Raw genomic sequence first — 72,089 nt, 5'->3', positions numbered from 1 at the left:
CCTTCTTCCTATGGAAGCCAAGCAAGCAGCGATACAAGGCCTGATTCAATCCCGCCTTGATTTTAATAACGTCCTCTATCTCGGAGCCCCAGAATCCACTCTGAGGAGGCTGCAGATAGCGCAAAATTGTGCTGCACGTCTGCTACTTGACATCCCTCGCAGACAGTCAGTCAGATCCGGGTTGGTCTCTCTCCACTGGCTACCTGTGCGCCAAAGGGTGCTGTTCAAGGCCTTATGCATAGCCCACCAGTCTTTTTGGAACTCTGGCCCCAAGATCACACAGGACCTAATCCAGCACTACAGGCCCAACAGGAACCTAAGATCAGATCAGTCTTTCTTAGCAGTTACCCCGAGAGTAAGGAGATCCAGAGCTGGAGGTAGGTCTTTTTCCTACAATGCGGCGAGGGCCTGGAACACCCTTCCACCGCATTTAAGATCCAACTCTAACCTTACGACGTTCCGCAAACAACTGAAAACCTTCCTGTTCCATTCAGTCTAACCTCCCCCTTCTCCCGTGCCTTCCCCCCTCTGTTGGATCTGGTATTCTCAGCGCTTGGACGCCTCCGGGCAGCAATTTCGCGCTATATAAATCCACATCAAATCAAAAATCAAAATCAAAAATAACTTTTCTCTTTCTCTCTTATCATTAGTGCATCTTACGATCTGGTCTCTGATGAGTGAATCTCCTAAATTCTCAAATGCATGTTAAAGATAACCGTTGTAAAGCAATGACATATGTATCTATATCCTTCTCAACCAATTGTACTCTTCAAAAAAACTAGTGAAGCTCCATCACCATATTAACCTTAGTAACGAAATGTGCATCTAGCATTTGAATAGACATTTCATAAACATTTTCAGGCCATTCCCCATTCCTAAAGAAATCTCAGGAGTTTTCTCATATACCCTCCTCCCTTCCAACCCTAAATGGTGTAACAAAACGGCTTGATAACTGACTGGATCATATTTGTCACCCCCAATAGCTAACATATAAGTAAAACATTATTTCTTCCACTGGTCCCAAGGAATATTTGGATTACCTGGAGTGGGAAGGAATGTAGGAGGTGATGCCATGGCTTGATCACCCATGTTAATAGTTTAAAATCGATGAAAACAATTAACTGAAATAAAAAAATAAAGCAATAATTTAACAAAATAAGCTACCACCACAAGCTAACACATTAAATTTAAATAACAAACTTGCGTTCCTTAAAAGTTGTTATTTGCAGGCTGAGAACGATGACTTCAATAACCAAAGTTAGCAGTCTAGTTGAAATATAAATGTTCCTTCCTACAATAACAAACCTACTTTCCTTAAAAGTTGTTATTTGCAGGCATAGAATGATGACTTCAATAACCAAAGCTAGCAGTCTAGTTGAAATTTATTTTCTTCCTTGTCTGTCTTTAATTTCAATGGCAATAGAGCTTATACCCTTGTCTGTCTCTTGTGCACACTTGGAGAAAGGTGGTGAGCAATTCCACGAGGAACTCCTTGACGGTGAGTAAACTCCTTTGTTTTTTGTTGTTGTTTTTTCCTTATTATACTAACATTTCCCCTGGTACTCGATTAGTGCGTCCAAACATGCCGTGCTCAGGCCGACGGCTTTGACGAGACGTGCACAGTGAAGGCAGCACAAGTTGATTTCACAGGGAGTAACTGGGGCTGGTAGCGAAAGTCACCTTTCCCACATGACATGCCTCAAGACAGCAGGCGTCAGTCTTGTGCAGCGAAAGTAGCACAAGACAACTTCACTTGGAATTTCTCACGCTGGTAATGGACAGTAAAGATAGCACAAGCAATTACTAATTAAAGTCACTCGTGCTGTGCAGTCCTCACACGAGCAAACATGCCTCAGGGCAGCACGAACATTAACGCGAGCACGAGCTGATATAAATCTGAAATGCTAGTGCTGTCCAGTGAAAGCCGCTACAGCCTCCAGTTGTTAATTAATTCAAACGTCTTGTTTCCCAAAAAGGAATCTGAATATAGGCTCTCCTGACGGTTACGGACAAACACATGGAAATAAATGTCTTACCACTTAGGAGAGTCATGTTAAACTTGTCACCAGGGGTGAGGACATCATATACATTCTGCCCCCTGCCCAACAACAGTTGATGGCACTTAATGAAGTAATGAGGCTCAATCCATATCCTCTTTAATAAGTTTATTTCAAGTTGATGCCCTCAGCAGTTACACAGCAGTTACATCCATGACTCAACCTTGTCTTTTCAGTACTGGTTTTCTTTTCCCTACATTCTAAGTTCTACCTGTCAGGGCATTCCAGGCAGAAGTTGCATTATCATCTCTACACATTCTATCTGTAGAGCTGATGGGGTAGAATGTGTAGCCATGTAAGTTGTGGTCGGTGATGCCTTAGTAATGCCTTTGAGCAACCAACGCGCTAGGCTTTAAATTCTGGCCTTTGATCTGAAGCCAAACCAAGCCAAGCAAAGCCTAGGCAGGCTATCTGGGCAAATGTACTAACCCAAGAAACTTCTGTGACATGAAGGGGTCGGAGGGACATGCACTTAACTGTCTGTCCAGCTGTGTGAGTCTGTAGCTGCTGGCAATCTATTGGCCTTGTTGGCCTTGCAGGAGTGACGCAAAGGGGCAGAAGGTGCAGCTAATTGCAGGGGCGCAACTAATTGCAGGGGCAGTGAGCCAAGTGGGTGACCGTCTTGCCACAAACAAGCCACACTGGCCTAACATTGGCAGCTTCTGTCTGTGGTGGGTAGTCCCCCTAGTGCCTAAGCAGTTACCACGCATGGCTGCTGCTTTCTACGCTTGCCGTCCTAGCGTGCTGGTCACTGTGGCAGAGAATCCGGTTCTGTTAGCCAGTAGTGGCTCAATTGCCACGGCTCAGGTCAGCCTGCCAGCACCCCCGCCAACCAGCGCCTCTACCGCATCGCTTTCAGGCCCTGTTCTGCTCTGCGCTGAGAACCCTATATTTTTCTCACGTAGCAAACCTTGAATTAGGGAACAGCTGAAAATAAAATACATGTCCTGCGACACCTCACTGACACTATCAATATTGAAAGTTAGAATATCATTAGCAGAAATATAGAAAGATACATATTATGGCCTAAATATTGTTTACTAAAGGAAGTCCCATTGGGTGGAGACTTTTTTTTTATTAACTCCTGTTATATTTGGGGGTCTCTGGTTGGCACAGGTAAGTACTTGTGACAAGCAGGGACCCTATCCTCTAGTCAGGGCAAGGGACTTACTCTTTAAAATAACCCCTGCTCACCCTCTAGGTGGCGTGGAGCGAGCAGACAAGGCTAATCTCAGAGAGTTATGGGTTAGGCATTTGTAAGTATACACAGTAACTCAGTGACAGCACCACACATGGACACCACACCAGGACTGTATCAAAAATAAGTGTTCTTTATATAAGGATTTAAAACGTTCAAAATTAGCCCACAATACAATTCAGGCAAAGAGTTATTTAAACAAACGTAATTCTCGGTTCCTGGGGGCTTCCCAGACTAATGTTTGACTCCCACAAGGTTGGAAACAGTCTAAAGTGAGGAACGGGCACTGCGTACACTTCGGTCTGAGGCGTACCCTACTGGGGTACGAGTCGTTGGCACAGTACCTTATGGTTCGTGAAGTCCGGTCCTGATGATGCGGGCAAAAGTGAAGCGGGCCAGGAGCGTTCTTGGTCCCTCTGCGATGCAAGCCCCGGTACGTACTGGTGTCTCCTGCAAGGCGCAGAGCGGGGGCAGGGGAAGCGAGGTGGACGGTCTTGGTCGGAGGCTTCACGTGCCACGCGTCGTTCAAGCCGCACCTTTAGTAGCTGGTGCTGCTTTCTCAAGGCTGACAGCGCCGCCTGAGGCGGCCGGTACGTGGCGTACGGGCCGAGCTCTGGAGCGTGGGGCGGTCTTCAGGGGTCAGCAGCGCGGTGCGAGGCAGGCGGTACGCTTCTAGCATACAGGCCGTACTTCGCCTGGAGCTGCACTCGATACAGATTTCCTGCGGTGGGGGTGGCGAAGCGAGCAGTGCGGCTCCAACAGGCGGGGAGGGTGAAGCAGAGTGCAGGCGGCCCTGGCTGGACAGTGTGAGCTACGACTCGTATCGGAGCAGTGTCACACGGGCGGGGCGGCCGAGCACATGCTTCACGGCTAATGGGGGGACGAGGCGCACTGAGATCGTGGCCCCAGCGGCGAGGAAAGTCGTGCAAAGTCCAGCAGCTCGCTAGTGAAGGCAGGGGGAGTCCAATAGTCCTGGGACTCCATTCAGGGGGCAAGCTCACATACAAGCCCTTTGAGATTGTTCAGAATGCACAAGTAGATACAAGTTTCTTCAATCCTCTCCTCTCGCAGCAAGGCACCCACTACAGGCCAATCCCCCAGGTCAGGGACAGTACTCCTCCTTGCAGCTTTTCTAGGTCCTTCTTGTCGGGCAAAGGTTCTGCTTGGTTCAGAACAGGATCTAATTTCTTAGTAGCAGGGATCCTATACTTATACTGCAAATCATTTGTTCTTGCAGGCCAGGGGGCCTGTGCCTAGTTCAGCTCAGTTTTGGAGCACTTTGTTTTGGAGACTCTGGCTTCTTCTTTCAGTGTGCAGGGCAGAGACATCAGCTGCTACCCAGGGGGTGGAGCCAGCATTGTGGTGGCAGAGCACAGTCCTATTCAGAGTCAAGGGGCACTCCAGCCACCCATCCTAGTGAAATCTCTCTGTTCACCACCTGGCAGCCCCAGTCTGTGTCCTGGAACCCCTAGCCCTGTCACGCACAAAAACCAGACAGCAGATGCACATCCTAGCAGAGGCGGGCTGAAATGGTTAGGCAAGCAAATACCAACTTTCTAAAAGTGGTAGTTGCAAACACAGAACATTCAAATAAACTTTACTAAAAGATATATTTTATTATTCTGAGTTCAGGCATACTAAAATTGAATTTCTACCATGTTCCCTGAGCCTGTTAGGATGATAGGATGTAACAATTCTACAGCCCATTCTGGCCTATGAGAACAGGTAGCCTTGCAATAGTGAAAAACGAAATTGGCTGTAATTCACTATTAGGACATGCCACACACATCAGGGCTTGTCCTACCTTATACTTACAATGCACCCTGCCTTTGGGCCTATCATAGGGGTGACTAATATGAAGTTAAGGGAAGGTTTAGGGACTGGCAAGTGGGTGCACTTACCCAGTTAGCATGACAGTACCAAACTGGACGCAGGCTCTGCAATGGCAGACCTTGGACACATTTTACAGGCCTGCTTCTGTGGGTGGCACAACCAGTGCTGCAAGCCCACTAGCAGCATTTGGATTTACAAGCCCTGGCACTCCTAGTGCACCTTACTGGGGTCTAACAGTGAACCAAATAAGCCATTCATGGAAACCAATTATCATATACACTTTGTTTAGGGAGCACTTGCACTGTGGCACTAGTTGGCAGTGGAACAGTGCCCTGAGCAGCTAACACCAGCAAAACACATGAGACAACAGCAACAAAAATGGAAGGGAGACCCACACCAATTGTGCCAGGTCTAACACATGTCCCCTCCAGCTGAAATGTGGGGAGAACTACCCTACCCCAGGGAGTTCTCATCACTAAGTCGGAAAAATCTGGACAGACCATCAACATTGGCGTGATCTGTACCGGGGCGATGTTCCACTGTGAAATCCATCCCCTGTAGGGAAATGGACCATCTTAACAAGTTAGGATTCTCACCCCTCATCTGCATCAACCATCTGAGGGGCCTGTGGCCTTCCTGATCCTGGAAATGAGACCCAAACAGGTAGGGTCTTAGCTTCTTCAATGCCCAGACCACAGCAAATGCCTAACTCTCAATTGCACTCCACCTCTGTTCCCGTGGAAGTAACCTCTGTCATGAATCCGCTAGTCGTACACTCATTCTGCCCTAAAGAGAGCAGTTTTATCCCTTCAAGAAACCCACTCCTGTCCCATGCATCCAGCACACCAATGTGTAATGTGAAGTATGATGTATTGCGTTTGTGATTGTGCAAAATGCATATTGCGTTTGTGATTGGTAAAATGCATTCATAAATGTACATAACTTCAGAGGTTTTATGTTGCATATCGCTTTGCGCACTTTGATCTCTCTTGGTGCTTTACAGACTAAGTGTTATCAATCGCCGTGTTATTGTCAAGGTAAAGAAACTGTTAAGTAATAGTATTATTTGAAGCAGAGTTCTGGTCGGGAAGTTAGTTGCAGGCGAGCAGTTTAAAAACTGATCGGCTGACTGAGGAACATTCTGGAGACGCACACGCACGCAGGAAAAAGGTGCGCGGTGCGTCATCCTCCCTCGGGTGTGGCTCAGCTATAAATAGCCACACCCAACGTTTCTCAAACGCTTTGCCTCCTGCCGCCCTCGAGAGGAACTCACCTTGGAGCGCCCTGGGAGCCTGAACACCAGCCAACGCCCGAAGACTTCTGAAGGAATTCTTCTCTTCTTCGCGCATCCCTGCAAAGAAAAACACGGACATTAAAAAGCTAAGTGAAACCTTTCTATTTGTTGTTTACAAGGCGCCCATCGCAAGCAAGCAGCAACTTGTTCTAAAGACTAGAACTTACCTGAAAGATTATTTGAAGACATTTTTTGGTGAATCTTGATTAGGGCGACATCCTGATACAGACATTCTGAAAGAAAAGAAAAGGGCTTTGAGAAAATATCAAAGTGAAATCTTGGGACAATATATTTGATGATTGTGGTTTGCAATTTGTTTCTTTGCTTAGTTTTGTTTCTACCTAGGTTGTGAAGGAAGAGAAAGACACGAGTGAGTACATAGAGTAAGTGACATGAAGAATGGTAGATGCTATTATTGGGGGTGTTGAACATCTTTAGAAAGGACAGTAACTTATTCTTATTATGTAATTATTTTCCTCAGAAACACAAACTTCCCTTGTGGCTTCAACTCTCTCGACAACCATCTACACTGGTTCAACCCCTTCACGACGACAACACGGACGCGACGCTTAGCTTCTACCAGTCGCAGGTAGGTTTTTTAGGGGTTAGATAAAAGGAAACAGTTAAGAGTAGTTGTAGTATAATTGTTTACAGGAATAAAGAGATAAACATTACAAAAGGTTTCTTTGTTGCCTCGCAGGTTGACAACCAAGGAACAGGTAGCGTCCCCGATCCGGCCTACCTCCCTGCTTTCTATTTGATTACCTGAATGTACAAACTAAATCACTAGGTGTTGTCTAGAATTCGGGGAAGTTGGTCCACAACGTCTCTGCGAAATCCATCTACAAGCATCCTACAGGTAAGAGTGCTTGTAACCTTGACAACCTCCTACTGATGAAGGCTACAGGTTGGTCCCAGCCCTCCTCAGTCATCTGTGAGAGAACAGCCCCTACACCATGCTCTGAAGCGTCTGTCTGCACAATGAACTCTTTGGAGAAGTCAGGGGCCAGGAGCACGGGCGCCGTGCACATGGCGGTTTTCAGGGTGTCAAAAGCTTTCTGACAGGTGTCAGTCCAGATCACTTTCTTTGGCTGCTTCTTGGAAGTCAGCTCTGTCAAGGGTGCAAGAATGTTGTCATACCACTTGACAAACCTCCTGTAGTACCCAGTGAGTCCTAGGAAGGCCTTCACCTCTGTCTGGCTTTTGGGGGGTTCCGAAGCCAGTATGGTTTCAATCTTGGGTTGTAGGGTTGCCACCTGGCCAGCCCCAACTTGGTGTCCCAAGTACACCACAGAACCTGCCCAATCTGGCACTTACTCACCTTGATCGTGAGGCCTGCCTTGCGTAGTGCTAACAACACTTCCCAGAGGTGGCGCAGATGTTCTTCCCATGTGACACTGAACACTGCTATGTCATCCAGCTAGGCGGCACTGAATTCCTCCAGCCCAACCAACACCTGGTTGACCAACCTCTGAAATGTGGCAGGGGCATTCTTCCTCCCAAATGGTATAACCCGGAACTGGAAATGCCCATCTGGTGTGGAGAATGCTGACCTCTCTTTGGCCCCATCAGTCAAGGCGATCTGCCAGTACCCAGACGTCAGGTCAAATGTGCTGAGAAACCGTGCAGCCCCTAACTCATCAATGAGCTCATCAGCTCTGCGGACGGGGTGCGCGTCAGTCTTGGTGACTAAATTGAGCACTCTGTAGTCCACACAGAACCGGATTTCGGGTGTGGGACCCGCCGCGGCAGCCGTCGGAACCAAGACCACTGGGCTGGCCCAAGGACTGCTGGAGGACCCAATCATCCCAAGAGCAAGCATCTTTGAGACCTCCTCTTTGATGCAAGTCCTGACCCTGTCAGTCACCCTGTAATTAGCATGGGCGAATTTTGCGAATCTCGCGTTCGCGAATTTCGCGGATTTGCGAACTCGCAATCCGCAAAATCCGCGAATTCCAGCGAATTTGCGGATTTTTTTTTGTGTTCGCAAGGATTTCTGCCAGTTCGCGAGGGTTTCGTACCAGTTCGCAATTGCGAACTTACATTTCGGCACGCAACGGTCGCGATTATGTTGTTTCTACGTCTGGTTCATCATCACAGGTTCCCAGCACCCTCTGTTTCACCACTGCAACCCTCTGTTACATCAAAGCCACCCTATGGTTCATCATTACTGTAGATTATGGGGGGGGAAAGCAAGCACACCAGCCCTGCTTCAACTGACATGAATTAATTTGGGGTTAGTTTATTAATGTGTCACTGTTTTAAAATTCCAGTCTGGCACCTGCTTCCTTATCTGTAATTTGCTTTCTGTTGCAGTGCATTTTTTTTCCCAGGACCTTTGTGGCCTACTTGTAGCTATTCTATGAGCCTGCTGTGAGGGTCAGAGCAGGGTCATACAATTGTTGCAACTAGCAACTGAATTCTGGAGGGGCCCCAGTCAGGAAGCACTACAGGGAATTGTTACTAATGATGAGTTTGAACTCTTGCCCCTGCCGAGTGCTTTCAGTTTTGAAAAACTTGTTTTTCTGCAATTTCGCGGGATTCGCGAGGCGCGAACACGCGCGAGATCGGATTCGGAAGCCGCAAATTTGTGCGAATATGCAATTTGTTTTTTTGCGGCGTGTTAGTTGGCAAGGTTTTGTGCGTTTTTGCAAGCCGCTCGCGGTCGTTCAAGGGCGCGGCCATCTTGTTTGCCTGACGTATTTCCGTTTCCGGGCGCGAAGTGTAATCTAGCAAAGTCTGCGGCTTGCCAGTACAGTTTTGCGCGTGTTCGCAAGGAAAATCTCGCGCGAACTTATCCGCGCGGTCGTGAACGGGCGCGCCCATCTTGTTTCTCATTCATTGCTATGGTTCTGGGCATGGTCTTTGTATCCTCTGTCAATCTCTGCTATCCTTTGCTTGTTTGAAGTTTTTTTTGATCTATTTTACTTATTATCTATCCCTCTATTTTTCTAGCCCTAAATTTTTGTGTTTACTGCTACTTTTGGTTAATTTTAAACTACTTTTTTAAACTCTTTTCTTTTCTTCTCTTCCCTATTCTATTTTCTTTATTCCTTTCTGCCCAGACCATCTTGAAGGGAGCCGGGAAGCATCCCAAGAAGGGGAAGGGTCCCGCACCCCGTGTCCGGCTCCCGTGCGGGCGTTTGAGGGGGGAGGAGGTCGTACCCAGGGAGATCTTTACCCCGGAGGAGTTGGGCCAACTCATTTTTTATGTTCAGCGCCGCCTCCCCAGGACCATCATGGGAGGCGGCAGGATCAGTGCCGGGTACGGGGTCCGGGAGCGCCGGAAGCGGTGGGAGAAGGTGTGCCAGGCCATTTACCACCACTCTCGGGTCTGGCGCACCTACAACCAGGCCACCCACCGCTGGACGGATGTCCTGACCCGTGAGCGGGATCTGCTCGACCTCCTTGGCCTTGAGATCCCCTGGCTTGGTGAGTAGTAGTAGCTATTTCTTTACTACTATGTTTTCTCCTGCTGTGTTATTATATTGCAATTTTTTGTTTTTTACCAAGAGCAATAATGCTGCTCATTACATTGTAGGTAAATTATATTTCAAAATCTTCTGTGCATTTCAGGTACACTGCTCTCCTTCTTCTCAGTAGTGTTGCTACTATGCTTATTTGTTTTAGATTTTGTGTTCATTTCATTGGCCTGTGAAATTATGTATGAGTGTAGAACTGCGTAATGCTACACACTAAGGTTCTGATTATTAATTACCGGCGCATCCCTGGAAAGTAGCAGGGATGCGCCAGTAATTGTGCGTCACGCCACCATCACCCATGGTGCGCCGTATTTACAATGCGGCGCACCATGGGCCCAAAACGTCACCAAAGCGTTACGAATCTGTGACGTAAGGGCGGCGCATTGCTGGAGTTGCGTCGCAACGATGGTGCAGCTCCATCAATGCTCTGGGGTGCCCTATCTCCCCAATGCTGCGTCAAGCCGTACGTCTGCTTCAAGCAGGCGCAGGGTTTGAGTGAGTCACGCATCATTGTCCTCAAAGTGACCTCAAAGTGACTGATTGAAATCTTGTAGATTTCCCTCAGCCACTTTTAGGATGCGTTCATGCGCAGGAACGCCCTCCCTTGCGCCGGAACACCCCCTATTGGCGCAGGGCTTTACAACGTGATGCATCTCCCATATGCGTCACGTTGTTAATGTATGCCGCACCATTGCGCCTCTTTTGTGCTGTCGCTGCGTCACAAAAGTCACGCAACAATGGAGCAAAAGAGCCGCAAGGGGCTTCTAAATCAGCCCCTACAGACTCAAGTCCAGTCCTTCCTTTGTACACATGGCGATAAGAAGAAATAGTGGTGGTGAATTAATAGTTTGAGTATTTTAATGACTGGTTAATGTAGTAGGAAACTTTAGTGTTGTTCTTTGGAAATGTTTGATTTGGTTAAGAAATATCATCCATGTTTTCTGTTTTTCTTTCTTTCATGTTGTACATCAGCTTCCCCCAGGGGCAAGAGGAGGACACAGGAGGAGGAGGAGGAGGGTGCTGTTGATGATGCAGGCCAGGACCGGGCAGGCGAGGGCTCCTTTGCTGGCCCCAGTAAGTTTTAATATTAATATAAAGTACTTATTTTTTCCTAGCGTTCCTCATTCGATTTTTTCTAAATCGTCTTTGATCTTCTTGTAGACAGGATCTAAATTCTTATCCTGCCTCGACTATGACTCCGTGTGGTATTACTAGATCATTCTTATTAGTCTGTCTGTGTAGCTAACTAAGATTGCACATTTGGCATTTCCATTGGACTCCCATTCTAGTCAGCAATAGCTCTATGCACTGAGTGCAGTCCTCTGGGATTGTCCATAATGTCTTTTCAAGTATTCTAAATGTTTATGCTTTGACCATTGCCAACAATAAAAAGGTGAATGACCACCAAGAAAGAATAAGATACTACTTTACTTTTGGTTTGGATAGGAGGACAATCCATTCTACTACTGTTGCAGGGACAAATCTGCACAAACAGAACTATGGACACTAAATAATGCATTGCTTAGCTTATCAATTATAATAGGTGCTGTTAGACTTTCCACATACCTCAGTGATAACAGACTTTGTAGTTGAACCCCCAATCTCCTTACTGACTAGATAGTGTGGCAGAGTCATTTAGCTCCCAAAGTCACCGATGGCAGAGGCACGGACTCATGCTTGCAAAAATTCCAAAACCTTTAGCTCATCCACTCTAGTCTGGAGGACCAAAAACCACAGAGTCTATTTAAGTTTAAAAGCTTTATTAAAATTAAACACATTTATTAAAATCAAGTTTGTCATAAAAGTGAACGTGTAACTGAAAATGGAAAAGTGCTTAGTGCTGACGATTAATTGGACACATTTCTTGAAATTTCATTGAAAGCCTCCGGCGAAGCTCTAATGTAATCTGCTTTACGCCATAATAAGTTCATGATTGTAGGAGACCTCAACGTGCATTTGGATGATGTCAACTGCAGAGAGGTTGTATCCCTAATTAATGAACTTAGAGCTCTTATGTTTGTTTTAGCTGACAACAGAGCCACCCATCAAGCAGGACATCTGCTGGACCCAATTTTTGCAAATCGGGAAGATATAAGTGTTTCTGTCCCGATTAAGATCCTGTGGTCGGATCATTATTTGATCCCATTTAAACTTAGAAGATTGCCCAACAGGGGGCCTTTACAGAAACCTCCCGCTATTAGGCGCAGGGACTGGAGGAAATTCAGTCACGACGCCTTCAGTCAAGCCCTAGGACAGGAACCCCCTAAGCTCAGCGACAATTTGGTTGAGGCGTACAGGATGTATGAGGAATGGGTTCAGGGTGCGCTGGATAATGTAGCCCCCTGGACTCATAAAGCCATGGCACGGAGCACAAAATCCGCTCCGTGGTTCACCGCTGAGCTGCGTGCCGCTAAAACCAAATGTAAAACCATGGAGCGTAGATGGAGAGTGGAATATGCCCCCTCACTACGTGAAGTCTATAAGAGTGAACTAAGGTCCTACCACAGCCAGATCAGGAAATCTAAAAGAGATTACTATAATAAAAGGATTGACTGTGCAGAGAACACATCTAAAGAGCTCTTTATGATTCTGAAGGAACTCTCCGCCCCACTAGCGAGTTCAGGGGAAGTCCCCCCCTCGACTGAGTCATGCAATGAGATCGCAGACTTCTTTATAGGGAAGGTTGAAAAGATCTATGCATCGTTTCAGACTAACTCTGAAGCCACAAATCTGCCTGACCCTAACTGCGAAAATAAGGTCAGGGAAGAACTTGGGAAATTTGTGGTCCCCCAAGCAGAGGAGCTTATCAACATCCTATCGGACATTCACTCGGGCTCTCCCTTAGATGCGGTACCAGCGAGGATTCTTCGCAGTCATCTTTCCCAGGTAGCGAAGCACATAGGTAACATGGCCTCGCTTTCCTTCCATGAATGTCTAGTTCTGGATAGCTGGAAACTGGCCCAAGTTGTCCCAATAAAAAAGAAAGCCCACATCAGCATAACGCAATTAGACAACCTGAGACCAATCTCCCTCCTTCCCTACTGTGCGAAGGTAGTAGAAAAATTGGTTAACCGACAGCTGGTGAGCTTTGTGGAGGAAAACAAGCTCCTCCACACGTCTCAGTCGGGATTCAGAGCCAAACACTCGACAGAGACCGCCCTCCTACTATCAACAGAACTGCTGCGGGGTGAGGCGGATGAGGGTCAGCGGCCGCACTTGTCCTATTGGACTTAAGTGCGGCGTTTGACACCGTATCACACTCCGTATTACTGGACCGCCTGAGTGAAAAGGGAATAACCGGATCTGCACATGAGTGGTTGGTTTCCTTCCTTAAGAACAGGAGATTTCAAGTGCATTGTCCACCATGTAAATCCAGTATAAGATGTCTCAGACAAGGGGTTCCACAGGGCTCGATTTTGAGCCCCACATTATTCAATATGTACATGGAACCCCTTGCCAAACTGGTGGAGTCATATGGTGTTGCAATAGTCTCCTATGCAGACAATACACAACTGGTGATCAACCTGTCCCGTGATCCAGTTGTGGATGCTGAGAATTTCTCGGCCTGCTTGGTGGCACTTGACGGCTGGATGAAGCAGAACTATCTCCGCCTTAATGGTAATAAGACGGAAGTTCTTATCTTAGGTCCCTGTCCTTCCATCTGGACTTCTGCCTGGTGGCCCATAGAAGTGGGCTCTGTCCCGGCCCCGGTAGACACAGTGAAAAACCTTGGCTTTCTTCTTGACTCTAATCTAGCCTACACCAATCATGTTGGTAAGGTTGCCGGGAAATGCTATGGCCTCTTGAAGGTCCTGAGGAAAATCCTGGACCTATTGCCCCCCAGCTCCAGAAAAACTATGGTACATGCCTTGGTCACCTCCCATTTAGACTATGGGAACTCCCTCCTATGTGGACTCAGTAAAAAAGGCCTAACACAGCTACAACGCGTCCAGAACGCAGCTGCCAGGCTGGTCCTTAACCTCCCTAGGAGAGCCTCTGGGAAACATGCATTACGGTCCCTGCACTGGCTCCCAATAAAGGAACGAATCAAATTTAAAACTATGTGCATCACCCACCGTATAGCTCACAAAAAAGCACCTCCATATCTTCAGGACTTGCTTCCAGTCTATCGTCCCTCACGCCCTCTGAGGTCGATGGGCAGCATGCTATTAGTGGTGCCACGGATACACAGAGCAAGGATGGGAGGACGTTCCTTTAGACACCTTGCCAGTAAAGACTGGAATGACCTACCCATCGAATTGAGGATGGAGCCGTCTGAAACCAGGTTCAGACAGAGGCTGAAAACCCATCTCTTCCCCATGACAAATTCAGCATAGTCTGCCCCTGTCCCTAGTGCTCATCCTCTGTGAGCTAAGCTTAAGAGATGTTGGTGGGATTGTCAGCGCGGGAACGCACTGTTCTCTGTGCAACCAAGCGCTTAACAAATGTCATTAACTAACTAACTAACTAATTTCTTGTGGTCGAGCCGAGCTCTCACCTGGTTTGAACTTGATCCTGCTCGTGTTCTTAGAAGTCAAGCTTCTGTCTGTTAGGAGAAAAAGTGGTGCGTGTTAAAAAGTAAAAAGCAAACATTCATCAGTTGTGCTAAAAAGTGCAGCAAGACAACAGCCTTCCCTGGAAAAAGGGACATTTTTACTTTAGAGTACACAGTCATAAATTATTAAATTGTATACTGTTTTTTTCACATTTCTTTCTTCCTCCCAGACCAAATATTATATAGTAGTGAGTGGTGTATTCTAACATTATTAAATGTACTTTGTAGGTGGAACATCTGGAGACGGGGCCAGTGCGGAGGTGGTGGTGGCATTGGACGAGGAGGACAACTCTGGGGAGGAGGCGGTGCAAGTGCCGGACAAGGACATGCCTGTGAGGGTTCACACGGTGGTGGCGGGCAGAGGTAAGCTATACATTCCTTAGTCATTGAGATTGAAGACTGCAGAGTGTGCTTTCTGCATGGGTGTATTATAAATAAACCAGGTAGTAGCCTCCTCTAAATGTACTTCGACATAGCTGTGAAGTTTTTGGCGAGAAGAATCCCAATCAGATCTGAGGTGAACTTGATGGATGGGATGAACGAAAAGCGAAAGAAGGGTGTAAGTAAGTGTGGAAGGACGAGAAATGTAATGATGACTGGCAAAGAAGAATGATATGTGTTTGTTTGGTCCCCGAGGTGGCTGGGAAGGAAAGAATATGGTATGGTGCATGGCCGGGTGAATGATGAAGCAAGGATGGGTGGAAGGAGAACAGCCTGGGTGGGTGAGACAGAAACTGTATGTGTGCATATACTTTGAATGGATGGATGCCTGGATCATTCATGGTACTATCTGACTCTTAGATAGCATATGTGTATCTAGAGAGAGTAGACGGTCACTGGATGAACTAAGTGTTACTTTGAAGAGCATGTAACACCACACCCGCACGTCCGTTCCAGTGTAGGAAAGGCAAGGAAAAGAAGTTGTAACGTTGTCCAAATATTACCATGAATAGTAGCAGTAGATTGTATTGCAACTGCAAGCACAGCATATATCCGGTTATTACGGTGGACACTCCCTACCTCTCTTAATAACTTTAGTTTAGTAGTAGTACGTCATTCATGTGTGGGGGTATCACTGTTCACTCAATAATAAGCAGAGCACCTAAAGTCATCCCATATGTCATCAAATACATCCCATGTGAAGTGATAGATAATCAGATAATTTAGCTTCTTCATTTTCCTTTTCTAATACTCATTTGAACTGTAGGGTGAAAGCTAAATTAATTAAGCAGTAGCCCTTTTAACAGAGTATTCTCAGTGCCACCCGTAATAGAAAAGTAAGAGCTTCACCACCTGCATGTACTGGACCGGTACAGTAACGCAAGTCTGTCTCACTCACCATGGTGTGCGTCTGTTTTTCTCGGGTGCAAGTTCACTGCGCTGGCATTATGCCGGCTTGCATAAGATAACGTACCAATTTTCCTAAACAAGAGAGAAGAAGAAGAATAAGAGTGGTGTACTGTCATAGTCGACTGTAATGGAAGTCCATAGTGCTCGTAGAATTTGTTCCTTAAACTCCCACTAATGTTAGAGCAAGGATGAAGAAGTCAGAGGTTACATAGATACTGTCCTCAATAGTTATGTACTGTGCTTTCAATTTGCTACTTGTACTGTGACAACTTTCTGCTCAATCATTTTGTGTTAATCTTAAGGAGCATTGGTTACAGACTATGTCTTTCTTTCTTCATGTAGTTGCTCCTTCCAAATCCAAGACACCATCAAGGAGGAAGGAGCTGGCTCGAATGGCCCGGCAACGGAGGCTGGATGCCACTGTCACTGAATATCGGTGGCTGGTGGCCCTGGAGGAGGAGGAGGTGCAGTCTGGTACAACAACAACGTCCACTGGGACAGCTGCATCCTCCTCCGTGCGGGCTGCCAGCCAGCGCAGTGCTCCAGCGGTACGGAGCCGGGCTACCAAAGCCAAACGCCACCGCCGAGCAGCAAAGAAAGCAGCTGCCCCTCACAGGATTTACAAGGCACACCGGCGCCGCTTATCCCTCAGACTGTCCTACCTGGAGCAGGAGGTCCATAACTATAAGAACTCGGTGGAGGGCCTCCGCTTCGAACTTGCCACCCTCCGCAAGGAGCATGATGCCCTGGCTGCTAAATCCAACAGCACCCTGCCATAGTGTCCCTTGCCCCTTTTTTAGAGACTTTTGGGGGGTGGGAATTGGGAGTTGGGTTTTTTGGGGACTTTTCAAGGACAATCGTTGGGGTTAGGGAGGGACTTGCGGGAGATTATTTTGTTAGGGCTATAAAAATATACTTTTTGAAACTTTATCTGACCATACCTGTTTTTTACTGCTTTTGAGTCTGGTGGGTGGGGGTTTAACAGTAAGTTTGTTTTCCTGAATAGTCCTAGGACTTTAGTAGTACTACCGTCAATCCAATCTCTCGTCTCTCCTAATACTCCATTATACTACCTCCAACCAAACGCCTATCTTACCTGTAATTTCTGTTTGCAAGTAGGGCTAGGCCCAGGGCTGGCTCCAGGTGAAACAGCGAATAAGGTTGGCAATCCTGGGTGGATAAAATTTCCTCATAGCGGTGGTACTAGTGGTGTGACACAGTGGCAGTTGCATGCCTATGAAAAAAAAGAAAATGAAATCTGGTTTGTCCTCCTGAGCAATACAACGGTACAATAGAGAATATAGCAGGTGACAGAAGTACACTAGAACAGTGCCACATTGTAGCCTAACAAATGGTAAAGTATAACTAATTCGGTTGAAGTTCTTTGACATTAGCCATGGGTCTTTGTCAAGCAGAGTAAGAATATATCCTCGGATTTCTTCACCAGCCTGTTGCTATCACCTTATCCTCCCCAGCAAGTGTGTGGATTTATTGCTGTAATTTAGTCACACATCAATCAAAACCACACAGCCCGGGGGAAGAGGGTTAGGGTTTGAAAAATGGATGGGTACGGGGGTTTTTGGGAAAGGTTTTGGGAGACAAGAAAAATAGCACAGCATGGACAAACAATTGTGAACATAAACAAATCTTTGGGTACAAACCTATCCATCAATCTTTGAAAGTGCATGCACTACTGCATGCATGTCAGTGAAAAGTAAGTAGTACTTTCGACAACTGTGGAAGAAAGAATGCGACAGTACAGGGCGTGTGTGGAATTATTGATAACTATATTCAACATAAGGTCTCTGTTGCCAGATACCTGAGAGCCTTGCTGGTCACTATAAATCCATTCGCAGCACTCAATGGGGTTGGTCTGGAAGGTATAGTAGATAGAAAAGGAGAAATTGCTCTTTTTCTAGGTGTCCCCTCACTCACCAGGGTTGCCCCTTGGTGACATGCTTCATCATTGGGGCCATCCCAGTCCTCTACGGGCTGGGGCGTGCTGCGACTTGCGAATTATGTAGGAGCACTTACAAATGACTATGTGTGGTGCAGATGTGATTGTGGAGTGGACTAAGTGATGTGTTAAGGGATCAATTTAGAAGCAGAGAGAGATCCAAGAAATGCAGTCACAGTCAGAGAAAAACACAATGTATACTGTATCTGTATGTTGTTGTAGTTGTCCTGTTGAAAGTGGTAAGTAAGTTGCCTGCAGAAAAAAAATCCTCTTATTAGCGGCACTCCTCCATTGCAGCCGACGCTTCGTCCATCGATGTTGGTCACCAGAAGACACCCTGTAAAAAAAGCACAGCATGGACAAACAATTGAACATAAACAAATCTTTGGGTACAAACCTATCCATCAATCTTTGAAAGTGCATGCAGTACTGCATGCATGTCAGTGAAAAGTAAGTAGTACTTTCGACAACTGTGGAAGAAAGAATGCGACAGTACAGGGCGTATGTGGAATTATTGATAACTATATTCAACATAAGGTCTCTGTTGCCAGATACCTGAGAGCCTTGCTGGTCACTATAAATCCATTCACAACACTCAATGGGGTTGGTCTGGAAGGTATAGTAGATAGAAAAGGAGAAATTGCTCTTTTTCTAGGTGTACCCTCACTCACCAGGGTTGCCCCTTGGTGACATGCTTCATCATTGGGGCCATCCCAGTCCTCTACGGGCTGGGGCGTGCTGCGACTTGCGAATTACGTAGGAGCACTTACAAATGACTATGTGTGGTGCAGATGTGATAGTGGAGTGGACTAAGTGATGTGTTAAGGGATCAATTTAGAAGCAGAGAGAGATCCAAGAAATGCAGTCACAGTCAGAGAAAAACACAAAGGATACTGTATCTGTATGTTGTTGTAGTTGTCCTGTTGAATTTGGTAAGTAAGTTGCATGCACAAAAAAATTCCTCTCATTAGCGGCACTCCTCCATTGCAGCTGACGCTTCGTCCATCAATGTTGGTGACCAGAAGACACCCTGTCCACTGCCTGCCTGATGCTGAATTGTGGCTCGCTAATGTGAAGCCTGACTCCATTCTTTTTTCCCCATTGCACAGACTGAAACCCGGCCTGTAATTATTCAACGAAAAACAGGAAGTGATATAATATTACAACACCACTGATAAATAAATATAAGGTATGTAGGCTGTGGAGTGCAAAAAGTCACACTTTGATTTTCCTAGTAGACAGTACAATATTTTTGAAAGTGCGTACTCTGTCTGAGTCACCTTTTGAAGGATAAATAAGTATGGGCAAATTAATGTCGCTGATCTTTCCCCTCAAGCTAGGTGTACTGTAAACTGTGTTTTAGAACAAAATTAGATCTTCCCAGCAGTGCTCCCACCCAGACCCTTACTAAAGCCAGTCGCAAAAATGTAGAAGACCCCCAATCAAATCTCAAAAAACGAGGCCTAGCAGAAAACTGTTGACAAAACGTACTTTGAAAGTAAAAGTATTATTTATTTTATTTATTTAAAACATTTGTAGAGAGCGGCTGTCGCCTTGCAGGCATCCTGGCGCTGAAACAGAGAGTAGCTCCACAGGGGGAAAGAAGAGAGGAAAGAATGAGTGGGATGGAAACAGTGGTTTAAGCGAAATTGGGGAGGGTTGTCAAGTGATCGAGTTTAGGGGAACAGCCAGGTCTTGATGCGTTTTCTGAAAGAAAGGAGTTGCGGTGTTTGGCGGATATCCAGGGGCAGACAATTCCATAGTTTTGCTGCTGCAACTCTGAAGGATCTTCCTCCAGTCCTAACCTTGTTAAATTTAGGGACTGACATAAGGTAGGCTGTGGCTGAACGGAGGGCTCTAGTGGGAGTGTACCAGGTGAACATGGCTTGCAAGGGTATGGGTCCGACTCCGTGCAAAGCCTTGAACACAAGACAAAGCGCCTTAAAAGCCACTCGTTGCTTCAAGGGGAGCCAGTGCAGTTCTGCTAGGGCCGCAGAGGCCGAAGATATCCTTGTCCAGCCAAGAGCTAGTTTTGCGGCGGCGGTCTGAACCCTTTGCAGTCGGTCTAGCAGAACAGATGGAGATTCAAGTAGCAAGGCGTTACAGTAGTCCAGGCGACTGAGAATAGTGCACCTGACTACCAGCGCTCGGGCTTGTGCCGGGAGGAGTGGCATAATCTTGCGAAGTGAGCGTAATAGGCCCGAGCAGGTAGACACTGTTCTCGCAACCTGAGTCTCCAAGCTGAGCTTGCTGTTAATCATTACCCCCAGGTTGCGGACAGTAGTCACTGGCTGTGGTTTTTCTGAAGCCTCTGGGGCCAGAAATCAGTTGGAAGCGAACGGGGAATCTTACTACCTGCACAAAACAACACCTCGGTTTTGGCGGAATTAAACTGCAGGGAGTTGTTCTGTAACCACCTAGCAGTATCTCTCAGACAATCATGAAAAGATTCTAGGGGAATTGATTCTGCCCCATCCCAGGATAGGATGAGCTGTGTATCATCTGCCTAGTTTATGGTTTGCAGCCCATGGGTTTTTATTAATGTGACCAGAGGTTTTAGGTATACATTAAAAAGAATGGGGCTGATGGACGAGCCTTGAGGCACCCCATGGGGCACAGATGAAAAGGCAGATTGAAAAGGGGGAAGGGACACAGCCTGCTTCCTGTCTCTAAGATAGGACTGGAACCAAAGCAGGGCCGTTCCATCCACCCCGGATTCCCTTAGTCTATTTAACAGAATCGCATGGTTGACCGTATCGAATGCGGCAAGATCAGAGCTGCTGCTTGGCCCCTGTCTGCACGCATACGGAGATCTTCCATGGCCATAAGGACAGCTGTTTCAGTCCCATGCGCTGGGCGAAACCCGAATTGAATATCGTCCAGCATGTGATTTTGCTCCAGATATGTGGAGAGACAAGAGCTTACCCAGCGTTCGACAATCTTTGCCGGGAATGGCAGGAGGGAGATAGGCCGGTAGTTGGATAGGCATTCGGGGTTCAAGGAGGGTTTCTTCAGCAGCGGAGTGATGAGAGCCTGCTTCCAAGGTGTTGGAACAAATTCACAGCACAAGGATTGGTTGCAGATCTTCCGAAGAATACCAAAGAGTTCTGATCCAAACATTTTCCATATTTTGGGGGGCAAAGGGTCGAGAGGGGAGCCTGAGGTGATCCCATACGCCAGTCTCACAAAATCCGGTTCTGGGATAGAGGGGAAATCCTGCAAATGAACCAAGTTTTCTAGGTTTGTTGACTCGGAGTCAGGGAGGAGAGTCCCAGGGGCATTGAGACTGTCCATTGAGGGGCAGGTATAGAGGTTATGGATGATGGTCTGAATTTTCTCCTGAAAGAACTGTGCAAGATCATTACAGAGTGCTTGTGTCGGGGGAGTAGTTTTTTTGACGCAGTCAGGGTGGAGGAGATTATTCAGGATCTGAAAGATACTCTTGGAGCCAAGTACCCCCTTACCCACCGTGGATTGCATTCAAACCACTTGCAAGCAACCAAGCAAAAGTATCCATAGCCAGCATCGCTCCAAGACTCGAAAACCCCCCCACCCAAACACATGCAATAGAAATACTGCTAACCCTAACGAACCCTAAGTTAAGAATAGTGGCAAAGGCTTTCTTTAACTATGCCAAATCCCCCCTTTCCCACCATGGATTTTCTTCAAATGACTTGCAACCAAAATTACACATTCTCACGAGTGCTCTAAGACCCCTGAACTCAGTTGCAAAAATCTAGAACACCCCGAAACACATGCAATCCTGCTGCTAGGGCTAACCCTAACGAACCCTAAGTTACAAAAAGTGCCAAAAGGCTTTTCCGCGAGGATTTTGTCCCAACCACTTCTACCCGGTGTTAGACCTTCCCAGGAATGCCCCAAGACCCGCCAACCCACCCGCCAAAAAGCATAACACCCCCAAACAGGCCAAAAGCAAAATCTCATACTTGCAATATTTCTCGGCCTTCGGTCCAAACGCGCTGCGTAGCTAGGCCATAGGTCCGGTTTGCCACCACGGATTTCCTGAAAAACAAATGCAATCAAGATTAGAGTGTCCCAGCAGTGCTGCCAGACCCCGAAACTCACCCACAAACACCAGGAAGCCCCCCAAACAGGCCCCCAAAAACGCTACATTGAGCAAAATGTCAGAAATAGCACAAAAAAAATTGGCGTGGATTTTGTCCAAACCACTTTTATCCGGTATTAGAGCTTCCCAGCAATGGCCCCAGAGCTGTCAACCCAGGAGAAAACGAGTAGAAGACCCCCAAACAGCCAAAGAGCAAAAGTACAAAAATGGGGACTTTGTCATTTTTTTCCAAATTTCCCAAATCACTCCGCGCGCGCTCTGCAGCTAGGCCCTAACTCCCCTCTGCCACCATGGATTTGCTTCAAACCTCTTGCAAAGTAAAGTATATATAGCCAGCAGTGCGCCCAGACCCCGAAACCCACCCACAAACACCAGGAAGCCCCCCAAACAGGCCCCCGAAAACGCTACATTGAGCAAAATGTCAGAAATAGCAACAACAAAAAATCGGCCTGGATTTTGTCCCAACCACTTCTACCCGGTATTAGACCTTCCCAGGAATGCCCCAAGATCCGCCAACCCACCCGCCAAAAAAGCATAACACCCCCAAACAGGCCAAAAGCAAAATCTCATACTTGCAATATTTCTCGGCCTTCGGTCCAAACGCGCTGCGTAGCTAGGCCATAGGTCCGGTTTGACACCACGGATTTCCTGAAAAGCAAATGCAATCAAGATTAGAGTGTCCCAGCAGTGCTCCCAGACCCCGAAACTCACCCACAAACACCAGGAAGCCCCCCAAACAGGCCCCCGAAAACGCTACATTGAGCAAAATGTCATAAATAGCAACAAAAAAAATCGGCGTGGATTTTGTCCCAACCACTTCTACCCGGTATTAGACCTTCCCAGGAATGCCCCAAGACCCGCCAACCCACCCGCCAAAAAGCATAACACCCCCAAACAGGCCAAAAGCAACATCTCCTACTTACAATATTTCTCGGCCTTCGGTCCAAACGCGCTGCGTAGCTAGGCCATAAGTCGGGGTTGCCACCATGGATTTCCTGAAAAGCAAATACAATCAAGATTAGAGTGTCCCAGCAGTGCTGACAGACCCCGAAACTCACCCACAAACAGACGGAACCCCCCCTAAGAGCACCTCAAAGGCAAGCAAGTCAGCAAAAACACTAAAAAATGTGCGCCTCGGATTTGGTCCAAACCACTTTTATCCGGTATTAGAGCTTCCCAACAATGGTCCCAGAGCCGTCAACTCACCTGCAAAGAGGTAGAACAACACCCCCACAAGTGCTGAGTCTTTCTTCATTGGGCGTAAACCAGCCCTCTGCTTTGATGGAAATAGGAGTCTGGAGGAGGAGGATAGAGGAGCATGTTCTTCTGAACTTGTGAACCTGAGGAATGCAGACTGCAGCACCTTCAAATCAATTAGCAAACAAGTGAAGACAGTTCTGCTGATGGGCTTGTTTTTGTGATTATCTGATTAAAGTTTGAAATATGTTAACTGTGCACAACAAAGAAAGACAGACACACAGGAATAAAAGTGAATAAGGATGAAAAAGAAAGTTATTGATTCGTTGTCTCATTTTCAGAGCTCGGTATCACGGTCCAGGAATAAGAATAAGGCTTCGTCATCATACTCTGCGAATTCAGGCAGGGTGAGCTCAGTGTCACCTGACAGAGTAGAAATTCCCTCATCTATGTTGCTGGCCACCTCGTCTTCATCCGGCGCGCTTTCTCGTACTCTAAAATCTGGTGGTATGAGGTGCTGATTCATCTTGATCATTGTTAACCTCTCCACATTTTTGGGCGAGAGGCGGCTCCGTTTGGAAGTTACAATGCCACCAGCAGCACTGAAAACACGTTCAGAAGACACGCTTGCGAGTGGGCAAGACAAGTAGTTTAAAGCCAGGTTGGTGAGCTGTGGCCACAATTCTTTTTTCCCATGCCAATACGCCAATGGGTCAGCATTAACATAGACCTCTGTTGAGTCATTCAGATAGTCCTTCACCATCGACTCAAGGTCCTCATCCAAGGTTCCTCCACTTTGCTTAGCTGTTGCTGTGCCTCCGACCTTTTGAGAACCAAACCCAAGCCGAGCTAGCCAATCCTCTTCAGCCTCCAATGTTTCTGTTGTGTCTGGTGCAGATGATCCGGTTGCCGGTGTCTTTAACGGCTGAGAGGTCACTTGTGCCACAGCCACAGGTGCAGAAGTGGATTGTTTTGACTGGGGATGGCCTGCTGATGCTGATGTACTGCCATTTCCTTCAATTTTCTGCCGTTCTCTTTCAAACCTCTTGGCTGACAAGGCTAGCCAACGTTTGTACTTTGGAACATGTTCATCATCAAAAGGAAAGAATGCTTGGCCTGCCAGCGCCTTTTTGTAGCGTGGATCCAGAATACTAGCACAAATGTAATGCTGTTCTGAGTGGATCATTTTAAGACGTTCATCACCTTGTAGGAGCTCTAATAATTTCTCAGCCAGAACAAAAGAGTCTTGGTTTTTTACATCTTTTTCAAACACAGAACACACCTCCTTCAGTTGGTGCTCCAGCATGTACAACAATGGGATAGCTTTTCCCAAATTACAGTCCTCCTTGCTGGCTGCACACGTGAAGAACTCAAAAGGACGAAGCATGCGTGTCAGGCTTTGAACTATGTTCCATTGCGCCGCACCCATCCTCAGGTCCTCCTGAGCTGTACCCTCTGTTAAGAAATATTGATCGAGTACCGTATACTGCTCATACAGACGCTCAAGCATGAGGAAGGTTGAGTTCCAACGTGTTACCACCTCCTGGATGAGTGCTTTCACTGGCATTTGACGTTGATATAGCAGGCTCCTCAGCTGCTTCCGGGCCTTAAAAGAATGGCTGAAATGGTTGCACATTTTTCGGCAGGTGTCCAATACTCTGTACGCTGCACTGTCTTTATTACTCAAGAATTTTTGGACAACCAGGTTTATACAGTGCGCCAAACACGGCACTCTGAAATACTCACCCAGCCTCATGGCCTTAACTATATTGGCGCCATTGTCCGTGGAAACAACCAACCTGGCGTTTTTTTGGGAACAGCCACTTAAGGACCTTTGTGTTAAAGACATCCAAAATGTTTTCTGCTGTGTGATGTTTCTCCAAACCAAACATGGCTAGTGTTGCATGTTTCCGAGCAGCTTTAAAAACAATGTCTGCGTCAATCCCTGCGTTTAGCTTTGCTTTAGCCCCTGAAAAAGAGACCCAGTGTGCAGTGATGCACATGTAATCAGCGCCTGCGCCACTGGTCCACATGTCTGTTGTCAGATGTATAGTGTGAACAGCACTCTTCTGCAAAGCTGCCCCAATCACCTTCAGAACATTTTCATGTAGTGCTGGAACCGCTACTCGGGCAAAATAGAACCGGCTAGGAACCTTCCATTAGGGCAGAGCGCTGCCACTAATTCTAGAAAACCAACCCCTTCTACAAAAGAAAAAGGGAGAAGGTCCAGAGCTAGCATTTTAGCCAGCTTAGTGTTATACAGACGCGTCAGTGGGTGGTTGCGTTCATATTGCGCTTCTGTAAACAACATCTTTTTAATGTTGCCCTGGACCAAGGATTTACGGGATGATGATGATATCTTCGACCCAGTTACGCTCGCTGATGAACTTTTCCGCATTGATGTCTCACTCTCTCCCACACTCTTAGTGTGGCTCACATGGGGTGTGCTGCTGACAGGGGTACTGGGTGTAAGTGAAGTGTTTGAATCGTCATCATCAGATGAAAAATCAACGTTTTCATTACGTGCAATTCGGGCTTCCTTGACCGCCTCTAGGTGCGCAAACCATTGGACAGGGTGCGCTCTCCTAAGATGACCTCTCTGGCCTCCGGTACCATAGTTGGTACCAAACTTACCACGACTAACTCGAAGCTTACAAATGCTACAAATGGCTACGTTTTCCATTCTTGGGCAAACACTAAAGAAGTCCCAAACTGGAGACTTGAAATGTCTTTGGGGGCCGGAGGAGGCGGCGATACTGGTGGTGGTGGTCCTGCTGCTAATGCCAGATGAAGTGGAGGATGTGGATTGCCGAACTTCCGTACGTTTTGCACTTTCACCACCACTAATTGAGGTCGAGGTGGATGGAAGTCCCTTCTTGCGAGGAAGAAATATGGAAGTGGTAGGTGTTGGTGTACTAGTTAACTCCAAATCCAATGATTGTTGTGTTTCCATTGACTCCTCATCAACATCATCATCACGCTCAGCAGCTTCTTGGGATAGGGTCAAAATGTCTCTTTGCTGTGTGGTAAATAAAGATTTACCGTATACTGAATTTCTATGCGGTATAAGATCAATAAAATAGCTCAATCAAAATGAGAGGCAGAGTCCGTGGAGTCTGAGTTTATAAGGGTTTTATTCCATGTAATGGAATGGTTCGAACCATGGTATCATGTTCCATCACCACGAAGGTTCAGGAAGGGATAGACAATGCTTTATTAACAGTGCACAATATATATAGTTAATGCATACAATGGTGATGGATACAGAAGGCGTAACAGCTGAAAGAAAACGAGATAAGAACACATGTGCGTAACAGAAGGCGTGCACGAGGGCGTACACGGAGGTGTGTGCTAGAAACGTCACATGAAAGTGTCACAAGTGGGTGGATTCATAGAGGAATCCTGCAGTGTCAGCAGAAATATATGGCGGGATGCGCGCGCAGGCAACATGACGTGTGATTGACGTGGAACTGGAGGGTGAAGGGGACTTGACATTTAGTTCCAAAAGAGGAGACAGAAGTCTGGCGTGTCAGAACAACCTAAACCCAATCATATCTGATATCTTGTGTTTGAGGAACTGTATTATCTAGGAGGAAAGGTCTTTCGGGTAGAGGCTATTCTATACTGACTGCTAGTGCGGGCATATGTGTCTACGTGTCTGCGTGTAATGAGAGGGGCCATGGGCCTACCATGGTAAATGGAGCAATGAATTTCTTGCACGGAGACAGAAAGGCCGGGCCCTTTGCTCTGCAGCTGGGGGGATGTTTACCTAAATCACTAGACAGGAATGTATTGTCGAGGAGCGGAGCAGATAACTTGAAGGCTAAATTGTCTTGGCAGGCAAGCAGGCCGAGCCGGGCACCGCTCGCCGCGCAGGGAGTAAGGCAAGGGTCACGGATGCAGATCCAGGCTGTAGCTTTCTGAGGCAGAAGGCAGAAAGGGCTCGATGGCAGAAATCAGGGCCTAACTCAACAGAGCCAGGAAAACGTGAAAGTGCACCATGTAAAGACGGTGGCCCGGCATACTTAGGAACAGAAGTATCGACCCCTCCAGGGCGGATCTGATAGAGGACATGTCAACGTTGGACGCAAATGTATTTGCGTCTTCATATCTGGTCATGGAGGGAAATTATATGTACTTGAAGCACGTACATGGAGCCGTTGGGGTCTACGTTAGGGGACACAATTGACCATAAAAATTCCAATTACCTCATTCCCTCCTTGTCCCCTACGGACCCTTCATGATATATCAATCTTCATTAGTCCATCTATTTGTTCATATAACATCATCTGCTCTTCCTTTTTCAGGCGGGATTTAGAACGTGGACTGGGATGGGGAATACATGATGTGGCGCACAAGCAGCAAATCGCTGGCCCACACTGTAAACATAGGCAACAACTGAATACTATGAGAAGGGCTATTCCGAGGAAGGATAGGACTTTCAATCCCCAGGCTGATAACACGCTCCAGAGCCAACCGGACCAAGTCCAGGTGCCTGGGTTCTGGTGTATCTGACTTGCAATCTTATGGAGACGGGTTATGGCTCTATATACTGATGGTGCATTTTCTGGAATGAAAACACAGCAACTCGATCCGATGACCCTACAAGCTCCGCCCCTATCAGCCAGGATGACGTCAAGAACGAGACGATTTTGAAGAACAACAAGTCTCATAGCAGACTGTTTCTCTGTTAGGTTGCCTAGGGCGGAAGTAGTTTCATTCACTACTGCTTCAAGGGTTCTGGTTAATTTACGTATCAGTTTACTATTCGAGACAGTACCTAAATAGGGAAAGAAACCTTTATTAAAGGCTGTGTATTGCTCCCATGCTGTTTCAGTATAGTCGACAATCGGGAGATCTCTCTTGGGTCTATTGTGTACTAGATGGGAGTCCCTATGATAATCAGGTAGGGCTAGGAAAACAGGTGGCAGAAGGAATGCAATGTAACAAGTACCATCCCAGTCTAGAGGTAAGCGAACATAAGCTGTATGACCACAAATGAAATAGGAATGACGGGAATCTTTGAATGTAGACTTGCCTTTATCACTGAATTCAATCACAGTAGTACATTTACTATGACCTAGGTGTACTGAACCATTCTTTCTGACACATAATTCACCTTTGACTGGTAATACTGACATAGCGGGTAAGTCTGGTCTTGTATTGGACTGGACATTCAGAATCATGAGGTTAAGTGTAAAATTACCTAATCCATACACTTCGTTTTCTAGATCGGTCCCTGTCCTTTGTGGAAGACCCTCCTTGTCAGGGAAACATGCTTTATGCATAACTATGTTCAGATTTCCCCATACCCAATTGCCCTGGTAAACCCTGGAATCAGAATTTAAAGAGTTCATTAAACTAAACCATGCACCACAGGAACCATTGTGTGTAAACGGGTACGGAAAGAGGGGCAGAACTCCCTTGTATTTCTGATAGGGAGGGAGTCGGCCACATATCCAGCAATTGGTAGCATTGCTGGTCTGATGAGAATGATGTAACATACTGATGAAAGTATTGTTGCGCAGCGCAAGTCGGTATGATAACTCGTGAGGGGGCAATTCACTGAAAGTATGCTCGACAGTGTCATTTGAGGAAGAATGTGCATGTATGGAGATAGGAAAGTACATTTGTAATAATATACTTGTAGCAATAATCGTAAGACTCAGAAAAAACATAATCAATAATGTAACAATACAATGGCTGCGGAGAGATTTACAATATTTCTCTTTCTTGATCTGTTTCTGTCTATCTCTCTCTCTATTGGGGTCTAACTGGTACATGTCAGGAACCTGTCTAACCGCTTCACCTAGGGGAGGACTTAAACAATTAAACTGTCTGACTTGCTAGACCTCAATTTCAGTTTGTACTCCTGCTGAGGAGTTTTCTCTAACAGGGGGAGTTTAGTATCAGTCTCTGGAATGGGGCAGGGCTAGGAGTCTGTTTTTGGCGGAAGTCCATGGTATTTCTTGATGTGACTGGAGTGGAGCCAGTCTTTGCGGCCCTCCACCTTAACTGCCGTCCTTGTGGTCAACAGAACAAGCTTCGGCTCCTGCCAGCGGGGCTCCAGCGGACTCCTCCTATCGAAATTCCGGATAAACACTAGGTCTCCAGGGACGATCTCGTGTGGCTTCACCTCGGTGTTGTCGGGAAAAGCTGCAGCTACCTGTGAACGACATGATTGTAGTGCAGACATCAAGGAGGCAAGGTAATCTGTCAGCATATTACAGTCAACATCTGTGATCTTACGAGGCAGAGGCGTCCCCCACATATTCGGCGGCCTGCCAAAGACCACCTCGTACGGGGATAGCCCTGTTCTTGAATGGGCTACCATTCTCATATAAAAAAGAGCAACTGGTAAAGCTACTATCCAGTCTACGCCTTTCTCTTTACACACCTTGGCTCTCTACGAGACCTGCTGCCTCGGGATGTCGGACACAATGGAACTTCCACTGATATCCTAGCAGGAGTGATACCTGCTTCATAAGCTCAGACGAGAATGGCTGACCATTATCTGAGTACACGATACGGAGCAAACCATACCGTGGGAAAAATTCACGTACCAGCTGCTTGGCAGTGGTCGGAGCAGTGTAATCTGGGACTGGATATGCTTCTGTCCATCGGGAAAGTGCACATACAACTACGAGGACATACTTGAATCCTCGACAACGTTCCATCTGGATATAATCCATCTGGAGGACTTCAAAAGGGTGATCGGGAGGATGAAATCCACCTTGCTCTACGGGAATGCCTTTACCTGGGTTGAACTGACAACAGATCATGCAAGTACGCACTTTCTGTTTTGCTGCTGCTCGTAAATGCTTATTGAACCAAAGGTTTTGAATACTGTCTAGCATGGCCTTTTCTCCTAAATGTGCAGGACTATGTGCTGCGTTAATGATAACTTGAACCATAGAGTCGGGTAGAAACCATGTGGCTTTTCCCTTCGTCATCCATCCCTGTTCTGTCTGTATCCCTCCTAGTTCAGTCCATTTCTTGATTTCGTCTGGTGTAGCATGTGTCTGTTTGTCAATTACATCTAGGGCGGGATCCCTAACTGTCATGCAATGTGTCGGTGTCGGGACTATTGTCTTTGTCATATCAGTTGTGTGAGTATGAGTCTGAGCTGTATGCTTGGCTGTTCGATCTGCCAGGTCATTACCCTGGGAAATGGTATCTGTAACTTTCGTATGTGCTTTGCACTTCATGATGGCTATGACTGTAGGCAAATGTATTGCTTCTAACAGAGCTTGAATGAGGGGACCGTGCTGGATCTTGGCACCGTGAGAAGTTAAGAAACCTCTCTCTTGCCAGAGGACTCCGAAGTCGTGTACAACTCCGAAGGCATAACGGGAATCTGTGTATATGTTAGCTTTCTTATTCTTGGCTCGAATGCAGGCTTGGGTCAGAGCGATGAGCTCTGCTGCTTGAGCTGACAGGGTGTCAATACGATGTGTTTCTATGACTTCAGTTTCCGTCGTGACTGCATATGCGGCCACTAACTCTCCTGTACTTGTTCTCATACATGAACCATCCACATAAAGTGTCAGGTCTGGATCTGGTAATGCGATATCTGTCAAGTCTTGTCTGGGTTTCGTCGTAATGGTAATGACTTCAACACAATCATGTGCTAAAGGGTCTGTCTCACTTAATGGCAAAAGTGTAGCAGGATTCAATGTATTGCAGCGCCTGATTTCTATGTGTGGCTGAAACAATGTCAATTCATAACCTGTCAGTCGTGCTATAGTCAAATGTTGAGTCTGTGTTCAAAAGGACTTCAACGGCATGTGGAACTTGTACTGTCAGTTGGTGTCCTAATACTATGGAATCACTTTGTCTAATCGCTAGAGCTGTTGCTGCTACAGATTTCAAGCACGCAGGCAGAGCCTGGGCTACTGGATCTAATGTACTAGAAAAATAAGCACACGGTTTGTGTGAACCTGCTTGATCCTGGGTGAGTACTGACAACGCAGTACCTTCGCGTTCTGTGACAAAAAGTGTAAAAGGCTTGTTGTAACATGGTGTTGCTAAAACTGGTGCTTGACATAAGGCTTTCTTTAATTCGTCAAAGGCTTGTGTATGTTCCTGAGTCCAAGGGAGGACAGTCGAAGACACTGCCTCCTGTGTTGCCAACTGTATGAGTGGCTTAGCTAGGAATGCATATTGTGGAATCCATTGTCTGCAATAGGAAGTGAGTCCAATAAAAGCTCGTACTTCTTTCTGTGTCTTGGGTTGCGGAAGATGTGCAATTAACTGTATTCGTTCAGGTTTAAGCTGCCTACCCCACTTGGTCAGCAAGTGCCCAAGGTACACCATTTGCTGAGCACAGAATTGTAGCTTCGAAGGAGACACCTTGTGTCCCTTGTCCGCCAAGAAAAGCAAAACTGTCAGCGCCGCTTGTTCACATTCAGGTTCGCTACGGGCGGTGATCAGTAGATCATCGACGTACTGAAGTAGGGCAGTGTTGGGTGGCATGTGAATACTGTCTAGTTGTCGTTTTAATGCTTGACTGTAGATGCTGGGGCTTTCTGTAAATCCTTGAGGTGCGCGTGCAAATTTGAAGCTTCGGCCATTTAAACAGAATCCGAAAAGGTATTGGCTTTCCGGATCAATGGGGACACTAAAGAAGGCGTTCTTCAGATCTATTACAGTAAAGAACGTCGCTTCGGAATCAATAGCAGTCAATAGAGACGAAATGTCGGGGACCACGGGATATTGTGGTACAATGCATTTTTTCAGTTCCCGTAGATCGATAACTAATCGATAAACTGGAGGTGCATTTGGATCTGTACGTTTAAGAATTGGAATGATAGGGGAATTACAAACATTGGAGTCGGTTTCTACAACCACTCCTTGTGCAATGAGCTCATCAATGATTTTCAGTAAAGCCTCTACAGCATCTGGCGGTAACTTGTATTGTCGAATGCGTGGTAGTACTACTCCTGGCTTGAGTGTGACACGATATGGGGTAATGTGCATACAACCTACATCAGTGAGGCCTTGTGCCCATAAATGTGCAGGAACATTCTGTAACCTCGGGTCAATATCTCTCAACACATAGTGACCCTTAAAATCACGAAGGAACAACCTTACTCCTTCTGGAGAACAACAAATTACAGCTCCTAGAGCTTTCAGAGTCTTAATTCCAAGTAAGTTTTCTGGACATGATTTCGTGAGCAATAAATCTGTAGTGCGAGACAATGGACCAACTACAAGCGGAACTGGTTTCGACACTTCATTAACAATAGGTTTTCCTGAAAATCCAAGGGAAACATTCTGTGAGCCTGAGAGGGGTGCCCCTGGAACCTCGTCGTGACTAATTGTCGTCCTGCTTGCCCCTGTGTCAATCAAAAACTTTCTATCCTTCCCTAATACCTGACTATGTACGTAAGGACCCTCTTGATCTACAGGAACCTCAATAAGAGGCAAGCCAACCTCCCTCTCTAGGCTGTTTCATGTGTATCGCTGATAATCGGGATAGTCGGTTTGTGCATATTGGTACATCTGCTGTGTTGCATGTTGTGTGGCGGCAATGGGCTGTGGCTGTGGTACTGCTACGGTCTGTTGGGGAACCTGCATAGGCTGAACACTCTGTGGAACGGGTTGTTGGACCTGGTCCTGTCTAGGAGGACGCGGTCTCTCTTTAGTTTTACCTGTGGCTATGTTATGTTTCAAAACTGCACAATCGTTTACATAGTGACCTGGCTGTTTACAATAGTTACATGTCCCTTTAACAGGAGCTGCTGAAGTATTGGACTGTGATTGTGTCGTACCCTTTTTATGACCGTCTGTTGGGACTGACTGAGCAACTAGCATTTTCATTTTCGTGTCTTTCATACGTCTCTGTTCGTGGTCATGTTCTTCCCTGATTCTGTTCTGGTGATACTGTAACATTTGTAACATTTGTGAAGGCGAATTAGCTTGCCATGTGCTCTCGACTTTCAGTACACGGTTCTTAACCTGGGGCAATGAATTCTCGACTAATTTGGATACAAAAAGGTGTGGGTATGACTCGCTACATGCTTTCAGGCCACTATTAATAATAAAACATTTCTCAAATCGGGAATAAAAATCACTAGTGTCTTCATCGGGTTTCTGTTTGCAGGCTGAGATAGCATCCCAGTCCTCCTTTTTAGTTGCTAACAATCGTGGCAAAACCTGTACTAACAATCCTGGTAATGCTTTAGTTTTATCCCCAAGACCTAAACCTGGGGTTCGACCAGTTTCTTCGGTTTCTAATGCAGCCCAATCAATCTTTTGGTCTCCCACCTCCCATTCTTTTTCTTTGAGTTTCTCGTAAATACCGGCAGGCAATAATACTTTCAATATTTTCATAATGTCGGGATAGGTGTAATCTCCCATGAGTAACATGTCTTTAATTTCACGGTGAAAACCTGCAGGGTCTTTATCATGGCTGGGCACTATTTTCTTCATTTCCAATAATTCCATTTTAGTGATGGGCGTGTATACATACACACGTGTAAGGGTATCATCAGTATTCCTGACTGGGTGTACTTCTCGTAAGGGATTCTGTTTGTCAAAGTTATATGATTGCCTGACTGGGGGTCGAACAAGATGTGGAGTCAAGAAGGTTCTATATTTGTGACGTTGTTCTAAAATCGTTTCAATTAGATCGGTACCTAGACCTCTCCATCGTCTCAGGAGTAAGTCTTGCAATAAGTTATATAGCGGACCTGGATCAGATGCTTGGTTTTCATACTGTATAATGAGATGCTGGGTCATGTATATACCAGCTAATCGCTGTTCTCCTGGAGTAAGACTTAAAAACGTTTGCACTACTGAATCGTCTTTATATATGCTGTCATCTCCGGCCCACTGTACTGCGGACCGGGCTAGTTCCCGATCACGTAGGGTATTGAGTTCTTGATAACCTATCCTTTCTTTTAGTACTTTGTCAGTCATTTGGAATACATGCTCGAGGGTACATCGTTCTGGTATCGGACATAGGTAACGCTTCTTGTTTTCGAACGTCTCTTGTTTACGAATGGGTCTATCGAAGGGCCTATCAAAAGGATGTGGTCTAGGAAGTTTCTCTCTACCTACATATGCTATCACCTTTTTATCTGACTGTTGCGATGTTTCTGCTAGATCCTCTGTATCATCCTCCTCCTGCGAGGAGGTTGGGTCGTCTGATTCGAGTGGCTCATCAGGTTCTCGACGTGCATGTATATCTACTATTTCTTAACGGATCTTTCTAACCATAGCATGTACACTTTTTTCTCTATCATGTTTACCATCCGCAATATTCTGGCTCCATCTGATCAATCTATCCATCTCACTTTGTGGAAAACCTGCCTGATCTTGTTCTCTTATCAAACAATTAACCAAAAACCGCATGATTAGACCTTTGTTCTCAACTTTCTGGCGTGACATGGCTTCACCAACACTCTCCAGTCCTTCTCCTGTTCTAATAAAATGATACATTTTGTCTAGATGTTCTGGCATTTCTGGTAGTAATAGCAAATACTCTGTAACACGTCTTAAACGTAGTGACGCTAACAACATGGGTCCTGTTTTACCAGGCACTGTATCATATCTGCAATCTGTAAGTTCTTTTCTAAGCTGTTCGGCCAGGGCACCTTTAGGTGTCCGAGCCATCGCTAATTCTCTCATTGTCATTCGATGTAACGGAGGCGGGGTCTGATAACCTCCTGTAGCACCTCCCGAGGCGGAGGCTTGAGCATAACCTGGCTGTAGGGTCGGTATCTGCTGTAACTGGGTTGGAACCTGGACCGTGCCAGTCCCAAAAGGATTAAGTGGATGCAGTCGTTGAATACCGGGGGGAACAACGGGTGCGGGTGCAGGAAGGGGTGCGGGAGGGGTCTGCTGCTGCGGACCGGGGGGCTGATGATTATCAGGTGGTAGGTTATTGTTAGCAGGTGGCACATGGCCAGGTACATTGGTGTAAGCAGGAGCTACATCGTCTTAATAGGAAGAAAGAAAAATGTCTGCTGCGGTCTTATGACGTAATTTAGTCGGAACCAATGGAGGGGGCAGATCTTTCGGGGGGGTTTCCGGGGTCGCCTTGGGCAGGCCCTCGGCCAGGACTGGATACAGTCCTGTCAAAATGGCATTACTCTGTCTGTCGTGTTGTTCCATTCTAACTCGTTCTCCTTCCTCTAATAGTTCTTTTTCTTTGGCTTTTTCAGAATCCTCTCTACTTTTCTCTGCTTTCCTGAGTGCTTTCTCTGTCCGTCTGTGTGCTTCTTTACGCCATAATTCAATGGCATCTTTCTGTGACTGTCTGGCTTTCTTCTTCCACAACGCTTCTTCTACTCCCATGATGCACTCGGCATCCCATGTCCCTGTAACGGGCCATCTCTGATTCTCTGCCAAGTCCTTGGTGTAATCCACCCATAAGTCGAGATATAATACGGCATCTAAGCCGTGCTTGTGGTACATAAAATGACCAGGAGTGTCCCTAGGTGGGATGGGAACAGCCTCCTCAAGTATCCCTTTTCTAGTTCCTATCTGACGTAATTTTGAAAATAAAGGCATTGCTGCCTCGATCTAGACACTATACACAATAAACACAGTAGGAATAAATGCGAACAATCACTCAGACCACGACATTAAAACACATTGAAACATTTTAAAACGAACAACAAACACCGTATACTTGATGCACTGCTAAACAGTACAGATACACTGCTAAAACAGTGCAGACCAGGTCTGCGTACCCAAACCCGTCTTGACCGGATACAAATAAATGCACCCGTCTAGATGCGTCCCCAGCAACGGTACTCACCGGGAAGCACGGAACGGAAGGCCTCGGAAACTCGACTGGACTGGACTGGACTGACTTCACTGCTTCTGCTGCGCACTACGCATGCGCCTCGACTCTACTGGTGGGCCTCTCGATACCTCGGACTCTGCTCTCTCGGCTGGGCTCTGGTCGGGATCCTCCGCACTCCTCACCGCCTCGTCTGGATGTCGGCCGCAGTCTCCGTCACCTCCGTAGGCCTGAGGGAGACACAGGAAATCCTGCAGATGCGCATGGGGTCCGTCACAGCTGTAGTCGGGGGCAGAACCTGCGACGCATCTCCGGCGCGTGGGGTGGGGGAGGGGTCCCTATTCGGGCGCCAAATTATGTGGTAAATAAAGATTTACCGTATACTGAATTTCTATGCGGTATAAGATCAATAAAATAGCTCAATCAAAATGAGAGGCAGAGTCCGTGGAGTCTGAGTTTATAAGGGTTTTATTCCATGTAATGGAATGGTTCGAACCATGGTATCATGTTCCATCACCACAAAGGTTCAGGAAGGGATAGACAATGCTTTATTAACAGTACACAATATATATAATTAATGCATACAATGGTGATAGATACAGAAGGCGTAACAGCTGAAAGAAAACGAGATAAGAACACATGTGCGTAACAGAAGGCGTGCACGAGGGCGTACACGGAGGTGTGTGCTAGAAACGTCACATGAAAGTGTCACAAGTGGGTGGATTCATAGAGGAATCCTGCAGTGTCAGCAGAAATATATGGCGGGATGCGCGTGCAGGCAACATGACGTGTGATTGACGTGGAACTGGAGGGTGAAGGGGACTTGACATTTAGTTCCAAAAGAGGAGACAGAAGTCTGGCGTGTCAGAACAACCTAAACCCAATCATATCTGATATCTTGTGTTTGAGGAACTGTATTATCTAGGAGGAAAGGTCTTTCGGGTAGAGGCTATTCTATACTGACTGCTAGTGCGGGCATATGTGTCTACGTGTCTGCGTGTAATGCGAGGGGCCATGGGCCTACCATGGTAACTGGAGCAATGAATTTCTTGCACGGAGACAGAAAGGCCGGGCCCTTTGCTCTGCAGCTGGGGGGATGTTTACCTAAATCACTAGACAGGAATGTATTGTCGAGGAGCGGAGCAGATAACTTGAAGGCTAAATTGTCTTGGCAGGCAAGCAGGCCGAGCCGGGCACCGCTCGCCGCGCAGGGAGTAAGGCAAGGGTCACGGATGCAGATCCAGGCTGTAGCTTTCTGAGGCAGAAGGCAGAAAGGGCTCAATGGCAGAAATCAGGGCCTAACTCAACAGAGCCAGGAAAACGTGAAAGTGCACCATGTAAAGACGGTGGCACGGCATACTTAGGAACAGAAGTATCGACCCATCCAGGGCGGATCTGATAGAGGACATGTCAACGTTGAGCGCAAATGTATTTGCGTCTTCATATCTGGTCATGGAGGGAAATTATATGCACTTGAAGCACGTACATGGAGCCGTTGAGGTCTACCTTAGGGGACACAATTGACCATAAAAATTCCAATTACCTCAGCTGCATGCCCGCTGGGGCTGCAGTGACCTTTATGATGACTGGCTCGTCGTCGTGAGAGGCTCCATCAGCAGCAGTATGCGTCACTTCTTGTTGAGCCTCATCACACTCCATAGCTATGAGTTTTTCGACGACCTTCCTTTTACGCTTAGGTATCTTTGTCAGATCATGGTGTGCCTCACTCTCAGGCTGCCGTGGTGGTACCCATCGTCATCCAGATCATCAGTAGGAGGTGGGCTTGAAGAAGATGTAGACACCCCCCTTGATCTTTTCCTTGCTAGGGATGTGGAAGACAATGAATGATCATCAGGAGGAGTGGCTTCCTCAAATGATACCTCGGTCTGATTGTCAATTTCCTGATGTGCCCCTACTTCGGGAGGAACAACTATTGTGGGCACTTGTGACCCTCCATGCACCTCTGCTTGCGCATCTCCTTGCGCTGCCTCTCCTTCCACATGTACTTGGGCTTGTACTATTTGCACATGTTGTTGCTGCGGCTGTGGTTGTTCAACACTTGTCAGATGAGTTACAACAACCTGTGTTGATTCAGGGACATTGCTGCTACTTTCTTGCGATGAGCCAACATCACTGCTCGATGGTGATTGGAGAAGTACACTGACTGCCTCTGAAGCAATCAAGGGCTTTGACTTAAGTTGGCATGGTGGTGGAGGCACTGAACCCAATGGAGCGGGGGTGCTGCTCCCAGCTTGGTCCCCAGCAGATCCTGCTGCTGCAGGCGTACTTTTTTTTTTGCTCCCAAAAAACGTGGCGGTTGGCACACCAGCCTCCTTGGTAACTTGCTTCTTCTGCTCCTTACTAGCAACTTTCTTGCTAGAGGAGCTACGGAGACCTTTTTTTGGGACCATCTTCTTCAGAGCAGGTCAGACAGCAGGCCGCAGTTGCACGAATTGTAGAGTTGTCTGAGGCCAGACGTGACGTCGCGTGACGTTATGCTGCACACACACACCGCTGCAGGACTTCTTCCTGGCACGGGTGGTTCTCTTGAGTCTTGTGCACCTAAAAACAATGGAAGACAGAGGAACATCAGTTCAGTTATACACCCCAAAAAAATCGAAAAACCCCCCAGAAAAATCAGCACAATCCCATTCCATCCATGCCCTCCATGATGTTTAAGTTCAAGAAACCCCACAGAAAGACAAGGCCCATGCTAGACTCAAATACCCCTGGTGAAAAGGTCACAAGTATAGCCCCCAAAAACGAAAATCACTGAAAAATCCGCACAATCCCATTCCATCCATGCCCTCCATGATGTTTAAATTCAAGACACCCCACAGAAAGACTAGGCCCATGCAAGACTCACTACTCTGGGCATAAAGGTTGAAAAGTAGGCAAAATGGTTGCAGGCCTAACAACAATGCCTGCATTCAAAATGGCCACTTGCCTCCCTGCACATGGCCAGGGCCTGTAGCAGCACTCAAAATGGCCCCCAGCCACATGGCCTGTCCCTCCCCATGAACACCCCCAAAAATCGAAAAACACTGAAAAATCAGCACAATCCCATTCCATCCATGCCCTCCATGATGTTTAAGTTCAAGACACTAAGCATGGGCGGAAAATCCGTTTCGCTCGCGGATTTTGCGGATTTTCGGTAAATTCGCAATCCGCGAGATTCGCGAATCTCCCGCGAAATCCGCAAATCCGCGAGCAGCGGATTTTGCTCGCACTGTTCGCGTGAGTTCGCGGCTTCCCAGTACAACTTCGCGCCCCGCGAATAAGTGCAAAATTGCAGAAATACGAGCAAAACTGAAACTACTTACCAGGTTCAAAAGTTCAGGCTCATCATTAGTAGCCATTTCCTGTAGTGCTTCCTGAGGGGCCCCTCCAGAGTTCAGTTGCCAGTTGCAACTATTATGTGACCCTGCGCTGAACCTCAGAATAGTTACACATATGCCACAAAGGTCCTGAATTACAGCTAAGGGAGACAAGCAGGAGCCAGGCTGGAAGTTCAAATCCATTAATCAGCCCCTAATTCATTATTGTCAGTTGGGGCAGGGCAGGTGTTGTAACTAATTTTGCAACAATGAAAGCACTTAGCAAGTGCAAAAGATCACTAATCAGGAAGCACTAAGGAAGCAGGTGCCAGCTAAAAAAATATTCTGTGACACATTAATCAGCCCCAAATTAATTCAGGTCACTTGAGGCAGGGAAGGTGTGCTTGCATTGCCACAATAATGTACACTGACTGGACAACCAGAGGGTGCTGTGATGAAACAGAGGGTGGCATGGGTGGGCCAGAGGGTGGCATGAGTAGTCAGAGAGTGGCAGTGGTGACAGAGAGTGGCAGTGATGTAGAAGAGTGTCCCAAACAGGCTGGACACGTAGAAACAACAAGTTCGCGAAACTTGCGACCCAACAGGTAAGTTCGCAATTTGCGACATTGTACAAAACCCTCGCGAACTGGCAGAAACCCACGCAAACACAAAAAAAAGTCCGCAAATTCGCTAGAATTCGCGGATTTTGCGGATTGCGAGTTTGCAAATCCGCAAAATTCGCGAACGCGAGATTCGCAAAATTCGCCCATGCTTACAAGACACCCCACAAAAAGACTAGGCCCATGCTAGACTCAATACCCCTGGTGAAAAGGCCACAAGTACAGCCACAAAAAACGAAAATCACTGAAAAATCAGCACAATCCCATTCCATCCATGCCCTCCATGATGTTTAAGTTCAAGACACCCCACAGAAAGACTAGGCCCATGCAAGACTCACTACCCCTGGGCATAAAGGTTGAAAAGTAGGCAAAATGGTTGCAGGACTAACAACAATGCCTACATTCAAAATGGCCACTTGCCTCCCAGCACATGGCCAGGGCCTGTAGCAGCACTCAAAATGCCCCCCAGCCACATGGCCTGTCCCTCCCCATGAACACCCCCAAAAATCGAAAAACACTGCAAAATCAGCACAATCCCATTCCATCCATGCCCTCCATGATGTTTAAGTTCAAGACACCCCACAGAATGACTAGGCCCATGCAAGACTCAATACCCCTGGTGAAAAGGCCACAAGTACAGCCCCAAAAAACGAAAATCACTGAAAAATCAGCACAATCCCATTCCATCCATGCCCTCCATGATGTTTAAGTTCAAGACACCCCACAGAAAGACTAGGCCCATGCTAGACTCAAATACCCCTGGTGAAAAGGCCACAAGTACAGCCCCCAAAAACGAAAATCACTGACAAATCCGCACAATCCCATTCCATCCATGCCCTCCATGATGTTTAAATTCAAGACACCCCACAGAAAGACTAGGCCCATGCAAGACTCACTACCCCTGGGCATAAAGGTTGAAAAGTAGGCAAAATGGTTGCAGGCCTAACAACAATGCCTGCATTCAAAATGGCCACTTGCCTCCCAGCACATGGCCAGGGCCTGTAGCAGCACTCAAAATGGCCCCCAGCCACATGGCCTGTCCCTCCCCATGAACACCCCCAAAAATCGAAAAACACTGAAAAATCAGCACAATCCTATTACATCCATGCCATCCATGATGTTTAAGTTCAAGACACCCAACAAAAAGACTAGGCCCATGCTAGACTCAATACCCCTGGTGAAAAGGCTACAAGTACAGCCCCCAAAAACGAAAATCACTGAAAAATCAGCACAATCCCATTCCATCCATGCCCTCCATGATGTTTAAATTCAAGACACCCCACAGAAAGACTAGGGCCATGCAAGACTCACTACCCCTGGGCATAAAGGTTGAAAAGTAGGCAAAATGGTTGCAGGCCGAACAACAATGCCTGCATTCAGAATGGCCACTTGCCTCCCAGCACATGGCCAGGGCCTGTAGCAGCACTCAAAATGGCCCCCAGCCACATGGCCTGTCCCTCCCCATGAACACCCCCAAAAATCGAAAAACACTGAAAAATCAGCACAATCCCATTCCATCCATGCCCACCATGATGTTTAAGTTCAAGACACCCCACAGAAAGACTAGGCCCATGCTAGACTCAAATACCCCTGGTGAAAAGGCCACAAGTACAGCCCCCAAAAACGAAAATCACTGAAAAATCCGCACAATCCCATTCCATCCATGCCCTCCATGATGTTTAAATTCAAGACACCCCACAGAAAGACTAGGCCCATGCAAGACTCACTACCCCTGGGCATAAAGGTTGAAAAGTAGGCAAAATGGTTGCAGGCCTAACAACAATGCCTGCATTCAAAATGGCCACTTGCCTCCCAGCACATGGCCAGGGCCTGTAGCAGCACTCAAAATGGCCCCCAGCCACATGGCCTGTCCCTCCCCATGAACACCCCCAAAAATCGAAAAACACTGAAAAATCAGCACAATCCCATTCCATCCATGCCCACCATGATGTTTAAGTTCAAGACACCCCACAGAAAGACTAGGCCCATGCTAGACTCAAATACCCCTGGTGAAAAGGCCACAAGTACAGCCCCCAAAAACGAAAATCACTGAAAAATCCGCACAATCCCATTCCATCCATGCCCTCCATGATGTTTAAATTCAAGACACCCCACAGAAAGACTAGGCCCATGCAAGACTCACTACCCCTGGGCATAAAGGTTGAAAAGTAGGCAAAATGGTTGCAGGCCTAACAACAATGCCTGCATTCAAAATGGCCACTTGCCTCCCAGCACATGGCCAGGGCCTGTAGCAGCACTCAAAATGGCCCCCAGCCACATGGCCTGTCCCTCCCCATGAACACCCCCAAAAATCGAAAAACACTGAAAAATCAGCACAATCCTATTACATCCATGCCATCCATGATGTTTAAGTTCAAGACACCCAACAAAAAGACTAGGCCCATGCTAGACTCAATACCCCTGGTGAAAAGGCCACAAGTACAGCCCCCAAAAACGAAAATCACTGAAAAATCAGCACAATCCCATTCCATCCATGCCCTCCATGATGTTTAAATTCAAGACAGCCCACAGAAAGACTAGGCCCATGCAAGACTCACTACCCCTGGGCATAAAGGTTGAAAAGTAGGCAAAATGGTTGCAGGCCTAACAACAATGCCTACATTCAAAATGGCCACTTGCCTCCCTGCACATGGCCAGGGCCTGCAGCAGCACTCAAAATGGCCCCCAGCCACATGGCCTGTCCCTCCCCATGAACACCCCCAAAAATCGAAAAACACTGAAAAATCAGCACAATCCCATTCCATCCATGCCATCCATGATGTTTAAGTTCAAGACACCCAACAAAAAGACTAGGCCCATGCTAGACTCAATACCCCTGGTGAAAAGGCCACAAGTACAGCCCCCAAAAACGAAAATCACTGAAAAATCAGCACAATCCCATTCCATCCATGCCCTCCATGATGTTTAAATTCAAGACAACCCACAGAAAGACTAGGCCCATGCAAGACTCACTACCCCTGGGCATAAAGGTTGAAAAGTAGGCAAAATGGTTGCAGGACTAACAACAATGCCTACATTCAAAATGGCCACTTGCCTCCCAGCACATGGCCAGGGCCTGTAGCAGCACTCAAAATGCCCCCCAGCCACATGGCCTGTCCCTCCCCATGAACACCCCCAAAAATCGAAAAACACTGCAAAATCAGCACAATCCCATTCCATCCATGCCCTCCATGATGTTTAAGTTCAAGACACCCCACAGACTGACTAGGCCCATGCAAGACTCAATACCCCTGGTGAAAAGGCCACAAGTACAGCCCCCAAAAACGAAAATCACTGAAAAATCAGCACAATCCCATTCCATCCATGCCCTCCATGATGTTTAAGTTCAAGACACCCCACAGAAAGACTAGGCCCATGCTAGACTCAAATACCCCTGGTGAAAAGGCCACAAGTACAGCCCCCAAAAACGAAAATCACTGAAAAATCTGCACAATCCCATTCCATCCATGCCCTCCATGATGTTTAAATTCAAGACACCCCACAGAAAGACTAGGCCCATGCAAGACTCACTACCCCTGGGCATAAAGGTTGAAAAGTAGGCAAAATGGTTGCAGGCCTAACAACAATGCCTGCATTCAAAATGGCCACTTGCCTCCCAGCACATGGCCAGGGCCTGTAGCAGCACTCAAAATGGCCCCCAGCCACATGGCCTGTCCCTCCCCATGAACACCCCCAAAAATCGAAAAACACTGAAAAATCAGCACAATCCTATTACATCCATGCCATCCATGATGTTTAAGTTCAAGACACCCAACAAAAAGACTAGGCCCATGCTAGACTCAATACCCCTGGTGAAAAGGCCACAAGTACAGCCCCCAAAAACGAAAATCACTGAAAAATCAGCACAATCCCATTCCATCCATGCCCTCCATGATGTTTAAATTCAAGACAACCCACAGAAAGACTAGGCCCATGCAAGACTCACTACCCCTGGGCATAAAGGTTGAAAAGTAGGCAAAATGGTTGCAGGCCTAACAACAATGCCTACATTCAAAATGGCCACTTGCCTCCCTGCACATGGCCAGGGCCTGTAGCAGCACTCAAAATGGCCCCCAGCCACATGGCCTGTCCCTCCCCATGAACACCCCCAAAAATCGAAAATCACTGAAAAATCAGCACAATCCCATTCCATCCATGCCCTCCATGATGTTTAAGTTCAAGACACCCCACAAAAAGACTAGGCCCATGCTAGACTCAATACCCCTGGTGAAAAGGCCACAAGTACAGCCCCAAAAAACGAAAATAACGGAAAAATCAGCACAATCCCATTCCATCCATGCCCTCCATGATGTTTAAGTGCAAGACACCCCACAGAAAGACTAGGCCCATGCTAGACTCAAATACCCCTGGTTAAAAGGCCACAAGTACAGCCCCAAAAAACGAAAATCACTGAAAAATCAGCACAATCCCAATCCATCCATGCCCTCCATGATGTTTAAGTTCAAGACACCCCACAGAAAGACTCAGTCCACCCACCACTGAGTACCCTTGGGCAAAAGGCCCCAAAACAGCCCAAAAATCGAAAATTCCAATATTGTAGTTGCAGCAACTGTAATGCCCCAAACAAACTTACTTGTAAAATTTCTAATCCAAAAGTGATCCAAAGAAAGTCAAAAAGGCCTCAAATCCAAATATCCAGCAGCATCCACAAAAAGTAATCCTTCCAGCTCCAGATCCAAATGAAAAGTGACCAGGAGATGGACAAACACTGGGAGGAGCCTGTTGGACAGGAACAGGAAGTTGAAGACTGTGGGGCACTTCCTTCCTCTCACCCCCCTCCCCCCCTCCCCAAAATGGACTCCTCGCTAAAAAAGTGCAGGCAAATGTCAACCTAAGGAGTTATTCAGATAAAAATAATTTCAAGAAGGTTTATGCTGCTTGCTGGAGGATTTCTTGTGCAGAATTGCAAATTTTATATTTTCGCGTGTGCGAGATTGTTGCTGCTCGCCGCATCTCAAAGCTCGCAAGTGCGAAGTACCGCGAGACGTGATCTCGGCGTACTCGCGTTGACAAACGCTTGCTGCAAAAGTTGGCAAGCCGCGATTACGTAATCGCGCTTGCCAAATTCCCGCGGGATCCCGCAGCAAGATCCAAAATGGCGCAGCACTCGCAAAATATCGAGAAAAACAACTCGGCAAACGATGATAAACTCCGCGCGCCACTAAATTGTATCACCAAGAAAAAAAAAATCCGCTGCGTGCGAATTTGCGGATTTTGCGGGAAATTCGCAAATCTCGCGGATTGCGAATTTACCGAAAATCCGCAAAATCCACGAGCGTAACGGATTTTCCGCCCATACTTACCCTGTAAGTTTTGTGCTTCATAGGTAAACTGTCTCCTGTATCCACATCATGGACGCACCAATCAGTGATACTAGAAACCAGGAAGAACAAGTCAGAGAACTGCACCAGCAACTGGCCACAGTCATTCTGTTGCTCAGGGGTCAGGGTGGGAGAGAGGTTAACTCCATCCACTGACCAATCTTGCTCTCTGGCTACCAGGAGGTCAGGAAGAGGATCAGTGTCCTCCTTCATTCCATCATCTGTTGCCAAGAGCATGCCCACTTCAGACATCTCCAAGTGGGGCTTAAGGCGGTTGACATGCAGGACCCTCAAGGGATTCCTGGCAAGTCCACCAAATAGGTAACAGGACTCCTGCGCTCCACAACCTCAAAGAGGCTTGTCCACTTATCCTAGAGCGCACAAGGCTCCACGGGGGCCAAGACCCACACCTTCTGGCCAGGCTGCAGCTCTATCAGAGTGGCATTCTGGTCACACCACTGCTTCATATCCTCCTGGCTGGCTTCCAGAGTTGCCTCAGCAAGTGCTCTGAAACGCCTAGTCTGGTTTCTGAAGGCCAGCATGTAACTGTATAAATTCTGGGGAGGTTTCCCGGGAGATTGCTCTCAGACTTCCTTGACAAGACTTAGAGGTCCTCTCACTGGGTGGCCATACTGGAGCTCAAAGAGGCTAAACCCTAAAGACTTCAGTGGCACCTCACGATAAGCAAAGAGAAGGCATGGTAAGAGGACGTCCCACTTACGCCTCATGGGTTCCTCAAGACCCATAATAATGCCCTTCGGAGTTTGGTTGAATCTCTCGACCAACCCATTTCCTTTTTTTTATTTTTTTTTATTGAGATGGTTCCGGGTATCAAAAAAAAATACATTAATCAACAGGATAAAATCAGGCATTAAAAGTACAGAATACATCTTATAAATACAGTCGTAAGAATCATAAAACCTAGTTTGTTTCGGACAGAAGTACATAGGGGAATACAATCCGCGTTACCAATATATCTTTAAACTCTTGTTCATCTGATTTCTCTCCAATTTCTAAGAGGGGCCCATATCTTCTTACCAAATTCTCTCGACCTCTTTCTTTTAAAGTCATACAAACATTCCTCTATATTGTGCGTTCCCAACATCCTAGTTAACCACATCTGGAAAGTGGGGGCTGCTGAATCTTTCCAACCAGCGGAGATTAAAATCCTAAAAACAGCCATAGATAGAAAAATAAATGCTTCAGCCTCGTACTCTAATTTTAGGTTTTCGTCCCTGCCGATCAAAACAGTAGTAGGGGATAGAGTGATCTGAATCTCTAGCAGCCCCGTTAAAAATCTTTCAATTTCTTTAAATACAGGAGTAAGATTCTGACAATTATAAAACATGTGAGATAAATCTGCAGGGCTTTGGTCGCACCTGGGACACCTATCGTTTTCTCTCTTACCCCACTTGAACAACTTGGCAGGCATATAATATAGGTTAAAAATAGTCTTGTAGTGTTGTGCCTTTAAGTTTGAAGCTCTTAATACTTTCTTATTCAATGCTACGGCAAAATCTATATCTATATCAGGATCTCCAATTCTTTCCACCCAATCTGATTCAATTTGTCCGATGTCATCCCCCAGACCCGGCAAGAGATAGCTATACCCAATTTTGATCTTCTTGCCACCCTTCCTTACATAACTCACAATTGGGTTAAGCTCATGAATTGAGATCCTGGGTCTGATAGACTTAACTGTTTGCTCCAATTGTCTATATAAAAGCCATTGACTAGCCGGTATACCAAACTTTTGCTGAAGTGAGTCAAAACCCAGTAGTTCATCCTCAAACATGACATCGCCCAAACAGCTAATACCCAACTCCTTCCATAACCTACTATTACTGTTCTGTCCAAGATGCACAAATGGTTTTGACCGCCATAAGTCTAATATGCTATTAATTTTAGGAATCTTCAGGAATCTCATTATAGATTGCCAGGTGCGCCAAGCACTAAACATCACTTTGCTTTTACACCTTTTAAAATACCTACAGTTTGTTTCTCGTGTAAGGAGCCCCAGTGGTTTTCTTCCTACAAACAATTCAAATATTGTGGGGGTTCTGTCCAGGCCAGTCGGTACAACTATATCATCATATTTGAATAGCACATTAATTTGCATCATTAGACACACCCAGTGATACAGCCTCAAATTTGGTGCAGACAGACCCCCTCCCTCCAGTGGTGCTGATAATCGAGCCAAAGATCTACGTATTTTCCCGTACTGCCACACAAATAGGGAGAAAACAGCTTCCATTTTCTTCAAGAGACCCTCTTCTTCTAGCAGAGGTATGGCACGAAATAAATACAATATTCTCGGAAACATTGATATCTTTAAAACATTAACTCTGCCTATCAGAGATAGGTGTAAAACATATATTCTTCTTAACTCTTTATCTGTTTCCGTGATCAAGGGTACATAGTTTTCCTGTATAATTTTCTCCACATTTGCATTTATCCTCACCCCAAGATAGACTGAAGATTCCACATACCTCTGATCAGCTTTATAGATATTATTAGTGCTGATTATTATGGTTTTTTCTTCATTCAGCTTGTACCCGGATCGGATTCCGAAGGCCTTAGCCAGTTGACTCAGTTCTACTATAGCCGTCTGCGGGTTAGTGGTCACAATTGCCAAATCGTCCGCATAGGCCAATAATTTGGTAGTATGCCCATTTAATATGACAGGGGAGATTTTATCCGAAGCTAAGATTTCCCTAATTAGGGGATCTATATATAGTGAGAAGAGTATAGGAGAGCAAGGGCATCCCTGACGAGTGCCTCTCCTAATAACCACCTCTTCCAACTGTAAACTCATAGTTGTAATTCTAGCTACTGGATCTAGATACATAGCTTTTATTGCTTAAAAACATTTCTCTCCGAAACCTCTACTGGCCAAAACTTCCCACATAAATTCCCAGACCACACAGTCGAAGGCTTTTTCGGCGTCTAGGAGGATCATGGCCATTTCTCCCCCCGTGACCGCCGTAGCATCGAACAACGAGATCGCCCGTGAGGTGTGATCCGTAGTGCCTCTCCCTGGAACGAAGCCGTGCTGCCATGGAGAGACAAGTTGGCCAATGATTCCCCCTCACATCTTTGCCCAGACCTTAGAATACAGTTTGGTATCCGCATTTATTAGCGATATTGGCCGATAAGAGCCCGGATTTTCTACAGGTTTACCCTTTTTATGGATTACTACAATATTGGTCTGTTTCCAAGAGTCAGGGATCTTCCCAGAGCAAATTATTCCGTTAAAAAGATCTACAAATAATGGAAGAATTTCCTCTCCTAAGGTCTTATAGACTTCCAAAGGTATCCCGTCTGGACCTGCCGCTTTACCTGCTGCAAGTTCCTGTAATGCAGTCCTTTTCTCCTCTAGGGTTATATCTTTTTCCAGTATCTCCCTATCTTTATCCTCTAAAGCCGGACATACAAGTCCAGACTCATGCCTAGATGGTACCCACCCCGCCTCCTGATCATATAGTTTTTGATAAAACTTTTGGAATACACCCATTATTTCTTTCGGATCCGTATATTCTATTCCATTATCTTCAATCTTATGGATGTTGTTTTTATTGGTTTCTTGCCTTATACACAGTGCTAGTGCCCTCCCGGCTTGTTCCCGTGTCTCATATCGTTTTGCTCGGGACGTCTGATATTCTCTAATCTCCTTTTGTGTGACCGCTTTTAAAATATCTCCCTTGATCAGGGCCATAGTTCTAGCCGATTCACTACCATCCTTGCCTAATCCTATTTCCTCTGTATGCCGATTCTCTAACACTACTAACTCTGCAATCAGCTTCTCCAACTTACTTCTATCCTCCTTTCTTAGCCTGGCGGAGCAGATAATCGTCTCCCCCCTTAAGGATGCCTTGAATGCTTCCCAAACCCCATTCAGGGATGAGATATATCTGTTTATGTCAAAAAACTCTTTTGCCCACTGTTTAAGATGCTTGACAAACCTATCATCGTTTAATAATTTCCTTTCAAATGTCCACTTAGTTGTTCTCCTAGGTATGTTATGTATTTTATATGTCATTATCAGCGGGTTATGATCCGATACTATTCTTGGGTGCTTGACAATTCTAACTTTGCTGAGTTCCCCCGTCGAGACAAAAAAATAGTCCAACTTAGAATATTTCTGAGCCGGATATGAGAAATAAGTGAAACCCGGATCCCCAGGCACTTTTTCCCACCAAACATCGGTCAGACCATGCGACCGCAAGAGAGAGCCTAATGCTCTATGAACCTTATGTTTGCGTCCTGTATATTTACCACCCTGGCTCCAATCAACCGAAATATTCATGTCTCCACATAATACCATAGGGGTACCCCAATTAGCCAACTCCTCTTCTAGCCCATCAAATACTGCTGGATCATCTTCATTCGATCCATAGATCACACACAATGTAATGCCTAGATCCAATTCCGCCAAAACCCATATGCCGGACCCATCTGTTTTGGTACGTCTCACCCCCCTACATTACATTTCCACATAATGGCCACCCCTCTTGTTGTAGATGATTGTGAAGAGCATCCTAGTAGTCTAAATCCGGGCATATTCAATAGCTTCCTTCTAGCCCAAGGCAAGTGTGTTTCTTGTATACACATTATGTCGATATTATTAAATTTAGCAAAGTGGCTCAATCTCTGTCGTTTCTTCCAATCATTTAGGCCCCCTACATTGATAGTACATATCTTAATGTTTGACATTGTTAACATAGTTTTTACTTCTAACCTGATTATTATCCATGTGTCTGCTATATGGCAACATCAACCCCATTTCCATCTCAAATTTTTTCTCTTTTTTGTTCCCCCCCAACGCTCCCACTCTTCCCCCCACCACCCTCTCTCTCCTCTCTTCCCCTCTCCTCCCCCCCTTCAACCACTCCGACCCCCCTCCCACCCCCTCTTCTCAGAGGCGCTCAGACCTGCTGGTCTGTGCACGTGATGGTTTGCAGTGATGACCGAGGAGATTACTAAATACCCAATCATAGTGCCTGTGACCCTTATATTCCCCACCACCCTACATGTCAAACCACACCACACCACTCCCCACCGATTAATGCTGTTTTACATTTCGTTAGATTTTGAAATTAATTGTGTCTGCCAAGGAATTATTCCTATTCGCATCTGATCACATCTGTGGAGTATACTAAGCCCCTTGTGCGTCCAAATATTCCTTAGCTTTCACTTCGGAGGAGAAGTACAATGTTCTTCCACCATTAATTATTTTCAGCTGTGCTGGATTGATTAAGTATGCCTGCATGCCCTTGTCCTGAAATGGTTTAATCATCTGTCTTAATCTCCAGCGTCTCCCCACCGTAACGTGGCAGAAATCTGAGCGGACAAAGAAGGAGAATCCATCAATATTCTTTTTTCGATCCGGTCTTGCCCTCTCTGAAATTGGCTGCCTCAAGTTAAAGTTTCCAAGAAATATTAAGACCGCTCTAGGCTTATCTCCCTCCTTGGCATTTTTGTGAACTTTAAAGGGGATGCGATGCGCCCTCTGAATCTCCTTTGTCCAATCCCATCCCTTCAACTCCGGGAACGCATGTTCAAACAACTTTACCACAAAGGCCCTCATGTCTGTATCTTCTGACACCTCCGGTATCCCCAGTACCCGGAGGTTATTCTGGTGGGATCTGTTTTCCAACGCCTCCAGCTTCCATTGCACGTCTGTCAGCTGTTCAACTTGTTGATCTGCCTTGCTGGAGGCCACTGCAGCCTCTGCTTCTGTCGAAACCACTCTTTCTTCCAAGTTGGTGACCCGTTCTCCCAGATTCGTACACACCTTGGCTAGTTTTCTTACCGCTCCTTGTATTTTCCTGACCGCAGCCTGTGATTTGAGGCTTTCCAGTCGTGCCTCTTCCCTGTGTCCAATTATTTCCTGGTGTATCACATCCAGAAGGGACATCTGTGCTGCTTCACCTCCTGGGCTCTCCAACACAGACTTAGTCGTCGTATGATCACGTTTATGTCCATGTATTTTTCTGCCTGTATTGGTTTTCACAGCAGTAGTCGGAGGACTAAAATCTTCTTTCTCTGGCTCACTATCAGTAGCTGAGCCGCTGACCTCTTGCTCCAGACTATCCTCGTCTTCGTCTTCGTCAGACCATTCCCCCCCTCTGAGACCAAAAGGAAAGCCTCACTGGGGACTTCCTTCTTGTAGCCTGTACTTTCGCTGGCCTCTTCTTCCAGCACCTCCTCCAGCACCAGGGGGGCAATATCGAATTCCAGGTTAGGAGAAACAGTGGTGTCATTTTCGATTTCTTCCACTAGATGAGCTTTCCCTTTAATGTATTCCTCCTTATTTGTGGGGTCGTTGAACTGAGCAGGTATATCCACATTCTCTGCAGCGAGACTATTGTCTTTAGAGCTGCCACCCTCCCCCGACATCTCCTCCAAGACCTCATTATTAATGTCTTTATCTTTAGTTAGTTTTTGAAAAATGTCAGAGATCGGGGTAGTGCCATAATTAACCTTAGCTGCATTTTGTTGCTGCACTGTTTTCTTGGCAGGGGATGTTTGCTTTTTTTTCTTATTGCCATCTTGCTCCCTCTCTGCCATTATCTCTGAATGCTCAGCTGCAGCCTTCCATCTTGCAGCACCTTTTGCATTAGCACTCATTTTGGGAGCCATAATCTCCCTCCTCCTTTCCTTGTCCCCAAACTGCTCCTTACCGCAAAATCTATTGCCCCAATTTCTTTCTTCTTTTTCTACTGCCGCCTCCAGGGTCCCCCGTGCTTTTTCCTCCGTTTTTTGATACAGACTCGTCTGCTGGGGCTTCCAGAGCCTCCGCCTCTTCCTTGCTAGCAGGCTCCGCCCGCTGTTCAAACTTCACCCTTCTTGCTCGAGAAACTCCGCGAGCTCCGCTAGTAATCCTGCTCCTGATACGCTTCTCGACGTGAGCCTCCTTGTGGTCTGCGCTAGCTCCCGAAGAAGCCGCTTGAGCGTCGGACAGCAGGTACGGAGCATACGGCGATTCTTTTTTTCCCCTTTACAGTTGAAGCGCTCCTCCTTAATGCGCATTACACTATCCTCTGTCCTCAGCAGTAATACTCCGCGGGTGGTGCGGGAACTTATGCCAGGTCAACGTATTGTGTTCATACCGGCATCTCCCCGGTCTCGCTGCGTCCCAGCCATCGTAAGCGGCCGCCATCTTGCCTCTTATGGATTTCGATCTATTGGATTTTCTCAGGAGAATCCAACCAACCCATTTCCTTGGGGATGGTAAGGTGTGGTGAACTTGTAGGTTACACCACACTCTTGCCAAAGGAATTTCATATACTTGGATATGAAATTGGTACCCCGGTCAGACACCACCTCTAGAGGGAATCCCACTCGGGAGAAAATTCCCATCAGCGCATGTCTCACCACGGGGGCCACCACTGTCCTCAGAGGGATGGCTTCCGGGTACCGGGTGGCATGGTACACCAGGACCAGGATGAACCCGTTGCCCATGGCTGTCCTGGGGTCCAGTGGCCCCACAATGTCAATTCCCACTCGCTGGAATGGGGTACTGACCACATGGAATGGCTTGAGAGGAGCCTTCTGCTTCCTCCCATTCATTTCAAAACTTTATTCGATTCAATGCAGAGAATCATAAAAGTAGAAGTACATTTACAACACACAGAAAAAAATTCACTATAAAAGGCAGTTTTACAATTTATGGCACTATAAAAATTCATTGGCAGGTAAAGTCACATAACCATATTATTACTTTAAATTAATCATCTCTGGATAGTACATAATTTATCAAGCAAGGGTGTTTTTTAGGAACAAGTAAAATAAATAGTAAACGGTACAGGATTATAAAGTGCACATATCAGGTGGTCTGGTTCTTGGGGCAAAATTTTAGCCATACCGTTTCCTAATCTGGAGTGACACGCGTATAAAGTTCAACATTGCACAACAGACTGTAGGGGATGACAGAGATATTAAGAAATCATAACCCTCTTTGTAGTGGCGTATTTGTTCTTCCTTGAGAATCGGTTTAATAAACCTGGTTCTCGGGTCTTTATATAAGGAACAAAAAGGAACAAGATGCATTGTGTTTTGGCTATCTTTGTTATTACAGTTGCAAGGGGGGAGTTCCTCACACCAGCCCCTCTGTATAGGGAATGCAAAAAGAAAATGCAAAGTATGTAGCCTAAATCTTGTCAAGTAAAAAGGCCATTGTACATGATTTGTGAAGGTCAGATAAAACTGGTGCTGTAAGACAGCCTTGGGGGGATAGGGGCTGTCCATGCAATTTACAATCGATGATTTCCAGTAATTCGATTTAATTACATTTTTAATATCTCCCTGTATGTTTTCAGGATTGTCAAAGGTGTCACCCAAACCTATTTTATGAAACATTTCATTTACGTAGGATAGCCAGGGGATTTGATTCATATTTGACAATTTCAAACAGTCCTGGATAATATCCTTAGTGAGCTGTAAATCCTCCGATAACCATATTTTGCCCCATAACAACAGAGGAGAAAGACGAATAATGTCACTTACATAATTTAAACCTAGTTCATTGTGGGCAAATTTATTTGAGGAGCCTGATGGGATGGCCAAGACACGTTTTAAAAATTTGTTTTCCATAATCTGTATCGTGTCGGGGCTATCTGTCCCCCAGACCCCTGCCCCGTAGGTAGCAATCGACAGACATTTTGCTTTATACAGAGTTTTTAAATGTGAAATGGGTTTTTGGCCTAATTTGCCACAAAAGCGGAACAATCCCTCTATTGAGCGACTAGCACTCTGGACTCGTGTCTTCATTAACGGTGCCCAACTTAATTTGTGATTAAAAAGGTTTCCCAAGTAATTAAAATTTTCAACCTTGTCAATGACGGAGGTACTCACTGCAAACTTTCTGCTCTTGGTGCCCTTCGGGCCACAGACCATGATAAAAGACTTAGCAAAATTCACTTTAAGATCTAGGTCCAACATAAATTTGTGAAAGGCATCAAAGCAGTGCTGCATGCTATTTGCAGTGAGTGTCATGAGTACCGTATCATCGGCATAGGAAAGCATTGGAGTGCTTCTACCGTTTACTTTTGGGAAATCATGGCAATGGTCCAACAAGTATTTTTCCAGGCCATTAGTATATACAAGGAATAAAAAAGGAGCTAATATGCATCCTTGTCGGACACCCTCGGTCGAGGGAATGGACTTGGTTTTCTCACCCCCTGGTCCAAACCTTATGGCCACCGTGGTAGATTCATGGAGTCTACGAAGGAGAGTGACCAGGGGTTCCTCGAAACCCATTTCCTCCATCATTTGCCACAACTTACTACGACACACAGTGTCAAATGCACTTGATAGGTCCATAAAAGCAAGATGGATTGAAGATTTTCTTGCCTTTGTGTATTTCCCAATAATTAGGGCCAAATTAAGGCACTGTTCAACAGTGCCTTTGCCTTTTCTAAATCCATATTGGGAATTTACAATGAGGCCCACCGAATCCGCCCATGATTCTAATCGTGCTAAAATAACCCTGCCCAAAATTTTACATGATGCGTCAATTAAAGAGATTGGGCGATAGCATCGGGGGTCAGATCTATCGCCCTTCTTAAAAATTGGCACCACCACTGCCTCCTTCCAGGATGCCGGAAATTGGCTAGTGACAACTGCTTTAAAACATTCAACAACACAGGTGCCCAGACTTTGACATTGTGCTTAAAAAAGTCCAAAGGTACTCGGTCGGGGCCAGGTGCTTTTAGTGATGTACCTTTTAATAACGCATCCTCCACTTCTTGCAGAGTCAACGATAAACTCAGGGAAAGGGAAGATTGGGGAACCACAGATACCCTTTCATCTCCTATCGATATCACATTTGGTTGGATTTTATGAGGATTAAAAATATTCCCAAAGTGGGTTTCCCACGAATCACAATCAAGCTCCATCACAATATTATCCATATCATTATTTGCAAAAAGGGGGCGATTGATGACTTCCCAGAAAAGTCTGCTATCCTTTAGTTCTGTTGACTTTTCTAAGTCTTCCCAGGCTTGATTTTTTAAACCCAACTTCCTTGATTTAATAGCTTCTTTATAAGCTAATCTAGCTGCTCTAACTGATTTTATATCCCTAGGTTTTTGTTTTAATGCTGCTTTCAGCGATCTCTGTGTTGCTGAACATGCAGCATCAAACCATCTGGGGCCTGACTTTTTGTTTTTACCAATTGGTTTTGTTAGGCGCTCAGCTACATGCTCGCATAGGGATTCAAAATTACCTATAACCTCTTCTGGACCGGTTGTAGGTATGAGGCAGGCCTCATATTCAGCACTATATCCATTTAGGATCTCTGCCTCAAGACCCACCGCGTCTATTTTGCCCCATTTAAGGGTGATACCTTGATTTTTACTATACTTTACCGGTTGCTCCCAGATAGAATGTTTGGGTTTAACCGGACAAAACAGGGTTAGAATTAAAGGATTGTGGTCACTGGCAGCATTAGGTATTACTTCCAACTTATCGACATAGGAAAGGTGCCCACTAGAGACAATTACAAAGTCGATGAAACTCATAGTGCCCCTAGTTCCCTGAAACGTCGGTATAGGCACAGAATTTGGACCAACCCAGGGCTCCAATATACATAAATCATTTAAAATAATGATATTATTTAACGCATCCCCCTGAGGTGTGTGTTTAAAATGTGACAGCGGTTGATCATGTGAATCTGTCAAGCCACACACCTTGGAATCACCATGGGCACATAATGAACAGTTAAAATCTCCCAACCAGATAACAAATAGTTGGGGTTGTTCTTGACGTACCCCAGCTATGGCCCTTTCTAATTCCAGGATTACAGTTGTCTCATTGTTGTCAAAGATATTGTAATACCAATTGATCAACAACAATGGTTCAGGGAACAAATTAACCAACATCAACACTTGAAACCAAGGTGAATCAACTATTATAGAGGCCGCAAGTTTACATAATTTTAACGAGGTTGCTGACATTAAACCACCTTTTGCCCTGCCCATTTGAGAGGGTATTGCTAAGGTGTTAAAAGCTTGAAAACCCTCCATACTCTGGGCAGTTCTACTCCATGTTTCCTGCAGGCACAGGATGTCACAGTCCCCCACAAAGTCCAACCATGCCTCGTCCTCAAGTCTTGATGCAAGTCCAGCAATATTCCACGAGATTAGGCCCATCTTTTGATCATTTTTATGTCTCATGTCTAGTTCTGTTACTACTTCTAGATTCTTCCCAGAAAGGGTTGGGCTTAAATCACATTCTCTGACAGAAGATACCTTAAGAGCTTGAGCATCGGGAGTTTGGTCATCATCGGTGGGAGCAATCTCCAGTGAGTTATTATTGCCACTTTCCCCCTTCTCCCACAAGCTGGGTTCTCCTAATACTGGATTATCCATAATCCTGGGAGGATCTTGTGATGGTCAATCGATCTCTTCCATGCCTACAAGTGGGTTAAAGCGGTTTCTCAGGGGGACATTATTTGGGGGCCATCCTACATAGTCCTCTCCCACTCTTTCCACTTGCCTGGCAAGTCTGGCAGGTCCCAGAGTGAGCATCTGAGTTCCTGTGCATTTGAGGTAAATAAAAGTGCGTGACAAGCCTTTCAAAGGTCTTGTCCCGCCCCAAATGCCCTGCCAATGGCACATCGTGAGCCAGCCCCAGTAGGAAGGCTCTGAATCTCTGGGGCACCACAAGCGCACGGGCTGACCCAGGTTCAGCAACCTTAGGCTCTGAATATAGGAGGTCATTCTCCCAATAAATGAAATGTGTTCCAGACTGATCACCGTTAGCCTGGTCTGCAGCCTGCTGCCGCAAACCTATGAGAGAAGGACATTCTTTCTGCGCCCTGCAGAATTCCTCCCTGGAGGGGCCTCCTTCCTGCTGCCAATGGGTCAGCTCAGGTAGGTCCCCCAGTTCAGTTATCTGTTCCCCGGTAGGCTCCAGGGCATCCCCCTCAAGGTCTGCTTCCTCCTGGGCCGTGGGAACAACAGGGGCCAGTTTCCTGCGCCTCCTGTGCCTTCTCTCTAAGGCCGGTTCCTGGACCTCTCCCTCAGGCTCCAGGACCTCTTGAGCACCCCTACTGGCTGTCATTGACCGGGTGGTCACGCACGCCAAGTCAGGCAGGCCCACTATCCTCAGGTGAACCTTCTTCTCCACTTTGTGCCAAGGGGAGCTCTCCAAGTCATTCCCTAACAAACATTCTTCAGGCATGGCAGTTCTCACAGCTACTTGAAGAGTACCAGAGGCCCCCCCACTCAAAGGGAACGTGAGCCATTGGTCAATGACTCTCTGTGTTGTCAGTGTTGACAACACGGCAGTATGCATGGGGGACAATCTGCTCTTGAGACACCTGGTGCTGCTTGACAGCAGTCACACTGGCTCCTGTATCTCTAAGAGCCTCCCCCTTTGGCCATTGATGGTCACCCATTGCCCATAGTTCTTAGTGTTAGAGGGCAATTGGTTCTCAGGGACCATCTCACTGTCTCCTAAGTAGACCAGGGTCATCTGAACGAGATCCCACCCACCTTGGACTTCTACCTCCTCCCCAAAGGCTACACTAGCCATCTGCTGGGACGGAGCACCAGTGGGTGCTGGTTTACCAAACAGGCGACATTTGAGATCATTGGCAAAATGACCCAGTTCACCACACTTGTAACACTTCAGGGGCCCTCTTTGAACAGGGGTACCTGTCGGGCTCGAGCGGGTTTCTGGGGTGGGGAAGGCTGAGAACCTTTCCCTGCGTTCCCTTGGGGATTACTTTGGGGCCTCTTTTGAAACTCCCTCTGTTTGCACTTGTCCCCCCACTCTTTTGCTGGGGACCCTACCCACCCTTGGCGAAGTCTCCCACTTGACCATTGTGGACCCTGGTGCTGACCCAGCGGTCCACCTCCTCAGCAAGCTTCCTAGTGTTAGTCAGCTTGCTATCAATCAGGTGCTGGCGTAGCTCAGGGAAACAATTACTAGACAAGTGCTCCCATGCAATTAAATCAAAGAGACTTCTAAAATCATCAACTTTGCTACCCGTCACCCAACCATCCAGTGCTCTGCAGAAAAAAGTTACATACTCAACATACGTACTGTTAGAAATTTTTGTACAACCCCTGAACTTCTGTCTGTACAATTCAGTGTAGCTCTCTAGTCTCTCTTCTTCCCATTCTATTCCTTCAATGTCAGGGATTACAGATGCTGCCTTTCCCCCGTTGACTGAATTTGGCATGACTTCTTTAAAAATGGAGATCTTCTTAGCAAAACGTATGTGGCTGCGTTATTGGTCTGAACTCACTACTTGGTGTTCACCAATTACTGAATGTAAATTACAAATGCAAATTCGAAATCCTCACCGCTGCCTCCAATGTTAGATTTGGGTGTCTCTGGTTGGCACAGGTAAGTACTTGTGACAAGCAGGGACTTTCTCCTCTAGTCAGGGCACGGGACTTACTCTTTAAAATAACCTCTGCTCAGCCTCCAGGTTGCGTGTCGTGAGCCGACAAGGCTAATCTCAGAGCGTTATGGGTTAAGCATTTGTAAGTATACACAGTAACTCAGTGACAACACCACACATGGACACCACACCAGGATTGTATCAAAAATAAGTGTTCTTTGTATAAGGATTTAACACAAGATCCAAATAACGTTCAAAATTAGGTCACAATACTATTCAGGCAAAGAGTTCTTTAAAAATACGTAATTCTCGGTTCCTGTGCGCCTCGCACACTCTTGTTTGACTCCCACAAATGTTGGAAACAGTCTAAAGTGAGGAACCGGCACTGCGGACACTTCGGTCTGAGGCGTACCCTACTGGGGTACGAGTCGTTGGCACAGTACCTTATGTTTCGTGGAGTCCGGTCCGGACGATGCGGGCAAAAGTGAAGCGGGCCAGGAGCATTGTCGGCCCCTCTCAGATGCGAGCCCCGGCTCGTACTGGTGTCTCCTGCGAGGCGTAGAGCGGGGGCATGGGAAGCGAGGCGGACGGTCTCGGTCGGGGCGTTCACGTGCCACGCGGCGTTCAAGCCGCACCTTCAGTAGCGGGGCTGCTTTCTGGAGGCTGACAAAGCGGCACGAGGCCGCCGGTACGTGGCGTACGGGCCGAGCTCTGGAGTGCGGGGTGGTCTGTGGGGGTCAGGAGCGCGGTGCGAGGCGGGCGGTACCCTTCTAGCATAGGGGCTGTACTTCGCCTGGCGATGCACTCTGATCCGGATTTCCTGTGGTGGGGGTGGTGAAGAGAGCAGTGTGGTTCCAACAGGCGGGGAGGGTGAAGCAGAGTTCGGGGCGGCCCTGGCTGGCAAGTGCGAGCTACGGCTCGTACCGGAGCAGAGTCACACGGGCGGGGTGGCCGGGCACAGGTTTCACAGCTAAAGGGGGGACAAGGCGCACTGAGATCCTGGCCCCAGTGGTGAGGAAAGTCGTGCAAAGTCCAGCAGCTCACTAGTGAAGGCAGGGGGAGTCCAATAGTCCTGGAACTCCGTTCAGGGGGCAAGCTCACACACAAGCCCTTGGAGATTGTTCAGAATGCACAAGTAGATAAACGTTTCTTCAATCTTCTCCTCTCCTCTCGCAGCAAGGCCCCTACTACAGGCCACTCCCCCAGGTCAGGGACAGTACTCCTCCTTGCAGCTTTTCCAGGTCCTTGTCGTCGGGCAGATGTTCTCTTTGATTCAGAACAGGATCTAATTTCTTAGGAGCAGGGCTCCTATACTTATTTCAGGCTCTCAACCAAAGGTGGAAAAACTTTAGGTTTTTTAGGAGCTAGAGCCTGGAACAAGCTCCCCTCCCAGATGCGTCTGATCCCTTCAGAAAACTTGTTTCGTAAGGCTCTCAAAACCTGGATTTTTAATGCATCTGACAACCTCGTCCAAAAACTAATTTAACCAAACACATTTCAGTCAGCCTCCCCCCCCCCTCCCCCTACTAGTCGCCAGCATATTTCCTTTTTTCCCCTCCTCTGTGACACCTTTACCACTAGCGCCAAGATGCTCCTTGGAGTGTAAGTCGCGCTCTATAAAAACCATATCATATCATATCATATCATACTTATACTGTAAATCTTTTGTTCTTGCAGGCCAGGGGGCCTGTAACTAGTTCGGCCCAGTTTTGGAGCACTTTGTTTTGGAGACTCTGGCTTCTTCTTTCAGTGTGCAGGGCAGAGACATCAGACGCTCCCCAGGGGGTGGAGCCAGCATTGTGGTGGCAGAGCACAGCCCTATTCAGAGTCAAGGGGCACTCCTCCCACCAATTCTGGTGTCATCTCTCTATTCACCTCCTGGCAGCCCCAGCCTGTCTCCTGGAATCCCCCAGCCCTGTCACACACAGAAACCAGACAGCAGATACACATCCTAGCAGAGGCGGGCTGAAATGGTTAGACAAACAATTACCAACTTTCTAAAAACAGCCCATTCTGGTTTATGAGAACAGGTAGCCTTGCAATAGTGAAAAACAAAATTGGCCGTAATTCACTATTAGGACATGCCACGTACATCAGGGTTTATCCTACCTTATGCTTACAATGCACCCTGCCCTTGGGCCTACCATAGGGGTGACTAATATGAAGTTAAGGGAAGGTTTAGGGACTGGCAAGTGGGTGCACTTGCCCAGTCAGCATGACAGTACCAGACTGCATGCAGGCTCTGCAATAGAAGACCTCAGACACATTTTACAGGGCTGCTTATGTGGGTGGCACAACCAGTGCTGCAAGCCCACTAGCAGCATTTGGATTTACAAGCCCTGGCACTCCTGGTGCACTTTACTGGGGTTTAACAGTAAACCAAATAAGCCAATCTTGGAAACCAATCAAGATATACACTTTGTATAAGGAGGACTTGCACTGTGGCACTGGTTGGCAGTGGCACAGTGCTCTGAGCAGCTAACACCAGCAAAACACATGAGGCAACATCAAAAAAATTGAAGGGAGACCCATGCCAATGGTGCCAGGTCTAACAACTCCAATGAGGCAACACATTTCTAAATGAAATCTAGGACAAGATAGTTATGTCAGGTGATTTTGTGACAACCATGTTCTTTTTTCATACTTTTGAGCAAAAACGACATATATCCGCAAATTGTCATTACACCTCAAATTTATTTGACAAACACACACGCACACCAACCCACGCACACACACACACAAATATATACAAATACAAACGCAACACAAGGGTCTCAGATACTAAACACACACACACACTAGCATGTGCATGTTCACATATAGGCACCAACACAAACAAACGAACAGCAGAAGAGTGCACTGACTGTTTTTTTTCAAAAGTTTAGCTTTGTTAATGGGTTATTTTGGTGAATTGTTGTCTTTTGTTTTATTATGGTTTCATGACACAGGCATCTCAAATTTCCATCATACAATAAATGTGTTCTTATTGCAGTCCATCCTGTGATATTTGTAAGCACATTTCATATGGCATTACAAGAGGTCATGATGAAACAACTGCAAAATGTGCAGTTGCCAGCTAGTTTAACAGACTCATTGTTTTTTATGGCCCCATTTTCAAAGCTGGAAGGGATGTGAGTTGTGGCTTTAGAAGAGCTTTTAAGAGGAAATAAATATTGAAAAAAATACAGCTAAATACATCACAGTCTGAACAATAAAATTGAATTGTTTATGTGAAATAACATTTTTAAATGTACAAAGTGCAGGAAATCTTACCTTTTCCTGGCAATATACATTGTAGCGATCAATGCAAACTGCATTATCATTCACTGTGTTGTGATATGATGTTCATACAGCAGAGGCTTTCAGATTGCAGGTGCTGCGAGTTTTCTAAGTACAGGATATATAGAAAATGAATCAAAGTCGAGTAATGGGGAAATTTCAGTAGCAGGCTTGTCACAACTGCCGTTTGCTATCCAATTATTAGAAAAGCAGTCTCAAACACTGCAGATTCAAATACGGGAATATCTTCTGAAGCATGCTCAATTTCTTTAAATATATTTGCATAATGCACTCATGCGTACTTAACTGTCTCGAATATTTGCTCTCGTTTAAAAACATATTAGAAGCTGCATTAAAGGTTAAATAAGCAGCGAAAGTCATTTTCGAATAGAGCATGCGTCTAGTTTCTCTTTTTATGGGTCTTCCTGCAGAATGAGGCAGAGAATAAGAATGATGCCGAGAATATGGTAGCCGGAACAAAAGCAACCAGATGAGAAAGGAGCTGCATGTCAACCAAAACACAACTATTTTATTGTGCAAGTAGCTCATAGCAACGCTGGTGACACAATTTAAAAATCTTTTTTAAAAAGAATAAAAAAAATAAAATGCAGGTGCTTATTGAACGATGCAACAAGAAATTAAAACCCGAACAACCTGCTCAACAGTGCCCATTAGAACAAACGTTATGGGGCAGATTTTCAAATATTTTGGTCTGGATTTGGTCACAGACAGCCTGATTCATCAAGCTGATTTGCGCTCGCAAAGGTCCAGATTCTGAGAATCTGGCCCTTTGCGAGTGCGATTTTTGCATTTGGGATTCATCATCCCAAATGCAAAAATCGGTAATAGCGATATCGCAATTTAGCGAGGAAGTACATTTAAGGAATCTCTATTTGAGATTCCTTAAATGCAATTCATCATCCATTTTTAAATAGCGAATTCGCAATTTCGGCCCGCTATTTACCGCGAGGTCAAACATCGTGGTAAATAGCGAAAACTTAGAAAAATACTTTTAAAAGCATTTTTCTAAGTTGCATATTGCACACACACATGTCCTTTGGACATGTGTGTGCGCAACACCTGTTTAAATTTGCATTTAAGGGGTGCTACAGGGTGTCCTTTGGACACCCCTGGCACCCTTAAAATCGCTATCTTATTTGCTAATCGCAAATAAGGAATATGTAGGAATCGTATTTTTTTTTGTGATTCCTACATGAATCCCGTTTTGCGAGCCTGTAATAGCGATTCCTTATGAATTGCTATTATTGACTCGCAAAACGGGTCGTTGATGAATCAGGCTGTAAGTAATGAAAAAAAAAAGTTACTTTCCAGCGCAAAACCTGTTTTGCATTGGAAAGTTACCTGAATGTGAGACATTGCTCTGTGTCGAGGGGGCGTCCCATGGATGGTGCCTGGGTGTTGACATGCACTGACCTATGGTTTGTGATGCAGCACAGAGCCATATTTACTAAACATGGCACTGCTGCTCCTTTCCCCTACACTGGTGCACAAACAGGCTGTCTAGCGACATGCACACTCCTTTGCATGATAGCATAGAGGTGTTTGCACCATAGTGCAAAGGTGCTTTTGTGCTTTCTGGCACAGTTTTTGTACTGGAAGCATACATTTCCAGTACAACATTCTATACTAAGAGAATTGATTTCAACGTTTCACACATTCGATGTGTGCTGTGCAGTACAGCACACATGCAATGAGTGAAATGTTGGGTGAAATTAATACATTTCTTCGACTTTGCACCTGTCTCAAGAGGGCATTATCTATTGAAAAAATCCTAGGGCTGACGGTCTTTGTAGATCTGGCTTTGTGTCAGAAACCATGACCATCAAGTCCCACCAGTAGACCTCCTTTACGCAAAGTGGTGCAAAGCAGCCCAACAATTTTTGTGATGGAAAGCCAAAACTTTATCAAGACTTTGCAGTCTCCAGTGAGTTCAACAATCCCGTTAGCATACTGGAAAGACTTCCATATTGTTTTTCATTATGTTGATGTGAGAGCTGTTCTTTGATATCAAGGGAACACCCAAGTTGTACCTCTTTCCGAGTGAGAATGGCTACGCACTTTCGACTCAGGCTAACTGCTTCCACTATCTGTCGCAGCAACATGGTTGAATTGTAGGGGCACGGGCCTTTACATCTGCACTCGATGGGGAAGCTCTCTACTCTTGCTCTTCTGTAAAAACCCACCCAGTTCCCATAACTGGGTACAATACTTACATCATGTCGAATACATAGATGTAGGAGACATGTTATGTGTGATTTTTTGTGTCTTTCCTGGATGGACCTATGAAGGCTGCGGTCCAGTCAAACCTTATGTCCTTATGCTGCACAAAATGTTGATTTCCTTTCTGTTAACCTGGTGAAGTCTACCTTAGACATCCAGGCCTACATGTATAATACTCCTGCCTCTCTTTGTGAAAACGGAGTACCTGGTAGGTATAGGAGGTATGTAGCCGATTCCCTTTGTCCCGGTGTAGGTTCCATTGCCTAGATGAAAGTCACAATTCACAAAGTCTCAAAATTAGAGAGAGGGACCCACCATCCAAAGGGAAGGGTACCACAGAAGACCAAGGTCATAAAAGAAACCCCTTTGGATTGATATTTACTCGTCACTCCATTCATACACAACTCACGCGAAAACAGTTAATGATAAAAGTCACCCTTCTTGCCATTTCCTATGTAGTGGCCCTCTCTCTTGGCACCACTGGCATATGTGGACCACCACTCAAAGGAGCATTTATATAATACCTTGTATAGTCAGAAATGACCTATCTGAACACTCAGAAGCCCATGAATTTCTGAAAGCTACAGACACAGGAATAGACAAGGAGACAAACTATTGAAAAGTGCATGTACACTGATCGTATTAGCATCCTACATTCACCAGCAGAAGGGTATGTGCACTGTACCCCAATGCCAGTCTTCTATCAATTAATCATCATCATCATCATCCTAAAGCCCAAGGAGACCCGGCCGCCAGTAGAGGAAAAGAGAACTTCAGGACAAAGGAGAAACAGCTTGATTGCTACCCTCTCTTTAAACCAGGCTAAGTCTAGGAGAAGGGTTGAGTTTCCTGTCTGATGTTACCTAAACAATGAAGAAATAACATGCGGTCAGGGAGTTGAAGTGTTCTGCACAGCAAGATGATCAGATCCCAGCTGACTAGAAGGACCTGTCTGTGTACAACTTGACTGAACCTGCCCTTGAGCCATAATGTTACTACATCCCTCAATGCCTTGGACATCACCGGAATTGAGGAGCTGCTCCGTTACATTTATACACCATGATGGTTGAGCATGCATCGGTAGACCGCCTTTACAATACAGTCTTTACCTCGTAATGCCTTTACCATGCAGCCTTTACCATTTAGCCAAGTACCACACATATAAGTATTTGTGCGTTTACCACTCATGCCTTTACTATGCAGGTTAGTTTTTTTCTTTTAAATAACATAGGGGCATATTATCAAGAAAGGGCGTTACATTATCGCCGCTTTTATCGGCAGGAAACTGCCGATAAAGCGGCGATAATGGGCTTGATAATATGCTCTATGAATTCCAATCGAAGCCCACGTTAGATGTCTTCACATCTAACATGGGCTTCGATTGGAATTGCCGATAGAAGCAGCAATAATGTAACGCCCTTTCTTGATAATATGCCCCTTAATTATTATGTCATTTTAAAAAAAGGGGTTTTAGTGGGAGTTAGGGTAAATGGTGGTAAGAGTAATTAGAGGGCTTAGGGATGGGTGGTAGTAAAGGGAGGTAAGGGTAATTTTAGGGTTGGGGTGGGCACTGGTAAGAGAATTAAAGGCAATTTAAGGGTTTAAGGATGGGTAGAGTAGGGAGGTAAGGATAATGTTATGGTTTAGGTGTGGATAGTCGTAAAGGGAAGTAAGAGTCATTTTAGGGTTAAGGGGTGGGTAGTGGTGAAGGCAGTTCAAGAGTAAATTAAAAAGTCTATTTATATTCCAAAACAAATGTTGTCCCAAATAGTGGTGCACAGTGATAGCTGGTGCAAGCGTGGGAAACAGACTGAGTTTCCACACCATCTCTTTAATAAACAAACTCATTGCACTCGGTGAACTTTAAATTATTATGTATTCTATGCAAGTACAATGGGCCCCAGGGGGACTGGGCATGAGCCGATGTGCCCCTGGGGTATTTCGCGCGAGGGATGTCCTCATGCGATCTGATTGGGGGATCAGGAGGGTGGGAGGGGCTGTCCAGGCGCGGGGAGGGAGAGGGAGGGCGACGTCACTCGTTGCGAGTGAAGGAGCGGTGGTATCGTTTTTGACAAGCAGCTGAGAGGAATTCCTGTCAGCGTGTTAATTATTGATATCGAGTTGTTTTTTCGACGGCGGTTTCTCTACAGTCGAGTCATGGCAGCAGAGGAGATTGCCAGAGAAGCAATTTGAGCCTTGGTGGCGGTGGGGCGTAGTGATTTGTTACGACCTGGCGCTATTGTGGAAACTTCTATCGAAGTAAAGCGTCCTCATCGCCTGGCAGCGGAGGGAGTTGGTCGCGCTGTTGCCTTCTGAAGGTCTGTGGCAGGTAATTCCACTGAGGCTGTGTGTGGGGAGAAAGTGCCAGCTGTTCGTGCAAGGAGAGCGCGTTCTTCGAGCAGGGGCAGCCGAAGGAAGAAGCCCCCACCCCTGCGTTCTGCTTCTGCTCCGTGTGTGGTGAGGGGAGGTCGGCTAGTATTTACACCACAAGCCAGGAAGCGGGCTGGGAGGCGAGGAGGTAGAGCCAGTGGTACCTTTGATACTCGAATGAGTCATATTCAATTAAATGAGGAAGCTTCTTGCAGTGGGATAGCTGCTGGAGTTGAAATCACGTCACGGACGCCAGAGGTGTCTGTTGTGCATCCTGACAAGGCGTTGTCAGGAAAAATGCCTCAAAGGTCTTATGTGGTATCCAAAGTCAGCAATAGAGTAGACATTGTGCCTCAAGTTTGCTTTGATGGACAGAAGAATAATTTGGTAGATTATTCGAGTGACAGCGAAGAAGAAGAATATGGGCAATTAGAGGTGGTGGAATGTGAAGGCTCCATGGGTGGAGAACAGGCGTCGGCTGAACCAATGCAGCAGAGTGAGTTCGTGGACTGCCAAGAGATTGTAGTGCCTCAGCCTACAGGTCCCCCGAAAGCTTTTAATGACACAGACTTTAGTTATGAAGAACCCTATTCTTCTGATGTCATGGATGACTGCCAAGCGGTTGGGGGTGCTTTGTGGGATCAGCAAGTTGTGGAACATCAAAGTTGGGGGGGGGGCGGGGTGGGAGTGGGTTTAGCGGTCAAGACATTGAAAGTTTTGAATTGTTTCCGGAATCTAGGCCTCCGCCTCGGCATCCACAGGTGGATTTTGACTCTGGTGCTGGGCCACAGCAGGGGCAATGGGTTTGGGTAAACCATGCTGAGATACCCAAGAAAAAATGGTCTGGTACCCCAGCAAATCAGGTAAAAGGTAGGTATGGAGCGGTTCCTCGCTGGAGCGGCGGGAACCTTACAGCGACCTCTGGGATTAATCCTGAGGTTCAGAGTTCTTTTCATCACACAGCGAAGCAAAGTGCGGCTTTGGGGGCGGGGTTAGTTTCTCGAAGTGGATCTGGTGCGGATTTTAGGCCAGCGACCACGGAGGCCTGAGTCTGAGATAATATATCAGGATGTCGACATTGCGTCTGGCGTTAGGCCAGGTACGAGTTTTGAAATTACTGACTTAAGAAATGTGCATGGTGATGATTATGAGGATTGTGATAAAGAAAATGACATGTATCCAAAAGTTGGGGTGTCTTCAGAGGTTGCGGCTGGTTTGGGGGGCCAGGTGTCGGGAGGGAGGGGAGAAGGCCAATTCACCTCTGCTAGTGTATTTCAGAGATCTGGAGCGGTTCTCTCAACGGAACATAGGCAACATGGCGGACATCATCAGCGTGAAGGTCTGGAAGAATTTCGTCAACGGGCTTCGCAGCTACCAGCAAGTAAGACAGACTGGTGGGCTGCGTGGATACGGCCTTTGACAGGCGGACTAGGTGTTGCGCCTGTGGAGGGTGGAAATGGGGTATTGGCAAAAGGTCAGGGTGCAAGGGCACTGGAGAGGCCGCAGTCAACTTCGGGGCCTGGGGAGCAGAAGGACAAGGAAAGAGGGGGGAGCCCTGTGTCATCAGTAGCTAGTTAAGTGCACAGTGAGAATCCAAGGTTTAGCCGTACTACATTGCCATATATGGGGGTGGCTATGCCCTTGGGCACCCATTTGTCTCAGAGAACGAGGCAGAGGATATGGAGCGACGATTATGTGGATATTTTCCACCTTTTGCATAGAGATTTACAAGCCAGGGAAGGGTCTAAGGAGGAGGAGTTGGAATTGTCCCGCCGCCCAAAAGTGCCGAAAACGATTGAGAATTGGACGGCTGCCTTCATTATTTATGCCAGTGTTTATTGTGAGCGTTATCCTGAAAGCAAACAAATTGTGGTAGGTTCCGCACTCCTGGTAAATATTGTTAACAAAGTTGATTCTTAAGTATTGATACTGTCGTTGGTGCAACAAATGGTAATCTTGCTGGGCTTCCAAGATTAGAGTATTTATGGATAAAGGTATGAATCCTGTGTGACAAGATGGCTGCACGCCAAGCATAGCGAGGGAAAAATCACCGCATCACGGACCCGCTGACTCTTTACACGCTGCATTACGAGCACTAAGATATAATGGAAGTCCCCTGAGGAAGGGCGATATGCTTGAAATGCATTGGGCAATACTATTATTTTGAAATATGATGTACTATATTTGCGAAATACTTTTGAAAAAAATGAAATCTTTAAAAAAACTTCGCTATGAATAAATGAACTACTGATTATCAAACAATGCTTTATGAAAATTCATGAAAGTTATAAAGAAGTGCATGAATGGAATGCATCTTGTCTCACAGGATTCATACCTTTATCGTTATCCTGAAAGGGCAGTTTCACTTTTTAAATACATAGATATCATCAGAAGAGCACATTTACAGGCGGGGGTTTATGCTTGGTTGAATTATGATGAGGAGTTTCGGGCTACGGTGAGTCTCTTTAATGATAAACCGTGGGGAGAAGTGGACCAGGAGTTGTGGTTGCAATGGTTATCGGGGCACCCGTCTTCCAACACAATACATACGGCTAGTGGTTTACCAATAACTTATCGCCCCTTTCTGCAGCATCCCGCCACGATGGGGGTGGGGGGATTGGGGAGAGGACAGTTTGTTGGGGTTTCAATGGAGGTTCCTGTGTGCGACAATATTGTAAGTTTAAACACGAATGCGCACAATGTGGGGGTAGACATGCCATCTTCCAGTGCTTTCCTAATCAACGACACGGAGAACATGGGAGGGGACAGAGGGGGGGACAGAGGGGACGTGGCGCACTGCCGCCTCTTATACCAAAAGGCTCCTACCCCAAATAAGTTACAAGCAATGATGTGGTACCTGGAGATGTACACGAATACTGAGGCGGCAGTTAAACTGATTTGGGGTTTCAGGCTGGGCTTTCGAATTGGGTATCAAGGTCCTAGAGTGTTGCGCTGGGCTGATAACCTCAAATCAGCGAAGGAATTGCCTAAGGTGGTTCAGTGCAAGTTGCAAAAAGAGCTGGAATTAGGTAGAATAGTTGGACCTTTTTCACACTGCCCCTTGCCAAATTTTATGGTGTCGCCTCTTGGAGTTATTCCTAAGAAGGCCCAAGGTGAGTTTCGGCTTATTCATCATCTGTCTTGGCCGGAAGGGCAGTCAGTAAATGACTTTAGCTCGACGGATGACTCGGCTGTGTCTTATTCGTCAGTTGACGATGCTTTGCAGATGGTTCGCAAGGCTGGTGCAGGAGCGGAACTAGCAAAATGTGATGTTCCGGCAGCTTTTCGGCTGTTACCCATACATCCCATGGATTTTGAATTGCTGGGTATTTACTTTGTAGAGGCATACTATGTGGACCTTGTGTTACCAATGGGATGTTCTATTTCTTGTTCCCTGTTTGAAACACTTAGCACATTTTTGGAGTGGTGTGGCATTCAGCAGTCTGCAACTATTTGGACGATTTTTTGTTTGTTGGGGAAGCTGGTACTGAACAATATGCTAAGGTCTTGGCCTGCTTCCAGGATATGGCAAGCGAATTTGGAGTGCCCTTGGTGGAGGACAAGATGGAAGGTCCGACATCAACATTGGTATTTTTGGGTATAGAGATTGATACGACAGCAATGGTGGCTCGTTTGCCTTTGGCTAAAGGGCAAGAGATTAGGTCTTTTCTACAGGAAATCATTGGTGCAAGGAAAGTACAACTGCATCAGGTCCAGAGGCTTCTGGGTTACCGTATGTTTGCATGTAGAGTAGTTAGAGCAGGTAGGACCTTTTGCAGGCGCTTGGGTTTTGCAATGGCGGGGGCTTCATTGCCTCATCATCATATACGCTTGACAAACAAAATCAAGGAGGACTTGCTTATATGGTTGAGATTTTTGGATGACTTTAATGGAGTCTCTGTCAATTTTGTGGATGAAGACACGGTGTGGCAAGTTCAAATTTTCTCAGACGCCTCTGGAGCCTTGGGTTTTGGGTTGTTCTGGGAAGGAAGGTGGTGTGCGGAGCTTTGGCCGACGCACTGGTTAGAACAAGGTCGTAGCATCGCCTTCTTGGAATTCTTTCCACTTTTGGTTGCACTGCATGTCTGGGGTGAGGAATTTAAGGATCGCTGTGTTTTGTTTCATATAGATAACATGGCAGTGGTGATGTCTGGTCAATGGGCAACGGGCCAAGGATGTGAGGGTGCTACATTTGTTGAGGGCGTTCATGTTGCGAATCCTTCAGTTGAATATTGTTTTTAAGGCAAAGCATATTCCTGGGGTGAACAACTCAATTGCTGACGCTTTATCTCGTTGCCAGTGGCAGAGGTTCCGGGAGTTAGCACCCAGAGCAGACAGACACAAGACAGCGATCCCTTTGTGCATTTGGGACCTGGGGGACTGAGGATTACAGAGCTGGTTGAGCAGTCATTAGCGGAATCCACGAGACGAAGTTACCAGCTGGCGTGGTCTGGTTTTTTATGCTATGCTTTACAGCGTGAGATGGACGGTTCAGCAGTGGAAAGCGAACAGTTTATGTTAGAATTTGTATTATATTTGATGGACAAGGGTTTGTCCCATACGACGATTTCAGGCAAACTGGCAGGTATTTCATTTTATAGCCAGCTTTTATTGGGGAAAGAGGTTCGGATAGGTTTCATTTTGAGAAAAATGTTGAAAGGCTTTGGGAAAAACAAATTGCATACAAAACAGTTGAGGGATCCCATTACCTTTGAATTGTTACAACAGATTTTAGGTGTCCTGCCCGTTTGTTGTTATAATGAATGGGAATTGTTTCGTTTTAGGTTATGTATGGTGTGGCTGTTCTTTGGAGCGTTCCGCATCTCGGAATTACTGGGGTTGCGGAACCAAGTTGGGATTCAGACATCGGATATTCACATTCTGGGGAGGGAGATTTTGCAGATCAAGTTGAGACAGTCAAAGACAGACTAAATGAGGAGTGGGATGTGGGTGAGATTGGGAAGGAGTGGGGTGGGGGGTTGTTGCCCTGTGGAAGAATGGGAATCTTTTCAAAAATCGGCAGTGTTTTGGGAGGGAACAATATTTTGTCATAAGAAAAAAGATCAGTTGACTTGTTTTCAATTTTTGGCAGTCCTGAGAAAAACCTTGTCATTGGTGGGGGAGAATTCAAAATGTTTTGGTACGTACTCTTTTAGAATAGGCGCAGCTACGGAAGCTGCTAGGTTGGGTTGGGGGAAGGAAGATTTACAACACATAGGGAGATGGAAATCTAATTGTTGCTACAGATATGTGAGATTGTAATGTCAATTGTCACTGTTTTATCGTAGTAATGTTAGTTTTTGTATCATAGGTCGAGTTCTGGATTTCCCTCGCAAAAAGAGCACTTGGATTGTTGGACATTCCATAGTTAAATGGGCAGCAATATTTGCTGAACAGCAAATTTGTGGACGAGGTTTAGGTTTGTATAGCAAAGAACATGAGGTGTTATGGAAAGGTGTGGGGGGCATGAAATGTAAGGATTTATTTTCCTCGCTATCCAAACTAGCTGCGGCTTGGGGACTTACAGATTTGTTAATAATACACCTGGGTGAAAACGATCTGGTGGACTTGTCTGGATTAACGCTCATTAAGCAAAAGAAGCTAGATTTAGCAGTAATTAAAGACAATTGGGTGGGTACGGGGGTGGTTTGGACAGAATTTTTGTACAGAAATCAATGGAGAGGTGCCCGTGTGCATGTGGCGATTGAGAAAGCTCGCCGCAAGTTGAACAGAGCGCTCAAAAATTACTGCACAGCTACGGGTATCACGGTATTGGCTCATGAGCATTTTACCAGCGAA

Source organism: Lissotriton vulgaris, chromosome 5 (assembly GCF_964263255.1).
Source record: "Lissotriton vulgaris chromosome 5, aLisVul1.2, whole genome shotgun sequence".
NCBI lineage: Eukaryota > Metazoa > Chordata > Amphibia > Caudata > Salamandridae > Lissotriton > Lissotriton vulgaris.
The sequence above is the reverse complement of the archived record's forward strand: the minus strand, read 5'-3'. Positions refer to the sequence as shown.